The 64,649-nt window shown below is 35.4% G+C and overlaps 2 protein-coding genes across 4 annotated transcripts; both read right to left on the bottom strand.

The window, feature by feature from the left end:
- Nucleotides 1-12,000: 12,000 nt before the first annotated feature.
- Nucleotides 12,001-41,476, bottom strand: LOC145691082 (uncharacterized). Of its 3 annotated transcripts, none has more exons than XM_081766752.1 (3): nucleotides 41,347-41,476; nucleotides 31,851-32,161; nucleotides 12,001-13,117 (listed from the first exon to the last, which is right to left on the bottom strand). In XM_081766752.1, exons 2-3 carry the CDS (start codon nucleotides 32,144-32,146, stop codon nucleotides 12,259-12,261), a joined length of 1,155 nt encoding a protein of 384 aa, XP_081622878.1. In that variant the 5' UTR covers nucleotides 32,147-32,161; nucleotides 41,347-41,476; the 3' UTR covers nucleotides 12,001-12,258. The 3 variants fall into 3 exon arrangements, with proteins under 3 accessions (XP_081622878.1, XP_081622880.1, XP_081622879.1); XM_081766754.1 differs by having other exon boundaries at nucleotides 12,001-13,114; XM_081766753.1 differs by having other exon boundaries at nucleotides 41,336-41,464.
- Nucleotides 41,477-46,047: 4,571 nt separating this feature from the next.
- LOC145689805 (zinc finger MYM-type protein 1-like) lies at nucleotides 46,048-48,186 on the bottom strand. Its single transcript, XM_081764011.1, has one exon. The coding sequence runs from the start codon at nucleotides 48,184-48,186 to the stop codon at nucleotides 46,048-46,050; it is 2,139 nt and encodes a 712-aa protein (XP_081620137.1).
- Nucleotides 48,187-64,649: the final 16,463 nt, after the last annotated feature.

Raw genomic sequence — 64,649 nt, 5'->3', positions numbered from 1 at the left:
TCGTAGGTATTTTTGTTCAGTTACTGCTACCTTCCCACCGTTAATATCCTATTATAATTGTTTATATTTGAGAAAATAGTCGTCACGCTAAATCTAAGGAGAAAAATTAGTCTTGCATTTTCGTGTGGACTACTTGTTTCTACTACTTTAATTTTCTAATTACTTTGTTATGAAAATATTTTAAAGTTTAAAAATACTTTTTTAATTCTCTAGGCGGAACTACAAACTCAAAGGTCATATCTCTTCCCTTACCGTCCATTTAACGCACATTCTAAGAGTAACGCAGTAAGCCACCTTAAGTATTAACCCGTTACCTCCTGAAAGCAACTATAGTTGCATCATAGTTGAAAAAATATCAATCACATTTTAAAATTTAACTGGAAAAATACAATCATAAACTGTGTTTTCTGGAGTGTAAATCTTCAATGGCGTTATAGCTTTCCTTTGTTAAGAGAACTTTTAATGATGATTCTACAATCTGTTCCTCACTTCGACGGTAGTGCTAGGAGTTCGTGATTATGCGCATAAATCTTAGGATAAATTTAGGTATATGTAAGTCGGACAATTATTGGTATTAAAAAAGAAAATTATGAATGAATATTTTCTTAATCTGTTTTAATTCGTAGTTACGTCATCTCTCTTCCTTTTGTTTAAAATTTGTGTGCAACTATAGTGAGAACTGGCAACGACGATGAAAGTATACTGCACTATTGTGATATTTGTTGTTTCAATACGTAGTTTAGTTCACATTACAATGAAAGTCTGTTTTCATCATATCGAGCCATAAGACTTGAAGTGCTCGTGAACTACTAAGTTACTTTAATCTGGGGAAATTTTCTCAGATATAGAAGATGATGAAATAAAAATTGGTATTTTTCCACCAATACTTTGTCAGATGAGGACTCCGATTTGAGAGATTCTGAAGCTGTCGGTAATTTGGATAGAATTCTAAGGCGAGTATTGTTGTGATATGCTATGAATAGAGGAGATCTGATGTCTCAATGTCAGGAACTGTAGCCAAGTATAATGTAAAAAATTGGTGCAGTGGACTTTTCAGATCAGTTTCAGCAAGTATATAGGACAACTATCAGAACTAAAAGATGATCATGTTCCTTTTTCTTTGGACACGTACAATTTCGGTTGCTTATGGATAGTTATTATACAGAAGAATCGGACATAACATAGATAAGTTCTGTTTCAAAAAGACAGTGCACCCTACAATTGCTTTCATATGAAGCCCAAAGTTGTTCGTGCGAATACTTCTTTTCGAGATGTTTACGACGCAATAAGATTTGATGGAAAGGACCATTGAATTCTCGTTGGCGAATCAAAGTATAAAATTTGTAAAATCTGCTCACGGCGAACCCAGTACCTGTGTAAAAACTGCAAATCTTCTTTACACCCAAAAGGTTTCAAAACATTTCATACCACGTAAATTTATCTTACATGTAGGACATGGTACTAGTCTTAGAAATGCGGATTTCAGTGACAAAAAATCATTTACAGCAATATTACTAGTATTTATGTTACGATTCCTCATTCTAATTGTTACTTCTGTTTCGCATGCAGCAAATTTTTCTGTGACAATATATTAAGAAAATAGCAGAAAAACTGTAAATAAACATTGCTTACTCATTCAAGTACGTAGTTATTAATCAAATATTTCGTGCCCGAACACACCTATAGTTGCACCACGCATGGAATTATGGGTAGAGATAGAAAATTTTCTTTTTTTTCGGTTTTACTTCACTGGTCACACACACACACACATATATATATATATATATATATATATATATATATATATAAGGTGTTAATGAACTATATCCACAAACTGTAAGAGGTGATTCCTCACATCAAAATAAGAGAAAAAAGTTCAGATGGACCTATGGCGAAAAAATGCCCAGTTCCAGAGTTAGGGCTGTCCATAATTGCGAAAAAGCTAAATTTTAACAGGCCGTGTTTCGAATTCCAGATACTGTGGGTGGTGGTCCTTATCAGCGTGAAGGAAGCCACGCATACTCAATCCAAAAGTGAATATTTCATCAATTTTTAATAGGTGTACAGGGTAATCTCTAGATTGGGTAATTTTCAGATATACTCTCAATAGTTTTCATATATACCCTGGTTTCAAAGAGTGTCCAAATTAGGCAGGTCGTAAGCCTTGACAACAATGGATATCCAATGCTTCGGAGGGAAGATGGAAGTGTTAGGAACCGGCAGCTCCATGTTTAGTGTTAAGAATAACGTGTGATGCGATGTATTTCGTTACGGCATATTTCACGTGTTCTTCACTTATAAGCACGAGAGAAAACATCGCAGCATGCGTTTTCTCGTATACGAGAGACGGTGTTCCTGACGATCCTTAACACTTCCGACATCGCGCCAAAGGATACCGAGTTCACTGCTATCAAGGCTTATCGTTTCCCACTTTGGACCAATCATAAAACCAGAGCATATCTCACGATTCGGTTGATGGCATGTCTGGGAATTTCACCCCGCAGGAAATACTCCCTATACCCATTGAACATCAATGAAATTTGCGTTTTTAGACTGCGAATGCATGACATCTTTACGCTGAGAACTACTATCCACAGTTTCTCGAATTCGAAATAGACCCTCTTCAAACTCTGCTCTGAAACTAAGTACCCTTTCCCACAGGTCCATATAAACTTTTTTCTTATTTTGATGTGAAGAATCATTTCTTACAGTTTGTCGGTCTAATTCATTAGCAACCTTTATCTATCTAATATATATATAAAATTTAGTTCTCTTCACCTATGTACGTCCCGGTATTTCTCTATGCATTACCTACCGAGAGTTGTGGCATAAAGATTTCCACCGTGTTAAGCTGTTACCTTCCAAATATGGACGACGTTATCCGTAAGATTTAGAAGACATCTCGATGGTGACTCAGGACTACACCAGTTCCACGATGTCAGCTGTTCATTTATCCTAGCGTTGTAATCACAATGCTGAGCAACACCACAACGTAAAGAACTTTTCCAATTTTTAACCATACTAATATTGGACTATCACAGAAGAATATTGTCAGTTTATATCTCGGGTGTTCATTCAATTCACTTTGTGAGTTCTATTCAGGAAAATAATGGAAATATTGCTTCAAAAAGTTTATTTAGAACATCTTTTAGTTTCTGCTGTAAACAGAAGATTTTAATATATATATATATATATAAATACTAGCTGTATACTTGGGGCCACGGTGGCTCCGTGGTAGAACATTCACCTCTGGTGCGTAGTGTTCATGGGTGGATTCCCGCTCAAGCCAAGTGAAATTTGTGGTAGACAAACACTGTGTTGGGGGCTTGTCTAGGGGGTGTCCCGTTTAATCCTACTTCCTTTATTCCACAATTACATTTATTTCTCATCATCACCGTCTCCTTTAGCCTCGCCTGTGGGACGTAAAAGTTAAAGCATTCATTTTTAACTGTATATTTATATCCTATTGCCCCATTGCGATTTCAGTCCAAGGGGAAATAAGGAAAAAATTAGGTTGACATAAGTGTTAACCATGTTTACAAATTCTTAAATGATTGTACTCTTCCGTCAGTTTTTTTTATTTTTATTTTATGAATGCAATATAAAATATGGAACTTGGTTGTTTCTTTTTAGAAGCAGAATTTTTCGAAACCGGTGGAACAAGTGTCAACTTATTTTTGATAACGAATTTTAATACCGATTTTCAACTGCAAAACTTGAAGACCAATGAGACACTGCTTCCGTAGATTTTGACCCTATTCCTCCCTTATAATATTGAGTATAATATAACTAACATAAAAAAAAAAATAATAATAAAAGCTGGCTCAAAAGCAGTGCTCAGGCAAAAATAATAATAATAATGTATCTCAGCAATTCTCCCGTGATTATAATACTGACCAAGTCGATTTGAATGTGCAGAAAAGATTATACAAATTACTCCTTCACGTGTTACGTGGGGAATTGGCAAAAGGACTCAGGTAAGTATCCGCTTACTTTTAATGGTGAACTTATACAGCTAATTTTATTCCTCTAATTTGAGGGGATCGTGTGATTTTCTACTTTTGGCATTATCATAAATCCTCTTTGTTCTTTAGAATACGCATAGCACATAGGCAGTATGTAATGTAGATGTCTGAATTGTTATTTTGATACTAAATTGTTATGAGGGCTGTGTCTTCAAGAGTGACCTTTTCATAAACACTACATGACAAAAGCCAAGTCTAACTATATTCAAACACTTCTAAAGATTCACCTATTTTTTCCGTGATGATGAGAGAGAAAATCTTGATATTAGTGTTAAGGATTGTAAAACTGCTGAAATAACACAATCGTATAACCAAACCTCAATAACGGACTTTTTATTATTTCAAAACAATGACTCATAAAAAGTTTATAAATATTATATAACAAAAGACAGATTTTCAAGAGATATAGGAAATCCTATTCTCTTAATACATCGAATGAAAATACAGTCACAAAGTGTCCTATTTACAGACTTCAACAACTTTCATGATAAAATGTATCAGGAAACATGTTTATCTCAAATCTACCCAAATCAACCATACATATTCTCACCAAATTCTAATATAAACTTTAAATTAATATGTATCTTGAATATATTTAAAATATAAAGTTTCAGACATATTCATCCACACCTTAGATACCGTTCATAGAACAATATATTCATCATCAGTATACAAAATAAATTTGTATTAACTCTGTAAAGTTAGATTGTATCCTTTGTCCGATAAGTAAAACCATTGCAATGATTTGTTTAATATTTAAGTTTACAATATATTTAATTATACTGTACACGTCGAGAAGATGAACTGTAATCCTTACGTTTACAAAACCAAATATAGAATAAACATCATATTTTTGTAATTACAAAGACAAAGGATACATCTACGAAAAGAAAATCAAAACAAAGAACTATATTACAATATTTACAAAATAGCTACGTCACAAATTCACGCCGAGTAAACTTGTTACTTAAAAGAAACTAGAGTATTATAGCGGCAAAATTCTAGTTGTGAAAATGGCATTTCTACCCACTGTCCCACGTGGATCTCCATACAAACAGTACAAGCCCAGTATCTCAAGATCAGAGCCAAATATTGCAAACATAACCTCAAAAACGACCCTAAAGCATTGAAAACCCACCACAAAACATACATATACCAATTCAATCTCTCGCGACAGTTTTGAGTGCTGTCGTTTTTGGGCAAATATCGAAACCGAGAAAATAATACTACTTGAACAAATATGGGTCAATTCTAACCACTCAAATAACAAATGTTGGACTGACTCAACACCTAAAATACAGTGCCTGTCCCAATTGGTAGAAGAGGAATATTTATTGTGTTGCTTGCAGGCACATTTGAGAGCCTTATTCCGAAATGTCTTCTGTTTAGATCACATAAAACAGAAAAAAGATATTTACGAGACGAGTTGATAAAACCTTATTTCCCCTTTCGTCCCGTGAACACCACCATTTCCTTTCAAACGTCAAGATTTCGGTTGGCTATAGGCATGTGCAAGAAAGATAACTAAAATGAAAATGATTAAATACACCAATTAATTATAATTTTGAAAGTATAAAAAGAAACCATGCCCAGTAAATTATTTGCTGTTAATAATTTCGTTCTGATGCCTCTCTTCCAATTGCTGAAGAAAATATTTTAGCTACCTGTTGGCACAGAAATTTGTATTCGAAGCATATGAAAGCTGTAACTTACTATGTTTTAGGAAAACAATTGAGTAATTAGCCCAACTTTGTAAAAGTTCAATGAAAATATTTTTGGTACTTCATACAGTATTAGAAGCTTCTCCTTATTACGTGAATAAAAATATTCAAGCTTCGAAGTTGATTACACTCAAGGTAAAAACGGTTTATTAATATATTCTTCACCTTTCTTGTACAATATCGAAATCATACATTCCTGTTATATTTTCTCGATTATAAAATTATAACTTGTTAAACATCCTAATTTGTCGCCAGAGTTGCTATGTTTGTTGCAGAGACATTGACAAGAGCGCCTTCAATACTTTACCCGGTCAAACTAGCTTTTCCTGACAAACAATAACAAGGATGAAGTGCTAAATTTTGACTACAGGATGATTGAATGACACATATGTCGTCATACAACATATAAATGGAATAAATACCACCATCCATAACATTATTCCTCGTGTCTGCCCCCTAGACTTGAATTTTCTTATTGATTGTAATAAGTTAATATCAAAACCTAACAAAGCTAAGCATATGAAAAGTGCACCATACGACCTATATGTGATAATCCTACGTTTCCAGAACCTCCATAATTTTCATGAAAAACTAGCTGATACTCTTGCAACGATAGCAAATTTATTCAACGCAATTTCTAATGTTACGGAAGATATAAAGAAAAGTAAAAAAAAAAAAAATACTTGGAATGAAAATTGTATGTGAAAACATGTAGAAAGTATAAAGATAAACCGGTCTATAATAATGTTTAACTTGTGTAGTTACTCACGTGTGTAATGAATGGCTGTTTACTTACTTTTGGAGTATGTAACTAACATACGCAGGTATTAAGGTAAAACATTTATGGAAAGTTTATATATATATATATATATATATATATATATATATATATATATATATATATATATATATGTGTGTGTGTGTGTGTGTGTGTGTATTTACCACATGTATGGAAAAAAACCACGTGGGCGTTTTGAAAACAACGTGCGATGTCCGGGAGAGGACAACACTGGTGCGTTTGGAAATTCCGAGTAGGGGAATTTGATTACCCTGAGACGCTAGAAACGAGAAATTAATTGCTCGGATGAAGATAATGTCATTGAAAATATGATGAAGGCGGACAGACCAAAGGCGTGGAATACCACTGAACTTCAGTTGATGTTTAACATCGACGACGAGAAAAGTAATAAGAAGCGAGACAGAACTCGGGTTCGAACCCATAATGTGTTCTGCAAGGGGACCCGAGCAATTTTTTTCTCAAGGACCTGAGAGAATATGAAAAACTACGAAAGAGGCCTGCATCGGTAGCAGAGGCTCTGGGTTTGAGTTCTGAACCGTCGACAAGTTGCCCGGAGGATGAACCAGTGGACTACATAGAGATCTTTACTAATGGCGAGGGACTCCTACTCACTCCAGGTAAAGGATTGAACGACGGGGACCACTGGGAAGACTGCCGGGCGAAGAAGAGATTCAAGTTCTGAAATAAAAAAAGGACTATCACTGGACGGAACTCCAAATTATGGTGTGTTTGAAGGATTGGGCAGAGCAGTTCTTTCTTCTTTTTTTTTTTTTTGTTTTTTATTTTGTGAATATATACATATTCGAAAAGGATCGCCGAGAGTGCACGCTTGCTGACAATGTGCTCTCGATTATTTGTTTTGTCTGTGTGTTTAAAAAAAAGTGTCTTTCAATATTTTAAACAACTAAAAGAATCTGAACAAGAGATTTGGACTAATGGCTCTTTTCATTTATTTTACGTGCAAAGTTGTGTTTTTTATTGATTCTTTTGAAATGTAAGTAACACGCAGTCCTCTCTTAGAGAACTGCTATTAATATTTGTAATTATTATTTTGTATATTATTCTTGTATATTGTATTCTTAGTTAATGTAGATTTAGAGAGAAATCCCGGCCGGGTAAATTATTACAGTTCATATAATCTATATTTTTATTCTTGTCTTTGTATAATTTTCTTTTCTGTAGCTTATTAACTAACAGCAGTTTCCTTCTTTTCCAAACAGGGTTTTTTTTAACAGCTCACTTAGGGGAGAGCCAGAAACGAACGCTAATCTTGTCTGTTTATATTTTTTTTTTCGTTAATTTTAAAATATTTAAACCAAGCGTCTGGCTGGTGACCGTTGACTGTAACTCCTATATAAGAGCAGGAGAATCATAGGTGGGAGACGATCCCAGTTCGACCGTCTAAAGAGGTAGCTGGCTAGGGTTCTGTCCAAAGAGGGGACTGGATCCTGTCTGGAATTCTCAGATTCTCGGTCGAAGAGACGGCTGGAGATTGACTTGGTGCAGTAAAAGGGCTGTATCGCCGTGATTCAAAAACTATAGTTTGACATAATTTCAGACCACAACTGTCTTCAGAGGAAGAGAGTCTGGGGGGCTACGGAGATTGTTGGTCCTAAACTGTACCACACAGCAAGAGGGTTGTGTGAAGGGGGATGCGAATTAAGTCGCTGAACCGTTTTCTTTTATTGGCTTTGGAGCCACGCCAATCCTTTAGAGGGAAGAGAGGCTAGAGGTTCAAGCTCCGATTGACACCTCACTTAGGAGATGATATTAAACTTATCTAATTTTTTTCGACAAAATAGCGATTCGTTTAGTATTCTGTCAATTTTGAGGGATATGTGTGATAAATGGTTCTCTCCTATAAAGGGCTGGATTCTTTACTTCCAGATAAACGATTCGAGATTTTTCTTATTAGTTTGAATAAAGATTTACTATAGGTTAATCCTGGGACGTTTTCCTTTCTTATATTAACTTCCCATTAAGATTTTTGGATCTACCTATTTGATTGTTGTTTTTTGGTGTGTTGAAGTTTTGTTTAAATCTGATACATCTAAACCGGACTCGGTACATTACTTAGAGAGAGAGAGATTCTTTTGGGGTTCGTTTTATTTATTTTTTCTTTTTTATTCAACTATGTTATTTCTCCTCGATGCACAGAGATTTTAAATGAGCCGCTTTTAATCTGTGGACACAAGTTCGGTTCTCGGGATGATTCCTTTAAACGAGGAACGGTGAACTAGTAACTGGGGGACGAACTTCGGAGGTAGCAACGTGCGACGTCCGGGAAATTGCAACACTGGTGCGTACCGAGGTTATTGTCAGTAACATCTCTTGGAAGAATACACCAAGTTGCAGCCACACCTGTATAGTTGTTCTGTGTTTGGCGTGCGGTTAAATCGAGCAAGTCGAATTAGTTGCAAAAATATGGATGAAAGAATTTCTGTTGTAATGAAACATTCTTTCCTCAAAGGCAACTCGCCTCAGAAGACTAAGGAGAAGCTTGATAAACATTATGCTGAATCTGTACCTTTGATGCGAACAGTGTACAGATAGTTTCAAAATTTTCGGAGTAGCTATATGAGCGCAAGTAATGGCGAACATTCTGGACGCCCTATCGAGGTCACTAGGCCGGAATTCATGGATAAAATCCGAGACGATAATGAATGATTGACGAGCGAAGGTGTGCGAGATCGCTCGTACTGTGGGCATCCCTGGTGAATGGGTATATAATACATTGCATCAACACTTGGGCATGAAAAAGCTATCCGCGCGATGGATGCGCCGATTGCTCACGGTGGACCAAAAACGAACTCGTGTGAGGTGTTCCGAAGAAGGTTTGAATCTGTTTCAACGTATTTGACATGATTTTCAGCATCTTTTCGTCACTGTGGATGAAACATGGATTCACCAACACACACCTGAAACCAAGGAAGTCCAAAAAATGGGTTGTTAGCGAGGAGTCTGCACCAAAGATGGCGAAGATCGTTCCTGCGGCTCGGAAAGTGATGGCGACTTTTTTTGGTATTCGCAAGAAATAACCCTCGTAAGTTATTTGGCAAAGGGTAAACCTATTGCAAGCATTTTTCGTTTTTGCTCCTTTTCCCAAATTTAGTAGAAAACAAGCCGTTTAGCGATATATGTTCATATGACCTTTCTTTACGTACTAGTCACCTACCGCACTATTTGCGTAATCTCCCGTTACACACTGCATAATGCAGATAGAATCCAGTTTTGGTTACGTTATCTGTGAACACCTTTGCTCAGCATTTCTGAGCTCATGTCCGGTGGCGATATTTTCTAGGACGCAAAAGTTTATTACGCTATTACACTACCTCTTCTAAAGCTCTGAAACTTTACCAGTGTTAAATTGTCCATCCTCACACGCATAAAAAAAACTTCAAGCATTACCTTATTACACTGCTCTTATTGAGTTCTGCAGCATGTATCTAGTCCTAATATATCACACGAAAACGCGTTTATGAATGGAGGTCGAATATATATTAGCTCCATCAGGTAGTGAACTTCAGAATAATGTGTGTAATGTAATAGTTCGAGGAATGCTCGTAGCAACCGATCAATACACACACACACACACAAAAAAAAATGATATACCACGTTTAAACCACTCACAGAATTCCTTTAGCCTATTTTTCAGAGCCACAATTCCACTTATTCTTTTCCATTCAAGAGCCGTATACATGACATTAAGATCAACGTTTTGAAGAAGCATGAACCAGAAACATTTGGAGGTGTAATAACTAGTACGATATTGATGATCAAGGGCAATGAAGATAAGATATAAATAGCTGGAACGTGGAACCACTTTTGCCTAATCAATGTACATTCAATAACTTGAACACGAAACGAAAGTGTATTAAGTTTATTGACTCAATATGACGGATTTAGTCGTAAGTATTATAATGACCTGTATATCCAGTATGAAATGAAAGGATGAGATATGGGTAGGATGTTAGCTCAGAATGCTGCGTTAAACCCACTGATAACTTAATGTTGCACCTGTTTTAGCACGAGGAAGTACGAAAACAAACCCGAGTTGTTGATCATATTGATTATCCACGAATTTTGCCTACAATCATAGCTAAATAAATGTTCTCCACACCTGAGGAATAATCAGTACATTCAAGCTCCCTCGAAAGGCAGATAAGATGCTATTTCCATTACGGGTACTGTTTTGTTTCTTCGCCGACTACAAGGAAATTATTTCGAAGAGAAATATGCGGCTAGCATTTAAAAGAAACGCGAATAATAACATGCTGTACTATCGATCCAAGTCTCAAAAAGCTGATGAAACATTGGAAAGCTGGAAAGCTAGCGCATGCTGGAAAACTTAATAGCATGGAGCTCAAGATTTAGAGATGAAGAATAGCAAGAAGTACCAAGCTAAAAAAATCAGGACGAATATTCTCAAGAACCCACATTTTCCTACGAATTTCATACCTATCAGTGGAAACAACTATATGTTATATGAATCTACTTCAAGTTCGATGTTAGCACGCAGTCCAGTAGATTATAAAATGACATACCAGATTTGTTGCCTTCCAGGCGCGGTGTAAGAGTAGTGATCAGTTAAAGGACCCTAGGAAATTTGATCACTGTAATGTGAAGAATATTTACCTCAAGAACGATGGAAACGGTATGGTTCCTAAAACGAACTTCAATTTAAGATTCAGTCAGCATCCCTACTTGAAAACATATGCGACATACATTGCATCTAAACGTGTAACTCAATGGAATACAAATACCTTCTACTGAGTAGATGAATTCCTTGCTAATTACTCTGCATGTCATCAACACAATCGCAATGGCGATTAATGATCGGAACACTATATGGAGAGTTTTAATTCATGAAAGCACTTCCTGATGTCACCATGTTCTGTGTTATACTATTACTCCTACATCTTACGTATATGACATCAAAAACGAGCATATAATAAAACAATTTTAATATCCCTCATCCCAACGGTGGCACAGAGTTTTAACACAAAGGAGAAATAATAAATAGGTAATGTTAACGTTAATTTGTAATGTTAATGTTAATTAATGTTAATTGCATAGGAAACATACTAATAGCACGATTCCCCTTCATAGGAGTCAAAACAGACTTAGGCAGGCACATAACTCATATGTAAAGGAGTACAGCTAAAAAAAAAAAAAAATCAGGGAAGTGGTCGAGGCAGATTGAGACTCGGCACATGTATCCTTCATGGTGGGTTTTATACCTTCTGGGGTTGATTTTGAGCCACGAAAAGGCTTGCTATATTAGGTACCAATCTTGAAATATGGACGGTTTGTAGTTTTACAGGTTTGGAAGACAGTCAGAATTGTTGTAGGAGGTTGACTTGACACAAATATATTTTAGCTCCCTTGAAATTTCTCTAGAAAATATTTTGGAGATATTTGGTTCTCCAGATATGGGCAGCTCGTTTTTAATATAAGGTAGAGTCAAAATTGTTGGAGATTAAGATTCAAATACATGTATCATTTATGATGGTTCTCGTTCCCTTTGGGGTTGTTTTCAAGCTTATTTTTGAATTACCACTATCCATGAGATATGCGCAGCTTGTTTTTGTTATGTGGAACTCCGCATCAGATTGTGGCGCTAAACTGCCATTTCCATAACTACTTTAAATAACGATAAAACATCAGATTAAAATATTTCCCTGCCATTCTTATAACATCACCGAACACAATTCTACGCGGTGGAAACATCTAATATTTTCAACGTTTTCTTGCAATTGTTTTTGTCCTCGTGCCAACGTAAATGATGTTTCTGGATAAAACTCTTCCCGCAGGTCGTGCACGCATATGGTCGTTCGCCGGTGTGAATCTTTCGATGAGTATGCAAATTTCCAATCTGCCTAAACCCTTTTCCGCACACTTCGCATTCGAATGGTTTTGAACCTAAATGTGTACGAATGTGAGTTGCTAAATGGTCCATTCGACTGAAAGTTCTTTTACAGTATTCACATGTTTTTGGTTCGCTACCAGTAAGTCGAATAGCCGACAAATCACTGTTCCCACAACCTTCAGTGCTAAAGGGCTTGTCTAAAGAACGATAATTTATTATGTGTTTCTGCAAAGAATCCTTTGAACGAAATTTTTCGCCACAATCACAACACCTGTAATTATATATATTAGCATGTATCATAACATGTTTCCTAATACTAGTTCTTCGTGCGAAAGACATTCCACAATCATCACAGTGATAAAGCTTTTCGCCAGTGTGACGTAATGTATGCAACTCCCAAGTTTCTTTACGAGCAAACCTTTTCTCGCAGAAGTGGCAACCAAACGGTAGTTCACCCGTGTGAATACGTACATGATGTCGCAACTGAGATTTTTGGTTGAATGCGCGATTACATTCATTGCAGGCGAATGGACGTAGACCCGAATGAACACGAAGATGTTCTCGAAGATGTCCCTTCATTCTAAATGTTTTCCCACATAGACTGCATACAAAGGGACGTAATGGATCTACATTTGTCGATAAATAGCTTACAAGTCTTTCTTGAGTGCCAACGTCATTGCTTCTGTCGTTTACTAATGATCTCCTACAAAAATTAAAGAAACAAAATTAACTTCTTGAAAAATTTTTCCAAAACTAAACAAACACAATAATCTACAGATATACTTTTAAAATCTTTGAAAAATATATTCACAAGATTTCTCCAAAACTAAGTACAATTATGTGCAAACTATCTCGTTCTCAAATCCATTTAAACACAAAACTTAAACGTGTGTATACACATAGTAAGAAAGGCCATGTAGAATTCGAATTAGGAACTTTTATGTTGCCTTAAGCGACAAAGTAGTACAATTTAAATTCTGGAAGAATTTTTATTTCCGGTATAAATGTGAACGTATATTAATCAAGGAAATAAGTTGTGTTTACCTTAAAGTATGTCAATTAAATACAAGGAAGGGGTATTAAATTGAACTTGAATGCGATTGCAATATATTAAAGTCAATTCCAAACTAACTGGGAACAATTGAGAAACACATCATCTAAAACAGAACCTTAACGCAAATGTCATGAATTTAAATAATTTTACTCTCCGAAGATATGGATCAAAATTATCACGGTAAATATTCATTGTCTCATGCTTATTTTCCCGCTGTGTTGAGTAAAATTTTCAAGTACTCAGACATTACTTAAGAGTAATTCTGATGTCTAAATCGATATGATTGCAAATTAGAAAGATCTAACATGAAATTTAATAAACGCAGAAGCACGAGAATACATAATAAAATTCATCTCTTTAAACGTTTATACTTTCCATATGAAACCTCTGAATCTTGCAATATGAGACGTTTATATATCGCACACAAATATATCTCCAAACAACTATCACCTGTTTAAGAATTAAAACTATTCTTTGCTCAGGAAAACTTCCGCAACAAAACAAACAGTTGTAAGAAATACCTTTGATAAATTTCAGTCCAGAATATCGAACGTTTACAAAACTGGCACTAATGCATAGTGTCCATAGCTCCCAGTAGTGTTTACTTTGATTAATGAAAGATTCTTTTCACCGAGAAAATATTATTTGATGTTTTACTGTTGAACCAGACGTTTCGTATGTAACTGATTAGAACAAAAAAACCCTCCACCAATACCATATAATTCTAATTAAAAATCGTATGTTATTACTTATTCGCAGCTCATTTTTTAAAAAATCAACGGGTTTGTCTCCACCAGTAAATATTAAAACTTCCGGGGTGTCGTTAGCATAACGAAAGTACTATCCCCCTTTTGAATGTTTCCTTGATCAGAGCCCTCTACTTCTTTCTGTTAAGTAGATATCCAAAGGCCCTACAACATTGGATGAATTCCATACTATTAATACCAACTGTACTTTACGAAAGAGCCACCTAACCAGGCCATGGCATAATTTTCGAATGTTAGATGTCAATAAACTAACACGTTAATTAGCAAATGGGATTCTCTACAAATCATAAACACACATTTCAGAATGGTTACTGATATTCTTAAAATCAGCGTTCTGTGTTACTGTATATAAGCGTTGACAAAATACTAAAAACATTCTTCAAATAGTATAAATACAAATAAACAACAGTATTGAAAATTTTCGAACAAGTTAAAGTGTTTTACGAGATATCAAAATATCGTGGATCTGATCCTTAAAAGAATTTACAATTTCTGTGTCAGATTATCTTTCGCAGTATGCTTAATAATGAAACAAGTTCTCACTTACTTTAACTTCACCCGTACCAAATTTAGAAAAATATATATTATGTCGTTTATGGAATCTTTGCTCAAACTCAGTTTCACTGAAGTAAGGATACATTTTACAGTTCCTAAACAAGGGTTGAGTAAATATGTGAAAAATATATAAAATTTATAGGAAAGAAAAAGTGAATTGGTTGTGTTTGTAAAATCCATGCTAACAAGAAAAGTAATGTGGCATTTTCAAGCGTTAAGAGCTGCGTGGTGTTGGTACTATTCTGAGAGGAGGAATGTTGACGTCAGACATTATGGTGTAATGAGGAAATTCAAAGATGGTAGTTGCATGCGATACATGTGGAATTTTCGATTGAATTTCATATACTGGGAAAGACAATGAGTTACTACACTATGTGGAGCGACATGGATTATTAAAGCTGAGCAATGTGGCAAATGCAAAAAAGCATTGGAAATAAATAAACCGAGGAAGAGATACATTTTCAAATGTGAACATCGTGTTGTTGATGTGAAATGTTATTGGCAGAAACTGACAGCGAAAAGTACTTCATCCGAGAACACAAAGTTGTCGATGAAGAAGGTATCTAACCTAGTGTTATTAGCGAAATCCACGTTTACGCGTTCTAACCATTTGTGATGCACCCCCTCGCTAGCGCTTGGGCCCCACTGCTGTGCTCCTACACTGACTCGGTTAGATAGCATTCATGCTTTGTAGTGGCCATCTAAAACAGGTCAGTATATGTTCTTTCCATTATACATTTATGGCATATTTCCGAAGCCAGTATTTACACACAAAACAGTAAAGTCCTCTAAAAGTGAATGTACACCCAGTAATTCTTAAGAACGCCTTCTCATTTTCTACGATAATGACAATGAATTTCCTCTTAAAAGACAAAAGTTTCACATTTGTTAGCCTGAAAATACTGAACCTACTTTGTAGCACAAAGTTCCTTATACTAAACGCGACATCTTGAGATTGAACACGAAAAATTAAAGATAACCCAAGAAGCCAAACCGCTGGAAATATCAACATTGCCATACACAAGCTACGTAATATGAACATATATGATAAAAAATTAACTTTCAAGAATTCTCTCTTTTGATATTTTCTTCTTAAGAAATCCTTTAGAGGCATATATCCAGCATGGATAGTCATAAGAACCTAAAATAACCCGGAAATACGCAGATACTCTGAACTGAATTGTCATTAGGCAACTGAATTCAGTTTCTACTTTGTATTCTTACTTCCACTATATATCCATCTTAAAATTGTTCTTATATCTTCGCCATGGTTTTCCTAATGTTCTCTATCTGATTGGATTTCCAATGAAAATTTTCAAGCGCTCGTACTTCCTCCCAATCTGGCTAAATGATCCGCTTACTTGAGCTTCCTGGAACTCATAATCCAAACAAAGATTGACAAATGGTACAATTTATCCACCTACTCGTCATGATCTTTCCGCCATTCTTTACTCAAGTCAATATTGAGAGCGAATAACTTGCCGTAAGATTTTATTCCTTAATCTTTTCTGTTTGTATTATTTCCTAAAATTAATCGATCATATTTCGCTGGCATACAGCACAGCAGGCATAATTATCGTTTATATAGTTTTAAATTCTTCAACAGGATTCCCGAGGATTGGACCGAACAATAAAAAGAATTCCCTCCTTTGCCAACATTAAATTTCTTCGTTGATATCATATTGGTCTGTTAACGTTGATCTTAGATATTTACAGTATTCAATTGTCGAACATATTCTTTGATATTTTAACATATCCATAATTTTTGGTATTACTGTCACGGCGAATTTCCATCTATTTATGTTCTTTGTGATTACTTCAAAATTCTTGTCCCTCAGACGCTAAGTACAACCTCTGCATTTCTTGCTATTGTCCTCTTATCATTCCCTACCAGATTTACGTCATCAGCATTTGCCATACTCTGGTGAATGCCATTTCGCTCCAAGCCCTGATTGCATCTTTCGTTTTCCTTATAGCATACTCCTGATCGAAATTCAGTAGTAATGGCAATACACTGTCTGTTCAAGCCATTCTCGACATACAGCTCCTAAACCAGTATTTTCCTACTCGAATTTTACTTTAGGTTTCATTTGAACACATTTCAACTAATCTAACTAGCTCTTTCGGTTTTCCAAATTCCGTAAGAATTTTACAAAATATTTCCCTCCCAACAAGGTCGTAGATCTTCCTGAAATCAATCAACAAATGATACACTGCAGTATTGTATTTCCATATCTTTTCGAGTATAAGACGAACGATAACTATCTGATCGGTAATTCATCGATTTTGTCTAAATCCGCACTGATAATTTCTAATAATTACATCTGTATATTAGATCAATCTTGCTAACAGTATGTTTGGGAGAATTTTATACCATGTTGACAAAAGAGAGATGCCGTGATAATTATTAGAATCAATTTTGCATGTTTTTTATAAATTGGGACAATGATTCTTTGCTGTTTTTTGGCTATTCCTTCCCCTTCCATATGAGAAGAATGAGTTTGTGTCCACTTGGGATGAATTTAATTAGTAGAAGTTTCTTCTACACACCACGAGTTATGTTTCCTTAAATTCTTAATAACATTCTTACTTCTGTTCTACTAGGTTTAGAAATACACGATTCAGTTGTGTGTATTTCACTTTCTCCTCAAACATTATTTTTAGGCGAATAAAACATTGGGCATAAACAAAGATTTTTGTAGTAAAAATGGTACAAAAAGTACTTTAACATTAAAAGTTGAGACGGTCCCTTTTTCCGCTCATGTATAATTGTTTATATTAGTATGAGATCGTTGGGATCTGAGGACCCAAAATGGCGCCTTCTTCGAGTTCGATCCAAAGCCACATCAAGTGTTCGTTTATAGTCCTCGCTGTGCGTGAATGTGCTGCCACCAAGTGAGAAAACCCAAAATGAAAAACAAAGGACATCAAGCTTTTTTTTGTAAAATTTAATTTTAAACTATTTCAAGTAAGTAGTTATAATTCAGATATTCTTACTTTAATTGCAATCGTTTTAATATATGTATATTAGGTCGATAAGCATGTTAAAATTTCAAATATTTTCCGGTAATCTGTACCAATCAGGAAAAAGGGGGGGCGAAGTGAAGCTATCCTCGCCGGGTGGGGATAGCGTCCTTTTTCCGCGTTACTATGGAGTGTGCTAACATCTCAGGCAACTGAGATGAAATAAATTTCAACTAAACACCTACGAACCACGTAATAATGTGATCTGTAGTTAGTGAATTTCAGGAGTGGACGAAGGGTGAGAAATGAAGGCCGACTAACTACTATAAACAGATTAAAAAAAACATGTAAGGTAAAATAACAGAACTTTCCTTCCGTATCCATATGCACGAGTACCGGCTATAATGGCGTTTGCTGTCCGGAGGAACGGTCATATCCAGGACTGAAAAGCACTTCAAGACCTCTCAGGTAACAATAGTCTCTTGTTTGAAATTGGGATGCAGCTACTTTCGATATTTTGAGAAGCAGGCTTTGAAATTTAGAAGACCATGTGACTAGGAAGGTTCCAGGTGTAGGAAGTTTTTTTGAGAAAATGGTTGCTATGGTTGGTTAAATTTTTGTTTCAATCCGGATCAATTGGTGACTAAATTCAATAAATTATCATAAATTCCATCAAAACTATAAACTAGGAACTAAAATTATCGGTTTTCGAAAATTTATATTTTTTTTTATATATCAGATAAAAAGGGGGGAGCAAAGATAAATTAATATATACGCCTGCTTACTGTAAATTGTTTCTACGATGATAAAAATAACATTATATGAGTTTCTTTAGAGTAATGGAATCTAGAAACATGATTGTTTAAAGCAAATCTTTCCGGTCAAGCATGGGTCCCCAGTCGCCTGGGTGATAGAATTCGTCCTTCCTCTCCCTTCACTTCCACTTCCACTTGTCTCGGTTGGAACTTCAAATATCAAAAATCTACGCTTAGTTTAGCACCTCTCCATATCAAATCTTCGTTCAAATCTCTTCCGTTTGTGTGAATTTATTTCTTTGTTTGTTAGTTATAGCAGTTAGGTTAGTTTTAGTATCGTTAACTATTGCGTACCAAAATCTGGAATTGGCTCTGTTGTTTGTGGTTAATAGGACCCTTCTACTAAACTTTAAGTATGGAATGATAAACCGGGAGTGATGTTTAGAACGTTCACTGCTTTCTCTCTCTATCCTGCTGGCATGTTGTTAACATAAATGCTTGTGATAATGGAATTACCTGAAGCTTGTCCGCTCACCCTGTAGTTTAAAGAAATATTCGGCAGATACGTTCAGTAGTTGTGCTAAACCAAGCGAGACTGGAGAAGTTGCGATTTAATGAGCCATGGGCAAAGAAATAGTTAAATATATGAAGAAAGTGTGTATTTAGAGACGTGTTGCGCCTGAAATAGACAGGTTGCCCGCTCGAAATAAGATAATATTTTATTTCTTCAGTGTGTTCATGTAGGCCCGGCCATTCTCTATCTCCACCGCTGCCACTTTCATAGGGTGTTCAGCCATTAGGAAAGCTGTTGGGTGAAAATTGTATTCAGTTTGTGAACCGAGTTAATAAGTATACCGTAAACCTTTGTAATAGTTATTTTGTATTCCTGATGTATGTCAGCAGGCGAAAGAAATGTTACCCCCCCTTCCTTTCGAATGATGTAATAGTGTTTAAAAACAATTGTAAAATTTAATACTAAATTGTGACGAAATTGAATTCAGGCAACATAACAATTTATTTTCTTTGGTCAACCGATATAAACAGAACTTGTAATTTTGTACTATGTAATTCTAAATCTCCAAAATGCAAAAATGTACTTGCACTAAGAATTGGATTGACGAAACAGAGTTTATATTGTATGAAACTAACTATAACCTGAACCAAATTTTATTTGGAAACTTAAGAGGTGCATTAAAATAAATGTTTTGTTCGCGTAGATATGGTTGTAAAGGCAAGTTTGGTGAAGACAAAAATTTGGAATTAAGAACATAATTTGGGACTAAATTTTCAAACCTAATTATACTTTTTTTTTTTTTTTCCACTTGCAATGTATTTCAGTCTTTTTCCTCTCCGTGCGGGAAGGAGAGCTCTGTCATTGTAGTGTCATTTTTTTTTCTTATTTTTCTTTCTGTTCTAACAATAAATTTAGTTTGTACTGTCCGAAGTAGTCGTCATTGTGGTATGAGATCTGAATATCCCTTAGTTATAAGCTGGATTAACAATATTGGCAAGTGGTCTTCAGAACGAAAGAATTAAACTTTATGAATATTATCAACAGTTACAGTGCTTCTTGCAGTGGTCTCAACAGGAGAAAAGATCCTGATTCAAAGTATAGTTTAATTTTATTTATTTATTTATATTTTTTTTAAATCTTCCTTTCTTCATTATTGCAGATGTTATTTTATTTCTCTTTTATATTTTAAACTTAAGTTTTTTTTCTCGTTGTGCAAATAGAATTTAAGTTACGGTTGGATAGCCTGGAGTACCTTCAGTACCCAGGAGAATATTCAACCTAGGCCAAATTCTGAGGAAAGGAAGAAAGCGAAATAAATCGTTACATTAAAAAGTGGCGACCCAGCCGTAGGATGATTCTCTTGTCTGAGTACTGCTCGAGAAGTAACGTGTAATAATATTAATGGATAATTCAAATATTAAGCAGGTGAAGTGGAAGTGAAGTGGAGAGATGGTGGGTGAGTTTTGTCTTCTGGCGCTGGGACTGGAGGCTTGACTGGAAATATCTTATGAGTGTTTATATAAGTATATAGTGTTCTTGAAGTGAAAGTTTCAATGTCTTTTTGTTTTGTTTTATGCTAACTGTGTTTGTAAAGCGATTGTAAAATGGCGTCTCGTGGAAGTGGCTCCGATGGGGATAGCGTTTGTTCGGGTTCTCAGGAAAAAGAATATGCATGTTGTGATAATGCGCATCAAGTAGTCAGTAATGAAGGAGTAGAGAAAGTGAAAGCCGTGATGTGCGAGAGTTGCCTTCGCTGGTTTCATTTTGATTGTGTAGGTATGAAGAATACCTCTAGCATGTTTGCTTTAGTAAGCGCTGATTCCTACCGTTGGCTATGTGCAGGGTGCGAAGCAGCTAAGCTACCTCAGCCTAACAATGGCAATGACGAGGATCCCGAAAAGGGAAACAAGGAGTTTACGCTTGATAACGGTATTTCTGACAATGCACCCATCGCGACCTCGTCACCTGTCTTACGAGACAATTGTACTGTGTCGTCTGTCTCGCGAGAAGACGGTCTTATGTTAATGATGGAAAAGCTGTTCAAGAAGATAGACGAAATTAGTTACGAGTTAGTTAGTAGTAAAAAGGAGGTGAGTAAAGTTAACCAGAAAATCGACGAAGGGTTCGAGAAATTTGGGACTCAAATTACTGAGGTGCAGTCTAAAATTGAACGAACTGCTATAACCGTGCAGCAATTATCCTCTAAGTTGGAGCAAGTAAAAGTACAAGCTCATGAGGAATTGCAAGTAGCAAGCCAGAAATTAATGGATAATGTTGGGATAGTTAGCACGAAGGTCGAGAGTAATGAATTACGAATTCAAACACTTGAGCATAATATGAAGGGAACCTTGAGTAGGCTCGAATCTCAGGATACGCGTTTGCAACAATTACCTGAGAGGATAGAAGCGCAGAATATTGTTTTACAAGAAGTTAAAAGTAAGCAGGATGGAGTTGAGGGCGCAGTGGGCGAGCTAAGATCACAGAATTCCGAAACAAATGAAAGATTAGAGAAGTATCAATGCGAAATAGGAAGTGAAGTAACAGCATTGAAACAGCAATTAGAAAAGTTAGAATTAGCTTTGCATGAGGATAGTAAAAGTGACAAGTCTGTAGATCAGGAAATTCCTAGAAAAAGAGCGCACGTGAACTTTGAAACCGGGCTTTCTCAAACAAGTAACCGAAGTAGGAATATCCCCACTAACAATCCTTTTGTATATAACCTGTCGACTCCTCCTCTGTCGAGTGGTAATGGCAATTATCATAATATGGCAGGTAATTGGCAAAACAAGATTTATGAGAGTACTAACTTAGGGAATTGTTTCGGGTCTTCCTTTATGACAACCACCCCGAACTTGGAATCCCAATGGCATTGGCAAGGCCAAAAACCTGATGTTCATCCAGTAACTTCTAACCCATTTTTCTTTTCACCTAATAGTGGTTTCCAAATTCTCCTAGTTTCTCATCGTCTATTATCAAACCTAAAGACCTTAAAGATTTTCCGGTTTTTAGTGGAGAGGTGACAGCAGGTGCAGGCCGATCTTTCTTGCGAAATTTACAACGATGTTTGGATATGTATAGATTGTCTGATGCCGAAAAACTTTTAATAGTATCGAAGTGTTTGATGAGGGGGGCCGAAGCGTGGCTGCAATCAGTGGCACGCGATATTAAAAGTTATGAAGATTTTGTAAAACTTTTTAAGAAACAGTATTGTTCTGCCAGTATGGAAAGGATCCATAAGAAAGCTTTGCAAGCTTTAAGATTCGATAGGTCGAAATTTTCTACATTGCTTGAGTTTGCCTGGTATATAGTCGAGGTCTATTTCAATATAACTGAAGTGCCAGACCAGTCCGAATTGATAGATATTTTATTGGGTTGCTTGCCGGCTGAGGATTCGCGGTTGTTCATGGTAAGCCCGTGTTCAGACCTCGATGAATTGATGGCTAAGATTGCAGCACTGTCGGGTCACGCAAATGCGCACGCGAGTGATTTAAGACCTCCTGCGAGACGGTTTTCTGCCAAACAGGCTAAAGTCATCAAAAATAAAATTCAACAAGTAGAAAGTGGAAGTCAAACTGATTTTCTTAGCTACTTCGACAGTCAACGTACTAACCGAGATAATTTAGGATACGGTAATGATAATAGAAATAATCGGAATGGTCAAAACGCGCAAAACAATCAAGGCTTTGGATCGTACCGAGGAAGGAATCGTAACTTCCGACGAAGGTGGCGTGGTAGTCGAAATGGAAATTCGAACTATAGGCATGAGTCATCAGAAAACACTTCCGGTCAAAGTAATGAGAGAAATAGTGATAACACAATTTTTACCAATAACTCGGGAAACATAAACGGAAATAGTATTACCCCAGACAGACGGGCCTCGGCCCCGGAAAACTAGAAAGGCAGTCACTTTTGGAAATGGGGGAAGCTGGCTGCGGTAAGGATGAAGACCCCATTAAAATTGATCAGACATTAGAAACTATTCCTAAAACTTTAATACCGTTAGAACCTAATGAAATTTCTCAGACTTTTGATATTAATCAACAATCAGTTTATTTCAATGTAAATTTTGTAGTAGAAGACGAAATATCAGAACCAATTAGTGAACATTATTTTTCATCGTCTCCGGTAGTAAGTGGTAATATTGGGGGTGTAACGTTAAATTGTACAATAGATAGTGGCTCAGATCTGAACCTGATGGACTGGGAGATATGGAGAAAACTTAAGCAGAAATTCCCATCTGCTAAGTTAAGACCATATTCAGGATTGACTTTGGGCGCCTTTGCCGGCAAGGAGAAATTTTCTGTGCAGGGTGTTCAAACTTTTAATCTAAACATTCAGAACCGGATTTTTGATGTGCCAATCTTTGTCATAAAATATTTAAGGACTGATTTAATTTTGGGTTGTCCCTTCTTGGACAAGTTCCAAGGAGTGATTGATAGATGTAGAAGAGAAGTTAGATTGAAGGATAATTCCGGGAAGGAAATTGTTATTGAAACCACAAACCCGAACATACTTTCGGTTTCTATTTCGTTGGTTGAAATCGAAATTAGTCCTTCTCAAAAGTCACTGGAAGAGATAGTTGCGGTAGTAAGCGAAACTTCTAATGGTATAGATCAGTCTAAAGTGGGTTCATTGACAGATTCGGTTAGGTTGGAGAATAAAACTAGTGCGGTGACGGAATTTGAATCTAATCTCAGTGAAGATGAAATTCGAACTTACATTTCCTCTCGAGACGATCTAGACTCCTCTTCGAAACAACGCTTACAAGATTTACTTATTAAAAATAGAGATCTCTTTTCTGAGTATCCGCGAAGAGTTAGAACACCCCTGTGCAGGATCGAATTGACGGATGAGGTGCCTATTGTCGGTCCGTATTATCCTATCCCGCAGTCTATGCAGGCAGCTTTCGAAGAACTTCAAAAATGGATTAAGTTAGGGATCGCCAAAGAACAACCTTCTCCTTACCGCAACCCGATCCATTGTGTGAAAAAAGCTTCTGGTGGTGTACGCCCAGTCCTTGATACGCGATATCTCAATAAAAAGGTAATTTCATCTAAAATACAAGTGGAGCCGATTGGGGACATCCTCAATCGTGTTGCCAAAGCATGCTATTTCAGTAATTTTGATTGCTCGTCAGGCTATTACGGAATAGGACTTCATCCTTCTTCGTATAACTGTACCAGCTTTGTTTACTTAGGCAGACAATATGTAATGACTGTTCTTCCGATGGGAATTAAAAGTGCTCCATCTATTTTTCAAAATGTAATGTATAGTTTTTTTCAAAATTCTACGAAATCGTACGTAACGGTCTATCTAGATGATGTTCTCGTCTCTAGCATCACTTTAGACCAACATTTTGAACATTTGGAACGTGTTTTTGATTTTTTTAGATCGGCTAATTTTTCTTTGAATTTCAAGAAGTGTAGTTTCCTGCAGAAAGAGATCCACTTCTTAGGACATGTAATAAGTGGCCAGGAAGTTAAGACAGACCCGCGTCACAACGAACCGATAAGATGTTTTCCTATTCCGAAATCCAAGAAACAGGTCAGGCAATTTTTAGGTTTAATTGGTTGGAGACGTAAGTTCATAGCTAACTTCGCCGGACTAACAGCTCCATTTTTCGACCTTCTTAAAAAGGATAAGAAATTTCAGATGACACCCGAATTGCTAGAACTTTTCTTCAAATTAAGAGAAATCATTAGTCAACCTCCAGCTTTAGGCCAACCGGATTTTTCTCTTCCTTATCATATTTATTCGGATGCTTGTGCAGAGAATTTAGCAGGCTATTTGTGCCAATACCCTTCTCCGGAAGCAGACCCTGTGGTGATAGCTTATGCTAGTCGTCGTGTTCGACCACATGAATTATCTTTATCAATCTTTCAACTTGAACTCTTAGCCGTACTGTTCCTCTGCGAACATTTTTCTCAATATGTTTTGGGTCGAACTACGTATATTCATTGTGATAACGCGGCCGTTACGCATGCGTTTACAATGAAGAACTTGGATCCTCGCACCACCCGAATTTTATTGAAATTGCAACGTTTTGATTTAATTTTCGAACATTTGTCCGGCCGGTCCAATCAAATTGCAGATATACTTAGCCGAAATCCTCCTGAGGTAACTAAAGAACAAGAGCTCCGGTATGTAAATTTTCTTACGGTACAGGATTCTTCAGCTTTAGACTAACGAAATTAGGGAAAAACAATGTACCGACCCCCTTTGTGTTAAACTTCGGTCCTCTTTGGATAACGTTTCTAAATCCAATCATATTTTGGTTCATCAGGATCTCCTTTATATCAAAAATCGTAAAACTAATCAGTGGCTGTTAGTTATCCCTCAGGAACTTACAACAAAAATCGTTGAGTTAGTTCATTCCAAGGGACATTTCGGAGTGAGGAAATGTTGGTCATTTTGTCGATCATTGTTTTACTGGAAAGGGGTAAAACTTAGTATAAAACAATACATACGAAATTGTATAAAATGTGCAGAAACAAAATTCGCAAACCGCATTATTGCAAAGGATGATTGTAGCATAGAGGCAAGAATGCCACATGAACGATTAGGATTGGACATCGTGGGGAAATTACCAGGAAGTCATGGTTTCTATTATATTCTTTCCATAATAGACATTTACTCTCGTTACGTCTGTTTCTTTCCACTTAAAACGGCCCACGCTAAGGAGATAATAGCAGTGTTGGAAAGGAGATATTTCTATCTGTTCCCCTATCCCAGGGCTATTATCTCTGATCGTGGCCCACAGTTCCTTTCTAAGCTTTTTAAAGGATATTGTAATCGTAACAGTATTAAGCATGCTCTCACTTCCAGCTACACCCCGAATGCGAATGGCCTCGCGGAACGCAGCCATAAAGAACTTAATCGTATTATTAGACTGGAGTGTCAGGAGAGACAAACGCAATGGAGTCAGGTATTAAAGCTCGCTCAGGAACTTTTAAACTATTCCCTATGTAGTAGTATAAACTGTACGCCTGCTGAACTGTTCTTATCGTATTCAGCGGCGGAAGTTTTCAAGAAATCATTTCCGTGGCCCTCAAATTTAAATAAATTAAATATTAGAGATAAATATCTTGAAATTCACCCGGACGTGACCTCAAAAGTTGAAAGAAAAAGGGTGAAGAAAACTGGGCGAGAGGTAATTCTGAAAGAGGGACATCTTGTGATGGTAAAAACCCATTACCTCTCATCTGCAGTTAAGCATGAAACGTATAAATTTATGAAATGCTATGTCGGCCCTTACGTGGTCCAGAAAATTCTGAAAAACAGCGCCATTCTTTATACGTTGAAAGGCGAAAGTATAGGAACCCAAAACTTTCAAAACCTAAAATTATTTGACTGTACCAAGGAGAAGAGATTAGAACTCCTCCGTGATTATCCTCACATCATACAAGACGAGGTTACGTAACGATTGGAAGGTAAAGGAAATAGAAACCAAGGACAGGCTATAGGATATGTAGTAAAAAAAAAAACAATGGTATGTGATTGTTTTATACTGTAATTTTGTAAGTGGTAGAAGATATTCCTTATGTTAAGATAGGTATAAATTCGTTGTCATGTCTCATTGTGTATTTTTCCTTTCAATGTTAGTGTATTTTCATGTCATGTTGTTATATTTTTTTTCCTTTTTTTTCCTTTTCTTTCTTCCATTAGTAGTGTATTTCCATTCTCATGTACTTTTATTTCTTTTTTTTTTTTTTGGTTAGGTATAGTCTTATGTCATATTACTCGTGTATGTGATGTTGATGTCTTGCAGATGATTTCATTGACTGAATCTTAAGTGTAATTTTATGTCGTGCGGGTTAATGTGAATTGTCAGTGGAACCTGAAGATTTTTTTTTATAGTTTAAGAAGTTTTTTCTTTTCTCTTAACTAATATCTTTGTAGGTATAGGTTAGGATTTTTTTTTCCCTTCACCTTTATTTACTTATGTCGTGTGTTATCAGGATGTCATTTTTTTTCCTTTCATTGGTAAGGCTTGTTAAATGTTATGTCGTGTTTGTTATCTTCTACCTGACCTTCATTGACGATTTAGGTAAGAGTTAGCTTTGGTGTCGTGTGAACTCGAATTAAATAATTGGGAATCAAGATGGAAGATAAATAAATAATCTCGATCGAGATAATTTATTTTTCTTCCGTGGGCCCCGAAGATGAGACGGTCCCTTTTTCCGCTCATGTATAATTGTTTATATTAGTATGAGATCGTTGGGATCTGAGGACCCAAAATGGCGCCTTCTTCGAGTTTGATCCAAAGCCACATCAAGTGTTCGTTTATAGTCCTCGCTGTGCGTGAATGTGCTGCCACCAAGTGAGAAAACCCAAAATGAAAAACAAAGGACATCAAGCTTTTTTTTGTAAAATTTAATTTTAAACTATTTCAAGTAAGTAGTTATAATTCAGATATTCTTACTTTAATTGCAATCGTTTTAATATATGTATATTAGGTCGATAAGCATGTTAAAATTTCAAATATTTTCCGGTAATCTGTACCAATCAGGAAAAAGGGGGGGCGAAGTGAAGCTATCCTCGCCGGGTGGGGATAGCGTCCTTTTTCCGCGTTACTATGGAGTGTGCTAACATCTCAGGCAACTGAGATGAAATAAATTTCAACTAAACACCTACGAACCACGTAATAATGTGATCTGTAGTTAGTGAATTTCAGGAGTGGACGAAGGGTGAGAAATGAAGGCCGACTAACTACTATAAACAGATTAAAAAAAACATGTAAGGTAAAATAACAGAACTTTCCTTCCGTATCCATATGCACGAGTACCGGCTATAATGGCGTTTGCTGTCCGGAGGAACGGTCATATCCAGGACTGAAAAGCACTTCAAGACCTCTCAGGTAACAATAGTCTCTTGTTTGAAATTGGGATGCAGCTACTTTCGATATTTTGAGAAGCAGGCTTTGAAATTTAGAAGACCATGTGACTAGGAAGGTTCCAGGTGTAGGAAGTTTTTTTGAGAAGATGGTTGCTATGGTTGGTTAAATTTTTGTTTCAATCCGGATCAATTGGTGACTAAATTCAATAAATTATCATAAATTCCATCAAAACTATAAACTAGGAACTAAAATTATCGGTTTTCGAAAATTTATATTTTTTTTATATATCAGATAAAAAGGGGGGAGCAAAGATAAATTAATATATACGCCTGCTTACTGTAAATTGTTTCTACGATGATAAAAATAACATTATATGAGTTTCTTTAGAGTAATGGAATCTAGAAACATGATTGTTTAAAGCAAATCTTTCCGGTCAAGCATGGGTCCCCAGTCGCCTGGGTGATAGAATTCGTCCTTCCTCTCCCTTCACTTCCACTTCCACTTGTCTCGGTTGGAACTTCAAATATCAAAAATCTACGCTTAGTTTAGCACCTCTCCATATCAAATCTTCGTTCAAATCTCTTCCGTTTGTGTGAATTTATTTCTTTGTTTGTTAGTTATAGCAGTTAGGTTAGTTTTAGTATCGTTAACTATTGTGTACCAAAATCTGGAATTGGCTCTGTTGTTTGTGGTTAATAGGACCCTTCTACTAAACTTTAAGTATGGAATGATAAACCGGGGGTGATGTTTAGAACGTTCACTGCTTTCTCTCTCTATCCTGCTGGCATGTTGTTAACATAAATGCTTGTGATAATGGAATTACCTGAAGCTTGTCCGCTCACCCTGTAGTTTAAAGAAATATTCGGCAGATACGTTCAGTAGTTGTGCTAAACCAAGCGAGACTGGAGAAGTTGCGATTTAATGAGCCATGGGCAAAGAAATAGTTAAATATATGAAGAAAGTGTGTATTTAGAGACGTGTTGCGCCTGAAATAGACAGGTTGCCCGCTCGAAATAAGATAATATTTTATTTCTTCAGTGTGTTCATGTAGGCCCGGCCATTCTCTATCTCCACCGCTGCCACTTTCATAGGGTGTTCAGCCATTAGGAAAGCTGTTGGGTGAAAATTGTATTCAGTTTGTGAACCGAGTTAATAAGTATACCGTAAACCTTTGTAATAGTTATTTTGTATTCCTGATGTATGTCAGCAGGCGAAAGAAATGTTACCCCCCCCCCTTCCTTTCGAATGATGTAATAGTGTTTAAAAACAATTGTAAAATTTAATACTAAATTGTGACGAAATTGAATTCAGGCAACATAACAATTTATTTTCTTTGGTCAACCGATATAAACAGAACTTGTAATTTTGTACTATGTAATTCTAAATCTCCTAAATGCAAAAATGTACTTGCACTAAGAATTGGATTGACGAAACAGAGTTTATATTGTATGAAACTAACTATAACCTGAACCAAATTTTATTTGGAAACTTAAGAGGTGCATTAAAATAAATGTTTTGTTCGCGTAGATATGGTTGTAAAGGCAAGTTTGGTGAAGACAAAAATTTGGAATTAAGAACATAATTTGGGACTAAATTTTCAAACCTAATTATACTTTTTTTTTTTTCCACTTGCAATGTATTTCAGTCTTTTTCCTCTCCGTGCGGGAAGGAGAGCTCTGTCATTGTAGTGTCATTTTTTTTTCTTATTTTTCTTTCTGTTCTAACAATAAATTTAGTTTGTACTGTCCGAAGTAGTCGTCATTGTGGTATGAGATCTGAATATCCCTTAGTTATAAGCTGGATTAACAATATTGGCAAGTGGTCTTCAGAACGAAAGAATTAAACTTTATGAATATTATCAACAGTTACAGTGCTTCTTGCAGTGGTCTCAACAGGAGAAAAGATCCTGATTCAAAGTATAGTTTAATTTTATTTATTTATTTATATATTTTTTTTTAAATCTTCCTTTCTTCATTATTGCAGATGTTATTTTATTTCTCTTTTATATTTTAAACTTAAGTTTTTTTTCTCGTTGTGCAAATAGAATTTAAGTTACGGTTGGATAGCCTGGAGTACCTTCAGTACCCAGGAGAATATTCAACCTAGGCCAAATTCTGAGGAAAGGAAGAAAGCGAAATAAAAGGTTTAGAAATACACGATTCAGTTGTGTGTATTTCACTTTCTCCTCAAACATTATTTTTAGGCGAATAAAACATTGGGCATAAACAAAGATTTTTGTAGTAAAAATGGTACAAAAAGTACTTTAACATTAAAAGTAACACGTGATATCTGCGAAGTATATAGAGTTAAATGGTAAAAATCATTAACTGAAGTAGCGAAACAGCAAGCATTATGGGCGAAACGAGGGACATGGGTGCTAAATTACTACATATGATTTTCTGCAGTATATTTTAAATTACACTGAGTTCAGTATAGTAATACTACGACGAGTTCAATAAATTTTCTACCTAGACAAAAAAGTAGGGGGAGAGCATGTCCGACACGCACGCCAAGGCCACTGCGGGATACCACGCTGCGCAATTTGAAGTCACTTGGAGCAACGCATTGGCCGTGAGCAGACTATGAGTTACGCCGCGTAGCGAATATTTGTAACACGCAACCGAGTGGGATCCTGAGAGCAAGTAGGAGTTAATGCAGTGGAAACACCTGCGAGAACGTTTTTCGTCAGACAACGAGGTCCAATAGGCTGTTTCCCAGTTGTTTCCAAAACATGACAGACTATTTTTTTCTCTGGGATTTCTTCTCTCTTCACAAAGCGGAGACGGTGTATAGGCCTCCAAGGAAACTACATGTAAGAACAGTGATGATCATGTGAGTCTATCTGCATTTTTTCCTGTCTAGGCTGATAACTTATTGGACTCCGCTCGTACGTTCAATTCGCACCAATTGTTTTGATCAACTTTCAGAAAATACTACTTAGCCTTCAAATTAATTTTGAGCCAATTTTTTTTCTATTGTTTCGGCTCTATATCTTCATAATGCTTCTTCATAAATTTCACAAGAGAATTACCATTATTAATATGTTTTAAACTTTGAGTCGTATTAAACGTTAATAACAGAAAAAATATATTGCATTAATACTACAAATTGAGTTCCCTTTTACGTGACCATTTTTTCATTTCAAGTTAATATAGCGAGAAATATTTTATCTCGTATAAAATTACAAGCTGTGTAAATACTGTTACTTATTGTTTTATACATAAAACTAGTTGCAGCTTTAATTCATATATTTATAAAGCACATATCGTTGCAGTTCTGAATGACACCTACGTGGAACAAAATATCATTGTACTACCAATATATTAATACTAAATATTTATCCCGAAAACGTCCACGATTAATGCTCTTTCTATGGAATGGCTATTTCCCTTGAAAAAATGATTTGTTACTTCAGAAAATTACGTTCTATTTCATACTATAACAGCGTAAGCTGAAACACCACGTCTTTGTATTTAAAATTAAATTAAGAAAACGAATAAAACATGCTTTCTAATAAATTCGTTAAAAAAAAGTTTTCCTTTTAACCTTTCGAAGCTCTTGCATTTCCCTTATCATCTCTATATTAACTCTTAATTCTACACAGAAAAAGCACTAAAAGTATACAGTAACTACAATGATTAAACTTCTGGTTTGTATTTGGTTATTTATGATCTTTCATGGGTATCAAGACAGCTTTGTAAAGGAAAGAAATTAATTGTTCACATAATCAGTAATGGATTACGAGAGAAGTAAGTAACTACTCTGAAAAGGAATTACTTCTTTAATGTAGTTTTAATGTGTGCAATGTTCAGAAATTATAAACAAATTATAAGCTATACTTAAAAAAATTCCGAAAAGAAATTTCGAATTTTGAAAACTCAACCCTACAAAAGCCATTAGTTACGAGAGAGTAAGACTAAATTTCCGTCCTTTAAATATATTCAACAGTAGTACCAAGCTTACGACAAAAAGCAATAAAAACACAGCTTACCCAGATGATATATGTTCTACAGCTTCATGCTTTTTCTCAGAATACTCTGCTAGTTTTGTTTCATTAACTTCTGTGCAGTTTTGATTATCACCAACTGTAGTTTCAGGTAAAAACAATTCCTCACTTGTAGGTTCGATCTTAACACCTACAAATTCTGAAGATAATATTTCATCGTCATCATTTGGGTCATACTTGGTTTCCTCAAACTCTAACGCTCCTATTTCTTCTACCCAATTTGGTTCACATTTCACTATAAACCCCTCCGAAACTTCCATTGAGTCCAAATTGGTCGACATTTTCAACTTTTATTGCTGAAAAGAGAAATCATTCTGAGTACATACCAACAAGTTCTTAAAAATTTATCTTCTATTTGCAATCTTCACGTACAAAAATCAAATGACTGGTTTAGTGAAAGACAGTCTCCTCATTTGTACAATAACAGAAAAATAGAAAACTAAAATCAGTTTCATACAGCCTTTACACTTGAAATTATCTAAGTTTAACATAACTATAAGAAGAATTCCTGAATACTTAATAATTTTACAGGTAACAGACCCTTCACTATGTGACTACAATTTTAAATTCAGACACCAATGATGCCACATTCCTGGCTCTAAACTCTTTACAATAATAATAAATCAGGACATTTGATATAGACGGTGATTCTTTGTTCAACTCTGGACCTGGATTTCCTAGAATATCTGATTTTAAGGGAAATACAAGTATCCCTCCCTTTTGTCCTTGTGAATGGCCACATACTCGAAAATTAAATGATCAGGCCTTTTCTATACTCACCAACACGAAAAGACTTCCCTGCCCATTGACGTTGCCTCATAGAAGGAAAAAGTAACTGTTATGTATACTAAACTGGAAGCTGATTTTTGTCGAAGGATTCGACTAATGACAAGGGGAGGAACTTTTAAGGTTGCTAACACATTTCTGACAGACAGAAGAAATATATCACGCTACAATATGGTTAAGATAGTGCTTCTGGTAATAGATCCTGAATTTTGGAACAGAGAAAATTTATTTACAAAAAATTATCTTCAAACTTTTTTTTTAACAATTCATCTTAGAGTATATCTATACTTTTCATATAATCAGAAAATAACTCACAACTGTAAGGTTATATAAAACTATAAAATCACAGTTTTCGCTAAGCGATTCCTAAGACAAGAAGTGCACCACTAGAAAAAACTTCTACAATGTAAGCTTTAATTAATACTCATTTAACGTTTCTTCCAACAAGTATGCAATATAACAAAGGACCTATTAAGTGGGATGAAAATCACTAATCTGGTTTATATTTGAGACAAGCAGCGCTCCGAGGGGAAAGCAGGACTATACGCATAAACACTATGAGCATGATCTCCATCCAGATTTCTGCCTGGTTTGGTTATTTGGATTGTAGTATTGTTATTACTAAATATTTAAAGTGGAAGAAAACCAAAACGTCCCAGGTTCCCACTCGAAACGAGGACATACAATGAGACATCATGGCGGAGGGCTAGGTTAAAATCAAGTAAAGAGACTTTGGAGAAAGGCGTACTGTAGATTTCACTTAACAAATAAAAGAGTTCTGCATATTAACGTTATAAGCAAACAACAGGGCGTGTTAGAATGCATGGAAAAATATCAAAGGATTAATATTCATTAAAGGTGGTACGGCATTAGTAAATTGGTGCTTATACGCTTGCCAAGAAAAGAAACAAACTTTGGAAAACACTAGAAATATCTTATTTTGGAGCTGTGTCATCCATACTTCTGCCTGAAACCAACTGTACTTTAACTAAACCTATACTAGTACCACAGGAACAACAGGAATTGCAAAAATGTTCTTATCTTCTTCAGCGAGAGTCCTAGAAACGAAACACAACCGAGATTTGTTCTTCCATTGCAAGCATTTATATACTTAAGATGAATAATAGTAGGTTGGGTAAAAGTTAGATGGTAGAAGTCGTGGCAGAAAAATCAAAAAGTAGGTTCATGTAGCATATGTGGAGATAATTACACTGTAGAACGTCAATATGCGAAGATTCTGGCTAACTTTAAAAATATTAGAATGGAAACAAAAGTCAAATTTTTACTGGAGAGATAGTCATATCTAAGGATGCTGCACAGGAAGGCAGATTTCCAGTACAGAGAGAGTACATTAAAACACTAATATAAAAGAGGAGATACGAAAAGTTAAAAGGAAGTATATAAATTATGGCAACAATGAATTAAAAATAAGAATGAACTATGCAAGTGAAAGAAATGAGATAGGAGACAAAGATATTATATAAACGAAATGAAAATAAATCAGTAATCAACAAAACTACAAAATAAAAACAATTTAAAATCAAGACAGGACACGAGAGAAAACTGACCACAAAAGACATACAAAGCGTAAGGTTTAACTCTACCCAGTTGAAACACAGAAATAGTTCTATGCACAATTACTATGATTTATCAATATTAATCAAGTTGTAAAAGCATAATTAACATAAAACTCCAGAATTATTTATTCTTCTTCTGAGCTCTTCATTTAAAAAACAAAGTGTGTTTCAATAAAACTACCGAAAATAACTAACTCATACTGATATTCCATACCAACGCAAAAAGAATGAATATAAACCAAAGTAATCATCTATTATTCAACAGCAATCTAATTGAACTTCCTTTAAAAAAATATTACCGTCTCCATTACCTATATCAAATAATACAAATTGATGAACACACTGAGAACATCCAAGCATTAGAAACATACACGTCGAAAGCAAAATCATATTACAATGTGATTTCGCCAAGACACTACGAACTTCTTAAAAAATTGTTACACGTTATTAATTTTTACAATAAACGTATTGTTTTGCTCAGTGAGTAGTTTAAATATTATTCAAGACTACTAAAAGCAGTGTTTGTACAATGGAAAATATTACATTTCTACTCAAGTACGATAGAAACAACGCTGTCTACATTTTGAATTCAAAAGCTATAAAGTAAACGAAGTTGCATTTGTGTGTGTGTTGAATTTTATTTCTCCGTCAGACTTGGATCTCAACAAAATTATTTTACGAAAACCCTTTTGAATATTTTGAAAGCTCACTTTTAAGGCACAAACTCTGTCATACCTCAGTCCATCTTGTTGAATTAAGTTTCTTCGGTTACATTTTGATCATCTGTCATAAAGAAAAGAATGATGAAATTGTGCTCAAAAAAGACATACACACGTTGAACTACATTAAAATAGCATTTCATTTCTTTTTTTGTTGTCTGCATCATTAACTGCAAGACCTAAATTGGGGCAGAGGCAATCTACATAAATTGCATGTGATTTTATATTTGGAAGACTGTCTTGAACTCCAACGTAAACATCAATTATTGCTGATCTGTCATATTCTTGCCTACATTTCTTCAGATAAACTAATCTCTTTTCTGTTACTTTCGTGACCCCATTGGGTAAACATGAGGCAGACCACTTTTCCAGTACATAGAAACTTAGAAAAAATGCGTTAATTTCGAATGGTTTTGGTATTGTTCTAATCATTTTCAAACAAATAAATATAAACTTCCCTTAGCTGATATATCTAAGAAATACTTTGTGTGGTATCCATTATTATGGAGATGGGAGCTTTTTGTATTCCATTTACTATTTTGGACTCCCACTTTTAAAGACGACCGGCTATTAAGTTCATTTTGCACAATGGGATTCATATCTTTAATCTGGCATTTAAATTTTTTGAGTATTTTACATAAAACTGGTTTTATACCTGGCTACCTATTTTATAATGGTAAGGAAATTTGAATTATTACCTTCTTCACTGACTTGGAATGGTACACTTCGCATAGCAAGGAAGGGAGCAATATCAAGAAGTCCATCCAATACTTGAGTTCAAAATGATTTTCAGCCTTCATATTTCTAGCCTTTCACCCAAGTATCATCTAAATGCCACCCTTCATACACAAGACAGGAATTGAAGTGTGTCCTTGAGGATAAATAAGTAGTAATTGCTTTATGCCAATCTTAGCATGTATCTGAACATTATAAAATTCTTGAACCTCTATCTGAAAAAGCCAAAAGAATTGACATCACACGTCTTGTTTAGAGTATGTGAGTAACATTACCAAGTTCTTTCAATATTTAGTAATGACTTCGAAGTTCCATAATATTTTCTGGATAACTTCAAAGAAGTTCTTAACATATGACAGATGAGAGAATTTGATTGTGAGTTCTATAGCAATACATGTTGTTCAGGCAAAAGCTATAGTAAAACCTGTGAACTTGGCCACCTGCTTATCTTGGCCTCGTTCGTCTTCAACCTGCATTTTCCCATAAGACATTCGTTACTTATTACTCTGTAAGTTTGCCACCTGTCTATCTTGGAAGTTGACCGCATTGAAGCAATGCTTACTCTATGATGATAATAATAAATTTACCTGCGTCTCTTGGACACACAAAATACCGTTTTGTTATTTTTCTTGACTCTTTCGTATACTCATATGAGAGGCAGATGTTCTGTATTTGTTACTGGAGACAAGAAGCATGGATTTCCAAGATTTGTTCTTAGAGGTCAATGACCAGAACGCTACCCTGATAAAGGGATGGTGAAGGAAAAAGTGAATAAGAAAAAGCGCGTACAGAAATTCAGAAAATGGTTGTACGTATTTGTTTACCCTGTCTGTTTTGTTGAAACCATTAGCTATATCGGCCCCTTTCATCAGTGGGGAGCTTTAGTAATGCTGAACATGTCAATTGTCAAGTATTGGCACATGATGGCTTGTCGAAAGGTAGCGGAGGTTTTGAGGTATGAATTTCCTTACCATCCTTTTCAAAACATCTTTTGTTTGAGGGAAACACTAGTGGCTCATTAACAAGCGGTAGTTAACTACAAAATTAGAATGTGCATAAGCCGAAAAGAATATAAGAAATAAGTTTAGAATGAACCACCATGAATAAATTTATGTAATAAATGATTTGCTATTTTTTTCGAAAGGTATCTACAGAAAATATTTGTCACTGTCGGAAAAAAAGTCGTATAAATTGCATATAAATTATCCCATTTATAATTTTACTTAACTTGTGTGCTACAGTATCAATTTCAATAAATTACGTACAGTTTCTATATTATGGCTGTTTGTGTTAATGTGTTTTCAATACGAATAATTCAGTGTACCAGACTAGTACATATATTAAACGTATTGTAGTAATTTTTTCTACTACTGTATATTGTTATGATTACTCTATATCCATTACTTAAAAGTATCTGTTGTTCCATTGCTTATTAAAATTTTACAATCAAGTATTACTAGAATCCTATTCAAAAATACAACAATTACACTTATTTTCTGTAAGTTGGCCTCTTTTCAATGGAACCGATGGTGGCCAACATAGGCAGGTTTCATTCTATTACGTTTTGTGGCGCGGAATGTATTATTAAAATTGAGCAGAAAGTGTGGTAAATGTACGAAGGCACAGAAAAAGAAGAACAGTACATTTTCAAATGTGAACGTCATGTTGCTGGTGTGAACTGTCATTGACAAAAGTCGACAGCGAAAGATACTTTCTACGACACAGCTGTCAACAGAGAAGGCATTATTATTTATACTGTATTGTACAAAATCAGAAAAAATAAACCATCTGTTTTTATCGACATCCTTGTTTAAGTACATATCCACTATCGGTCAAGCGCCTGTTCCAAACGGACGCAACTTCCCACTACCATTTGGGTTCATCTTTACTGTATTCCTGCCTTGACTCGGTTAGACAGCATTCGAGCTTATGGATCTAATTCGCTTGTTGGTATTTTGAGGCGGATAGAAATGAAAGTAGTTTGGTGACGTTGGTGAATTACGTTGTTTTTAAATGGATAGACATATTCCTATATTTATTATAATAATTATGATATTGGTTTTTAGTTTGCGAGGGTAAGATCAGAGGAGCTTCCACCCTTTAATATCTACAGTAATTAGATTAAATTCAATCATGTCTTACCTTGTCATCAAAGTCGACAGTTTACTTCCTTGTTCTCTTTTGTGGGAATATTTTGTTGTTCAGTGAATTCACATTTCACGAGAATGATTTTTTATTAGTTTACCTTCTTTCAACATTTTTGTGTTAAAAGAAATTCAATATAAAGTTTAGTTTTATGTTTATTCCTTGAATTATATTATTTTCCTCACTCCGTAGAGAATGTTTTGATCCGAAGTTAATACGTACTTCGAGATGGTGTATTTTGTCTTTTGCTGATCATTGTTAGTACTATTGTGATCATTCATGGTTTTAAGCACTGTAATTGGTTGCTGTTGTAATGATGTGTATAATGTTGCCTCTGTGGTTGTGAGAACTAATTGGTCACTGTTACGGTTAGCACGTGCTTTTCCTTTTACAAGGGTTGCACTGAAAGTTTCGAGAATCACGTATTAGGAACAATGTAATCTGTTAGATTTTGTTGTAGTTAAAAATTGGAATCTTTGTTCACTCTAAATGCAAAACCATATGCAACTTGTCTCGCTGCATGGCATCAGTTTGAAGTGAAGTGTTCGTGAAAAATGGACCTGACGAGGGAGCACTTCCGTACCATAATTTACTACGTTTTTCGGATGACTGCTACTTTTCCTGATAAAGCCCCATCATCTCAGACGACAATTTATAAGTAGTTTCAGGTATGCAGATGTCGGGTCAGCCTGAGTGATAAGGATCGTGCAGGTCGTACACCGACATCCATTGTGCTTAAAAACATTGAAGCTCTTCGTGAATTAATTAATACTGATCCAAATGTGACTTATAGCGAAATTTAGGGGATCTTAGGCATTGGCATGAGACAAATACAAACAGTATTGCAAGATGATTTAAGTGTGAAAAAACTTTGTACTCATTGGATCCATAATTTACTACGTTTTTCGCATGACTGCTACTTTTCCTGATAAAGCCCCATCATCTCAGACGACAATTTATAAGTAGTTTCAGGTATGCAGATGTCGGGTCAGCCTGAGTGATGAGGATCGTGCAGGTCGTATACCGATATCCATTGTGCTTAAAAACATTGAAGCTCTTCGTGAATTAATTAATACTGATCCAAATGTGACTTATAGCGAAATTTAGGGGATCTTAGGCATTGGCATGAGACAAATACAAACAGTATTGCAAGATGATTTAAGTGTGAAAAAACTTTGTACTCATTGGATCCCACACAATTTAACTCAAACACGGAAAGACTCCGTGTGAAATGATGCAAAGCTATGACGAAACTGTTCAAATCTGGAACATCTAATTTGGTGTTTAACGTCGTAACAGCTGATGATATTGGATTTATGCATACGAACCGGAAACAAAGCGACAATCTACTGTGTGAGTGTTCTGCAATGAATCTAAACCAACCAAAGTTGTTCGTGCACGCAGTGTCTGCAAACAAAATAATTGTATCATTTTTTGGTAAACCAGGTCATATTGCAGCTGTCCCACTGGAGAGTCGTAAAACAGTCAATGCAGAATGGTACTCACCATATATCTACCAGAAGAACTGAATGCGAGCACACAGACCAAACCCCAACCGGCGAATCATATCCGGCATATTCCCTTGATTCAGCTCCAGTAACTTATTTTTGTTCCCAGCAATCAAGAATATGTTGCACGGAAGTGCTTTGGCATTCCAGAAGAAGCCATCGAGGCACACAAACTTCATATTTTACAGGCACCAAGTTCTGAGTGGCATAATGGTTTCAAGATGTGGTTCTGTGGCACGGAACAATGCATTGCTACATAGAGGAAGTCGTAAGATGGACTTTGTGTAGAACATTCATAGGAACGGATACAATAAATAGTAAGACGAGCAATTACACATTAGTAATTATAACAATATGGGTTCAAATTTCCCTAACCATAAGCTAACCAGAACCAACCCTAGGTATTCCTACCTTGCGTTATGTCAACAATGTGACAGAATCACTCGTTCTGCACAAAGTGCACTCTTACCCAAGAAGTACTTCGGAAGGCAATAAAAAAAATTGTTGTACTTTGATGTTTTGCGTTCTATTATTTTTCCGAAACTTTCAATGCAACCCTCGTAGTATTTGCCCGAAGTGGCTCTTATAATATTGTGAGTCATTTTCTAAGCTATATGTTGATTCATTCGCAATGTGCATGAGTTGTAGTTCGTTATTTGAACATTGAAATAATTGTACTTTTATTGTACTTTTGGAAAGAGAACGATTAAAATGGTAGAGAGAATTACACCATTGCCATGTTATTACTTTTTGCATTGCATTTAGCATTATTTTGTTCCTATCTACTTTTAATTTTGAAGATTTTCTTTCAGAAATACAAGAAATTGGCATTATTTCACTATGCTCATAAACTTTTGAAATTTTATTTATTTTTGCTCGATACCAATTAACAAATTTTACGTGCTTTTCAATGGCAACCTAGCACAGGTTGGTTAGTGTTGTTTCCATTCTAATTTTTATGGTACATTTTCAGACGCCGTATTTACAACCGAAACGGGAAAGTACTCTTAGACTCAATGTGCACCAAGGAATCCTTATAAACATTTCCTATGGTAAATACAATAAATTTCCTCATAAATGACAAAAAAAAAAAAAAAAAAATCACGTTTACTAGCCTGAAAATATTCGACCTACTCTGCGACACAAAGCCCAAAATATTACAGATTATGGGTTAAGTGCTGTATCGCCAGATCAGTTTTAGGAAATTTACCGGCTCAATTGGAGAATTTATTTAAGTTTGTGAAGAAGAATGAGTGACAGTCAGGTAAGGGGAATAAAAGTTAAGAAAGTGGTTCTATTTGTTGATTGTTTTTGATGTAAGGGGCACTGTATGTAGACGCTGATGGACTATTTCGCGGAAAGGTACACTTGTTTTACTATATGGATCCATAGGTTGTAAAATGTACAGAAAAATTTGGGCAAGTCTTTAATTTGCTCATTTCATGTCGAAAACAGAACCCAACCAACACCTGCCGGGCTTCTAATCCGTTCCTACTACTTACACGATGGATCTGTATAGTGTACTGCACGCGTAATATAACATTACTTAACGTAACCTAATGTAATCCAACTAAATATAGCCGAATGCAGCACATTTTTTGTACTTTTCTTAAAATTTTCAAATTGGTCTGGCCATACACCACTAATGCCCAGATGATACACTATTGAAACGTTCTTATTTTTCTCATTCAGTGGTGGCGATTGGATGGAAATTTCCCCACTTTTTGCTTCCATTACTTTACTACATGCCCCGTCAGTACTGTCGAATTTTTGCCTCCAATACGTGTCCATACCCAATCACTGCTACTGTTCTTATCTACAGCGATCCTACATGCATTTACATCTACCAGAACCTTTATGTACTTCTAGCTTGTATCGTGCATAAATACGTTAAGACAGCGTGTGTCACCAACGAGAAATATACATCATGCTTATAGAAAACTTTAGTGCAAAACAGATGTTTCTACATAATTTTTTTATATACATCACACATTTCATACCGAATACTTACGCATTTCCTTTCAACTTTACTTTACAGTTACAACTTCATGATTTTAGAATTAGCCTCATTTTCTTAGCATTGTTCTCGAAATATTTCTAAATCCTTGCGATGTACATTAAACTTTTCTTTTAAGATCTACGTTTGTTTGTTAGTATACGGCTTTCACCTGTTCACCTGCTTTCACCCAGCGTTGCAGACTCACAGATTCAAGATATCGGTAGCAAGTGTTCGAAAATTTCAGCAGAATGCAGTCATTTTTTTTTTTAAGTTAATAAAATATCGAACAACCAATCCGTAGGCGAGTTAATGCAATTTCTGAGCTATTTAACTTTAAAAAATACATGATATATTTAAAAATGTTCACTGTATTCACATGTGTTTTCTTATACGATAGAAACCACACATCTTGTTTGCCAGTGAATAATTAAGATTTTATCAGGGAAAGAGTAAAAATAACTTTTTCTAAAAATAAAAAAATAGACATGTATGTCTTACGCAGGGGCGTCATTCAGAGGGGAATAGAAGAGCATTTTCCCCCTGAGTTTAAGATTTATATAGATTTTATCAATAGAATAGTAGTAAGTCAGTGAAAAACGCGAAATTTTACTTATATCAAGGGGTCTTGCCCCCCAAGCTAAATCTGAAATGACGCTACTAGTCTTATGTATGCCTTATACAAGGATTTGAATAGTGCAGTCACCACTGAAACCCATGAAGAAATGAATTGTAGTCTTTGAGTTTGTTGCTCAACGATTAAGACCTCTAGATTAAAGGAGACGGTGATGAGAATGAATAAAGTGGAATGAAAAGTGGCAAGAAATGGAACAACCCCGATAAACCCAAGTGAAATGAAAAAAAAATGCTTCTTTAAGAAACAGCAATACTTGTGCGTAATACTCTAGATTTTCATCCCGCAGTATATATTTAAATTAGTAAATATAGAAAATACTAATCAAGAAATCGTATACACTTTGTTGAAGCGCTAGTAGCTGAAGGAACAATTCCGTGACCAAAAGCTGCCTAACGTAAATATCAGGAAAATCATATAACTATTTTAAAAATCTATTGGATCAGTAAGTTGAAAATTCAGGAGACCTACGTAAAACTTAATGTCGTTGGCAATTCTGCTTCCACCACAAATTACGTAGCACAAGCAGACACCAGCTGTCAAGTACTATTCAGTTAACTTTCTTGCCCAACAGAATATGTTCAAGAGTGTAGAGCAGCGTTTCCCAAACTTTTTCAACTTGCGGCACACTACAGATGTAACTTGAATTTCCCCGGCACCAGTGCTTAAAGTGAGGCGGTATGAGCCGGTTATGCATCCGAAAGTTAGAAAATCGGCCGGTATGGCATACGGGTAAAAATAACTTATTTTAAATTGTAATTATTTAAATTGTAGGAAAAAATACGCATAGAAATAAGGACGACGTTAGTATTGAGTCAACAAATATGTTTGTACTATCAAAGATTTCGTTTCATTTTTCTTTTTTGTCCTTCGTTCAATAAAAGATCTCCCATTCCTCGTTCACTGTGTCGTTCATCTATTTACAAAATGGCATTTTCTTGACAATTGGTAAAAGAAAGAAAAAAGAAAAAAAAGAAAAAAGACTTCTTACCCCCGACCGTCCCATGTTTTGGCCAACATCGAGGGACAACATTCATTCATATTGCTTTGCTTGAACAAAGAGGCTTTGCTTGGGGATGTGGGCTAATGGTCATGACATCCGCTTCTGAAAAACAAGAAGTGAGGTACCAAGGAAGCAAGATAGGTTTTATTGCGCCACCCTGAAGCCAGGCGTTGTCGTTCGTAGTTTTTAGAAGGCAATTTTAAAAAAAGAATGGAAATAATGAATATTTGAATGAAAGGAACTTCGCAAAAATCATCAATGATCTAAATTTTGAATTGTGCCAAACTACACACAAAATGTATACAGAGTGGCATTACAAAATAAATGCACACACAAGACAAAATTGCACACATTTTGTGTAATTACACACATTGGCAACGCTGTGCCCCTTCTGGTGATGTGCTGCTGCTGTCAATGTGTGTTTTCCCGTATGTTCCTCGAAAAAGGAGGGACAAGTCATTTTAAGTAGCCTACGATCTTCACTCGTCAAGACCAAAGGTCATTCACTTCTTTTCCCTAATCAAAGGGAGGGTTTCCTCCATCAGAGGGTGGCGCGGGTGGGACCTAACTATGTTTCGCATATTTCCGAGGGTTCATCTGAGATTGACAGGCTCTAGTTTGCATAGTTCCCAGCTTACTACAGCGCCTATGCACAAGTTATTTTCAGCAGGTGCGAACTACGCATGTCTGATTCAGGCCGTTTCTAAGTGTTGCTTTGCTCCTTGTTGTGATTGTGTGTGGTGTGCTAATTAAGAAAAATGAGGCGTACCCAGAGGTCAATAGAATCTTATTTCAGTGCTTCTAGTGGTAATGCGAAGAAAAGTAACTCTGGTGTAGGTGTTTCACAGGAAGACTCCGGAAGTCTACAGGAGAAATCTGCCAGTGTAAGTTCAAGTGATACTAGTGGCCAATTGTTGAAATCCAATAGTGCACCTTTGTGCTGGACCCAAAACCAAGTTAACATGTTTAAAGAAAAGTATTCGTGGTTAACTGTCTCGAATACTCTTGGCTGTGTAAGTTGTCGTAAAGTTCAGGACTTCATTGCGGAAGAAAATTTTCGAACATAAGGAAAGTATTGCCCACTGCACCGCGGAAAAAATACTCTTGGAAGCTGAAAACCAGAGCTTAGAAGAACTTTTTGACAATGAAAGCAAATGTAGCTTTGAAACAACGTGTCGAGTTTTTCGAACAGCATACTATACTGCAAAACAAGACAGGCCGTTTCTGGATCATTCCCATTTAATAGATCTTCAAAGCTTCAACGGCCTTGATATGGGGCGAATTTTACACAGTAATGTTGTGTGCGCGGACATTGTAAGCCACATTAGTGCTGAAATGAAAAGTAGACTTATTGAGAAAATTAAATGTGCTAAGTCCATGATAGGCATTATTGTTGATGAATCAACCACATTAAATAACAAAAGCGCGTTAAATATTTATATACCGTACGTGCGCGTATTCCGGATAGCGAAGGAGTTGAAAGTAAAGACAATAAATGTAGTGATGATATTTATACGTTCCTTTTAGAACTATTGGAACTTCCGGATCAAAAATCAGATACAATATACAACCTTCTTATGGATTGTCTTCCAGGGAACGGCTTTGATGATAATTATCTCGGGGACTACCTGGTTGGTTTCACAAGCGATGGTGCTAGTGTTACAAGTTGTACAGTCTTCCTCCAAAAAATTCGAACGAACTTGAAAAGTGTGCACATGATGTTGCAAGTCAACAGTGGCGTATCCTGAGTTTTGAGGTTGGGCATGCAATGTTCCAATACCACTACTTCTACTACCACTATATTATTATTATTATTATTATTATTATTATTATTATTATTATTATTATTATTATTATTATTATTATTATTATTATTATTATTATTATCATTTCTAAAACGCTCCAGCACTCCTTTACGGTAGAACATTCTACCTTGCGGCGTAGAATAAACTTTACATCTGTTTCAGTATCATGATGATGATGATGACGATTAGTGTTCTGCCCGAAGGCAAGTCTTTGACCCGAAGGTCCCATGGTGTTTTTCCATTGCCTTCCATGGGATGATGATGACGTTCTAAGGATGGGACCTACAGCTTAACGTGGGATCCGAACCACTTGTGTCTCCACCGGGAATCGAACACGGGACCCCTTGTTTACAAGGCGACGAGCGTAACCACTCATTCACGGGGGACACAATATTGAATGATGAAAAGAAATATATTTTGTTCAAGTGCAAACAGTACACTGTTCGAGAAATGAATGTTCCACCGTCAATTTCTAACTAGTTTTCAAATCACTTTTATGCTTTAAAATGCTTGCACTTCCTTTCCCGCTAATAAAATAACGTAGTTCAAGTATATTCTTACTAGGTAGCTATTGAACGATTTGAAAATACACACTGTTCACTCGGAAACACAACTAAAGAATAATATAATCAATCCAAGGGTTAATATAATCCATCCAATAATCAATCCAATGCTGTGCTGAATTTGCTTCTCCAATTTAAGCTCTTAAAAAAAAAAAAAAAGAGAGAGAGAGACAGTGGTAAGGCAAATAAGTTGGCAACTGTGACTGAGGACATGAGGAAGATTGTCGGCGAGGACAATCATCCCCTTTCTCAAAGAGGGACACCTCCGAGCAGGCAGGCACATTGCGCTTTTTTTCTCTCCCTCTCTCTCTGTTTCGTTTGACAGAAGAGCAAAAAGAATGTGGATGCTCCAATCGTCCATTGTAACGCTGTAATGAAGTCCCAGTCGTCATTGCATTTCCTCTTGCCCCTCTCGCCCAGAAACTTACGAAACTAATGGATACTTTCTTATATATATTCCTCGCTACGTTCCAGCGGTTTCTCAAGCATGTATATAACTTCAAAGTTTGTTTGTTACATTGGTATGCACATCTATAAGCGCATCCTAATAGTAATGCGGAATTAATACTTGAAAAAAAAAATAGTTTGGGAAAAGAAGGGGGTTCAATGCTCTTTTGCGTTACTCTTGTACCCAGCATTCTCTGTAAATATAACATGTTCAAAAAGAGTAGACTATCAGAAAATAATTAGAATTATGATAATACTCACCAATTACTTGAAAAGAAAATCCACTCTTCTGGTCTTCTTGCAAAATTCCTCGGTGACTTTGTCAAAGAATGAATCGTTGCTTTTCATTTCTATTAGAAGATCTTTCTCTATAGACATCATCGCCAAAGCCGAAAGACGTTCTTGTCCTTGAGAATTTCTCTGGAATGTTTTTATGCGTTTCAAGGCCGAAAATGAACGTTCCACTGATGATGTAGTTGAAGGTATAACTCTAATTAATTCGCACAGTTTGTTAAGTTCTTGAAGGCCAGTCTGTAGACCATTTGAAACTAAGAAGTTGTAAATATCTCCCAAACTCCTTCCCACAAAATGATCAGAATTATAGACACCCTTAAGCTCGGCTTTCAATCGTACAAAATCAAAGAACTTTGCGTACATTTTCTCCAATTGCACGAACTGTTGTTCTGGAAAATCTTTTGAAAATTTTGAAAATTTAGAACAATCAAGAAGTTCCAAAAAAGACATTTCTGGCAGTGAATCAAAACGGTGCTGCAGCTGCAATATTATGGTATCATATATTTCACAATAAAGCCTCTTGAATTCCTCCTCTACTGATAAGGAATTGGGTTGTTTTCGACGTTTTGTCGGCGGATCATTAGATAGTAAGGTGTCGCGCCAAACTTCTTCAAAACCATTGTTGCGTTTTGATGACAGTCTCTCCTTCAGTGTCAGTATTTCTTTTGAACAATACGCAATGTCTAAAGACTTGGACTGTAAGATATTAAACACTACATCGGTGAAAGTGTATATGTCTTGAAACAAATTTAGAAGAAAATTAAACTGGAAGTCATTTAACTTTGCAAGAAATCCGTCTGCCTCTTGTACGGTAATACTATCCCAATCCCCAGGAGATTCTAAGATGGCTTCTAATAGTTCCTGGAGCTGATCTTTGCAGTTAGCAATAGTTTGCACTAATCGGCTGGAAAAGTTCCATCTCGTAGCTGCAAGTCGTGGGAATCTTTTCTTAACAAATGTGTCCAACATATTAGTTCTTTTTGTTGAAGAAGAGAAAAATGCAGCAATTCCATTAATCGTAACGAAGAATATGCGACAAGCACTAATAAAGGAAACGGATTGTGACAACACAAGATTTAGCTTATGCGCGTAACAATGTATAAAAATCGCCTCCGGAACAATTTCCCTTACCCGCGTCTGGACCCCACTTATGTCACCTGCTAACACTGCAGCCCCGTCGTAAGTTTGTGCGATCAGTTTATTTTTGCACTCAAACTGTTCTAATACTTTCATAATTAGATTTGTTAATGCTGCAGCACTACGATCAGAACTAACGTCACTAAACCCTAAAAATCTTTCAACAACGTTATTGTTGTGACTGTAACGCAACACAGTAGATAACTGGGATAGATTGGTGACATCTGATGTTTCATCGATCATAATAGATACGAAACGACTTGCTTTGATTTGAGATTTAATTTCTTCAACCATAACTGCACCCACAGTTTGTATTAAATCATTTTGAATTAAGGGAGATGTACCTGAGAAAACCTTAGATGTGGTCAAATGATGTTTCAATTTTGCATCAAATTCTGATAACAACTGCAGGATTTCCACGTAGTTGCCTCGGTTGTTCGATTCTTCGCTCTCGTCGTGCCCGCGAAAAGGTAATTCTTGCTTGCCTAAAAGACACGTCACATACGTTAGTCTTTTCAAAATTTCCCTATTCTCTTTTACGGTTTCATTATGTTTTCTAATATCCTCTCGCTTTTGCTTATCAAATTGTACGTCTATTCTAATTTTGCCAAAGGTCGCCAAAGTTATTAGCGCATTAACGTGAGAGTCCGATTTTTCGTGCCTTGTAATAGCAGTATGAAGGTTATTCAGGTCTGCGTAGCCCCGATTTTTACTGTTCCATGGTGAGTTCTCGGTTCCGAACAAAACACAAGGCCAACAAAATAGTTTGCACAAATTTCCCGAACCGCAAAGCCACACAGTTTTATTATACACTTCGGGATTAAAATTACGCACACAAGTTTTGTTTTGTGACTTTAAGTTCGTTAGAGCTGGAGTGGGTCGTCCATTTCTTACTATAAGTAACTTTTCCTCCATAGGGCGAGCACTGAAAGGTTTTTCAAACAAGTTCAAAATTATGTCTTCTCTATCCATAGTAAACACTAAAAAGATACACTTCACACAAGACACAACACTAACGATAAAGTAAAACGCACGCACTATAAATATTTCATACAGAGAAACGAAATAGAGTTAAAGACCGCACCGCACCACACATCTTTCCGAAATTTCTTCAACTATGAGTCAATGAACTTCTCCCGCTCGAACGAGGACTTCCGATAACACATTCTCTCGTCAATTTTCGCGGATTTTTCGGCCAACTGGTGCTTTCCGTAAGAGTACGCTTTGTTGCCGTAATTCAAACCTATATTTCACAGCATTCATAAAACATTTTTTTCATACACCGATACTCTCTTGCATTTAGATCCGACAACGCTGCAAAAGCAGAAGAAATTCTGCTTTCACGTCAGACATTTTTTTAAATGCTTTGTTTCCAACCACTTAAGCATTTTTTTTTTTTCACTAAACAATTTCATACACATTTAAATCACATCTGCGCGATTCTTTATTTAACAAATAGTACATTAAGTGACTACAAAGTAAATGTATTTGAGACAATGTCAATACATATTCTCCGTACTAGATTTAATTCATTTAGCTCATTTCCTTCATTTAGCTAATGCAATTAAATTGAGAGAGTATTTGGTATATCTTTGATTTAGTCATTTCGTGTATATGTATAGATGGCAACTATGCTGCGTGCAACTATCGAGATGCATGCATTTTGGATTTCTCTCGCTTCTTTCACCCAATAAAACACAGGTTTACAGGCTAGCGGACGACAAGGATCTCGAGCGGATGCCTACACACATTGTCGAGAATACTGCAGCGCCACACGTGAACAGTTTTCTCAACTACTGACTGCCAGCCTTCTGTACTGAACGCGTACTGGTCTACGATATCAAGGGAAGTTCCGTAATTTTTCAGTCTTGGCTCCTTGAAAATTAATTAAAAATAAATAAACTAGAATAAGAACGCATGCAATGCATGCCTTGCATTCATGCAGAATACGCCGCTGCAAGTCAACTTAAAAAGATAGGTCGCATTATAGATGTAAGATGGGTGACGTCTTCTTTTCGCTGCGTAGAATCTATATGGAGTTCATACACTGCAGTATATACACATTGCTCTACAGAATCTAAAAACAGCTGCCGCAACAGTAAAGAGCGAAGTCAGTTCCAAGGACTAGCAGATAAACTAAGCTCCTACAATTTTATTAAACTTTTAGGACTTCTCTTTGATATTCTGCAGGAATTTAAAAAGTATGTCAGAATTATTGCAAATGCGTGAGTGCACCATAAAAAGGGCTTATGATATGATAAAGGTATATATAAATAGAATAGAGAGTTTAAAATGTACGCCAGGCGACAGTGAAGCTGAAGTATTCAAAAGTGTTGAAACCGGGGTTTTCAAAGGCGTGAAACTTAACAAGCACATTAATTTTCCATCTGTCAACAGATGTCAGTTCATACAGTGTATAGTGGATAACTTCAAAATGCGAACCATTAATGAAAACGATACGAATCACAAGCTAATAAGTCAAATAGAATCTGTTTTCAGTGACTCCGGTTACATTCGACAAGGTGAGAAAGAAATCAAGGAACTTGCTGTTAGGTTTGGATTAAATTCACATGATGTTCTTCGCGACTTTGTGCAATATAAAGCAACAGGGAAGAAGGTTGTTACTGAAACTGTAAAAAGGTGCTTCACCGCTCTTAACACCATAGCAATTAGCAGTGCAGATTGTGAACGTGGTTTCAGTAAAATGAACGTAATAATGTCTGATCTTAGAAATTCGCTACAAATTAGTACAGTTTCGAGTATAATGTTTGTGTCATTAATCGGGCCCCCTGTACGCACGTTTAATCCTAAGCCGTGTGTTAAGTCTTGGTTACGAAAAGGAAGGGGCAGTGCAGACTACAGAAGATGTCAGCAACGAGAAAAGAAGGAAGATGGACCTTATAAGAAGCTGTGGTGGATACTATGACTTACTGTTCCGGATAGCAGACATTTGTATGTAATAGAAGCCAGGTTAGTAAAAAATAGTTTAGTATTCTAATCGTTTTCTAAACAGAATCGTCATTTCGGATTTTGTTTGGGGGGAGCAAGATCCCTTGATATAAGTAATATTTCGCGTTTTTCACTGACTTACTACTATTCTATGGATAAAATCTATATAAATCTCAAACTCGGGGGGATTGCCCCTGCCCCCCTAAATGACGCCCTTAGTTCTAAAGTAAGTGTATGTACAATGTGTTTTGTATAATTTTAGAGGTCCACACTTGTGTAGAAAGTATAAGAATTTTACACTTTGAGCTGTTAGAATTTTTTTTAAAATCGTAAATCAGCTACACATTTTTTTGTTCACTGGATTTGTATTATGTGCTGGTAATTATTTACCGAATAATATGATGATTAGCAATATTTAAAGTTTCCATTTTATTGAATGGAATACAATGCAATGCAATGGAACACAAAGGAAAATAATATTCGTTGAATATTAATATTTATTTCTGTTAGGCTGATGAATGTGCGGAATAAAACATTTACGTATTTGTATTTTTCTCTCTCTTTCTGTAAATTTTCACATCAAAAATGGTGTAAAAATGTCAGAAGTAGATATGTTCTTTAGGGTTCTGGCCAGTGGCGTATTTACGATTTTGTTTCGGGGGGACTGCTAACTTTAGTCCTGGAAATGTGAAAATTCTGCAAGATATGCCGTTTACTTTAATATAGTAAATAAAATATCGGGGGGGAGTTAAGCCCGGAGGCCCCCTCAAATACGCCACTGGTTCTGGCAAAAGTAGTGCTAAAAGTGGTCATATTTGTTCCATACCGTCACCTCATCTGATGTCACTTTAAGCACTGCCTGGCACACTCATATAGATATTTTTATTTTTATTATTATTATTATTATTATTATTATTATTATTATTATTATTATTATTATTATTATTATTATTATTATTATTATTGTAAATATAAAATACCGTGGTAATTTTTTTATGTGATTACTGATATCCTTTTCACAGAGAAGAAAGCTCGATCATTTCATTTCATTAATATCATTTCATTTTATTTATTCTCCATTCTGTACAAACTTGGAAATAATTTTCCGATAGCACATGGGATAATTTTCCGATCACTTGTTTTCCTGCGTGGTAAATCATTATGCTTATTTTTCATTTTAATTTAAAAATAGAAAACAATTACAATGAAGTATAGCACTCAGGTTTTTAAAAATACGCTTTCTTTATCGAAAACTGTATCCAAACTTTCATTAAGAAGGAACATCATTAAAGAACAAAGAAACAAATCTCTTGTACTTTTAAAACACAAATGTAGGTCATTTGTATCTATGTTTGCTTTGTCGAAAGGATTGAATGATATTTTAAAATTTCGACTTCCGAAATAATCTGCAACAATAAAGAAGCAATAATATTGATAACAATGATAACAAATACTTTTCTAACATAAAAAATGTACTGAATATTAACAGAGTATGAAACTTAAAATTGTAGATTCATAGTAGAGGTTCATAGTAATGTGAAACACAAATATACATTTTTCCTCATAAATATAATGTGAGACTCAATATCTTGCAATCTGATTGTAATAGAATTAATACTTTTGTTTCGATTTCTTCGCGGCACACCAGCGGCCCATTCGCGGCACACCAGTGTGCCACGGCATACCGGTTGGGATATGCTGGTGTAGAGATATTACGTGTAATATCCTACATTTAGAAGAAGAAGAAGAAGAAGAAGAAGAAAGAGATCACAGAAGCTCTCCTATTGCTCTTATTCGGTACCAATTTTGAAAGTTTCCCTAACCTCAACCCAACACAAAACCTGGAACAAGCAGTTATCTCAGGGGCGGATGCAGGATGGACTTCTTGGGGGGGGGGGTGGATTTTAATATTGCTACTTAGAGCTACTTTTAAGAGCTGAAAACTCTGGGGTGGGTTTTATTTATATATAAAACAAGAAAGATTCCTCTTCTTTTTTTGCCCCGATCGTCCCCTTCTACGTTTCCTGCAGTAGCCAGGACCATACTAAGACGCTAACCATAAGTCAAAACGACTCTGCATAAGGCCCATTGACTCTTGCAAGCATTACTGTCTGGATCAAACCTTTTGACGTTTGAGGCGTGTCCCCTTCTGTTGCTCTAGCCAGTAGATATTATACTGCGGAAGAAACACTGTGTGGGACGAGATTAGAAAGGCGAGAGCTTGGAAGGTTTGAGAAACAAAAACTTAGAATTTATGCTATGTGAATTAAGTAAATAATTCTAGATAAGTCGGAGCAATAGACAGCTGTAAATAATAGCTGAAATCATAAACAAAATAAGGTTGGAATCATGTGGCACATCTTTATTGCAAAGGAAAATTTACATTTATGGTGATAATATAATCCATTCCTATGGCTTCAGTGTACGATTAAAACAAAATCTAATCACACTTTTACTCACAAATAAGTGGTGTGATATGAGATACTCAGAAGGGCAGTGTTTGATTTATGAATCAATATTCTGAAAGTGAAAGTTGAAAGAATTTTGAAGCTAGTCACTGAGTATCACTTCTGTATAAAATGAAATGAAGGTAAAAATTTCGAAATACACTTAAACCAAAAGGGAAATTTAAAAAAAGGATATTTTTCTCTTTCGTATTAAATGCATCGTATATGGGTGGAACAATAACTCAGCATCTTGTAATTCTGATAACGTTTTTGGAATCGGATATCAAGAAAAATCACCGTAACCGTCTCACGAAAGATAAATGAGATCCTCGTTGGTACAAAAATAAGATGTGTGGTCTTGGTACACGAGGTCCCGGTTTGATTCCAGCACCGAACGCATTACAGTGATTTACATCTCACTTTAACTGTGAAGTATCGTGTTAGATAGCATCGTCAGTGACAAGAGACGTAAGTAGTAATAAAATAAGGGTTCTGCGCCACTGACCCTCTACCCACTTTCTCAGTCCCGCCTGAAGCAGACAACGAGTTTCCCAGTGCCGCCTGACACACTATGCCGGGGGACATATGGGGGATACGAGAAATCGAGCACCGTGAACCGTCAACCCACGGTCTTTTACGACCTCCATTTTAGGGGTGAATTTGTTCCCTTTTATGACCACATTTTAGGGGGTGTATTCGTTCCCTTTTATGACCTCCATTTTAGGGGTGAACTCGTTCCCTTTTATGAGCACTTTTAACGGGGTGTATTCGTTCTCTTTTACGACCTCCATTTTAGGGGGTGTACTCGTTCCCTTTTATGAGCATATTTTCCAACCCCTATTCGAACATAGCAAATATGAACATACAACAGAACAGATTCGTTCCCATTTATGAACACTCTTTCAGGGGTGAACTCGTTCTCTTTTATGAGTACATTTTAAGGGGTGAACTCGTTCCCTTTTTCAACCTCTATTTTAACATAGCAGAAATTACACTGAGACTATAAACACACAGCAGAACAGATAATACATAGCACAGCTAATAAAAGAGCATGGCTTATTTTCCAACCCTTATTTTAACATAGCAGAAATTAGACTGAGACTATGAACACATAGCAGAGCATAAGACTACGTAACACACAACAACCTCCATTTTAGGAGTGGACTCGTTTTTCAACCCCTACGAACACATAGCAGAGGTGTATTCGTTTTCAACCCCTTAGCATAAGACTATGCAACATAGCAGTTACGAACACATAGCAGAGCAGATAATAAACACAACCACCTCCATTTTAGGGATGTATTCATTCCCTTTTATGAGCATATTTTCCAACCCCTATTTCAACATGACAGAGACTACGAAACATGGCGGACATAGCACAGGGGGTGTATTCATTTTCTCCACCCCTAATTGAACATAGTAGAAATTACACTGAGAGTACGTAACACACAAAAACCTCCATTTTAGGGATGTATTCATTCCCTTTTATGAGCATATTTTTCAACCCCTATTTTAACATAGCAGAAATTACATAAGATTTTTTTTCAACCCCTATTTTAAGACAATGAATACCTATGTAACATAGCGATTGGATACGCTCCTTGAACCGATTTGGATGGAACTCGGTATATGGGGGTTTTCGAGCATGCTGAGTACGAATATCATACTTATTTTTACCTGGGTCCTATAGTTTATGTGGCATACGCCCTTTCTATGACAATTTTAACCAATTTGGGTGAAACTCGGTATATGGGGGTTTTCGGACATGCTGATTACAAATATCATACTTATTTTTATCTGGGTCTTATAGTTTATGTGGTATACGCCCTTTGTGTGGCAATTTTAACCGATTTGGATGAAACTCGGTATATGAGGGTTTTCGGACATGCTGGTTACGAAGAACATATCTATTTTTAATTGGGTCATATAGTTTATGTGGGATACGCCCTTTGTATGACACTTACAACCTAATAACTCGAAAACGGAGCCAAATATCGAAGTGGTGTTTCCACATTTAGCAATAGGTCATCAGGCACTACAAGTTCCAAAATTAATGGTCATCGAGGTCAAAGGTCAAAATACTTAAAACCAAATAACTCGTAAACTGCGCCACATATTGAGGTGCTGTTTCCACACTTAGTAATTGGTCATCAACTACTACAAGTTCCAAAATAATGACCATCGAGGGCAAAGATCAAAATACTTAAAACCTAATAACTCGAAAATGGATCCACATACTGAGGTGCTATTTCCAGATTTAGCAAGAGGTCATCAACTACTACAAGTTCCAAAATTAGTCACCATCGAGGTCAAAGGTCAAAATACTTAAAACCTAATATCTCGAAAACGGAGCCACATACTCAGGTGCTGTTTCCACATTGAGTAATAGGTCATCAGATACCACAAGTTCCAAAATAATGACCATCGAGGTCAAAGGTCAACATACTTAAAACCAAATAACTCTTAAATGGATCCACATATTGAGGTGCTGTTTCCAAATCTAGTAACTGGTCATCAACTACTACAAGTTCCAAAATAATGATCATCGAGGTCAAAGGTCAACATACTTAAAACCTAATAACTCGAAAACGAAGCAACGTATTGAGGTGCTGTTTCCACATTTAGTAATTGGTCATCAGGTACCACAAGTTCCAAAATAATGTCCATCGAGGTCAAAGGTCAACATACTTAAAACCAAATAACTCGCCATTTTAACTAGCTGAGAATTATATGTCTTCTTGTACTAATTAAATAAACGAAGGAATATTGTACCAATGAGAAATGTCATTTTTTCTAGACCATGTTCTAATATTTAAACAAACGAAGGGGTGAATTTGAGTGACCTATTCAATTTTGCACCAACGAGAAATAATTGTGTATTTTAAACAAACAATCGGATAAATTTAATCGGCTCAGAAGTTCAATACTATTTTGTATTGAGTGAGCTTTCCAATTTTGTAGCAAGAAGGACCATTTTTTAAAAAACTAACTCAGAATTTCATTTCATTTTTGTAATACTCAAATTTGGATGAAGTGTTTAGTTTTGTACGAACCAGAAAAATTTGATTGGATTATTTCCTTAGGTACCAACTGGAAAAAGTGAAGGGCCATTATTCAAATAAACGAAGGAATACCAACTAGAAAAAAAGAAGTGAAGTATGAATAAAATTTAGGTGGACTATTTTCTCTTGTACCAACTGGGAAAGAGAAGAAGAGCTACTTTAACTAGCTCATTATGTACTGTTTAAAGAAACGAAAATTGACTATTTAACTAGCTCAGAATTTATGTAAGAATAATTTCGATGTTCTACTTTTTATACAAACGAGAAAAAAATGAACTAGCTGAATATTTAAATATACGAAAGAATAAATTTAAGTGACCTATTCAATTTTGTACCAATGAAAAATGGCTCAGCAAAAGGCAAAGAAGGACTATTTTATATAACTTTACTACTCAAATAAACAATGGAGTATTTAGTTTTGCACCATTTTGGAGTATTCAAATAAACAAAGGACTTATAATTTGTGTCAACTCTAAAATCAATTAAACGAAGTAATGCATTTCAGTGAGCTATTTAATTTGAAAAACCGAGTTGAGTATTTATACCATTTTGAATTATTTCAACAAACAAAGGAATAAGCAAAAAAAGGATTATTTTATATCATTTTAAACTAATCTAATAAACGAAGGCATAAATATGAGTGAGCTATTTAATTTTGTAGCAACCAAAGGATTTTCACGAAAGAACAAAATTGTACTAATCAGAAAAAACCGAAGAAGGCCCATTTTAACTAACTGAGAATTTCTGTTAAACAAACGATGGGATAAATTTGAGTGACCTGTTTTTTTGTACTAACCAGAAAAATCGAAGAAGGTTCCTTTGTACTAGCTCAATGAACGAAAGAGCAAATTTGGGTGCTCTACTTTTTTATACCAAACAAGGAAGAACCATTTTGTACTACTCAAATAAACGAAAGAAAAAGTGAAAAAAGACCAATTTAACTAGCTCAAAATTTATATACGTTTTGATTAGGTGTCCTACTTTTTGTACCAGCGTGAAATTCCATTTTAACCAGCTCAGTAGTATTCAAATAATCAAAAAAAAACGAAGAAGGATCATTTTAACTAGCTCAGAATTTCTGTACTTTTGTGCCATTCAAACAAATGAAAAAACTAAATTTGGATGGAGTATTATTTTTTGTGCCAAGCAGAAAAAGGAAAGGCGAAGAAGGATTTAAATAAACGAAGGAATAAATTTGAGTGATCTATTCAATTTTATACCAATCAGAAGAAAAGCAAAGAAGGGCCATTTTAACTAGCTGAGTAGTTTTGTGATACACAAATCAACAAATGAATAAATTTGAGTGACCTATTCAATTTGATATCAATAAGAAATACCATTTTAAATAAACGAAGAAAGCGAAGGAGGTCCAATTTAGCTAACTCAGAATTTTATACCATTTTGTACTAATCAAATAAACGAAGAAATAAATTTTTGTGACCTATTCAGTTTTGAAAACAAAACATTTTGTACTAATTTAAATAACCATATCAACTAACTCAAAGAAACGAAAGAATAAATTTTGAGTGGCTTAAGCAAAGAAGGTCAATTTGTACCTTTTGTGCTATTAAAACTGAGTGACCTATTCAATTTTATACCAAGTAGAAAAAATTTTGTTTGCAATTAAAAAAACGGATAAGGTCTATTTTATGTACATTTTGTACTACTCAAATAAACAAAGAAATACCATATTCTGCTACTCAAACAAACGACGGAATAAGCTCAGAATTTCTATACCTTTTTGTGTTATTCAAATAAACGAAGGAATAAATTTGTGTAACCTATTCACTTTTATACCAACCATGAAGGTCCATTATAACAAGCTCGGTATTTTTATACCATTCTGTATTACTCTATTTCATTTTTGTAACAATTAGAAGAAAACAGCTCAGAATTTTATACCTTTGTGATGCTACATTTTGTATTATTCTTGTGTCATCCAGAGAACAATTTAAATTGCCTCTCCCTGACGATTCAGTTGCCAGAGTTCAATGTTAGTTATCCATTAAATTCTTAATATTACAGTACTACAAATTAATCCAGTTAACAGTTCAAGTTCTTCTATTCTTACACAATCAAATGCATATGCTACAGTGGGCTCAGTGTTCATTTACAGAATTAAATAATTGTTTATCTTTCTCTAAAAACATTTCTACTATTTTGTTGATATAATAATCACACTCTGTAATGTATTCATATACCAGATTAAATTTTTTCTCCAAAGTATAAGTGTTCTTAATATTACAACCTTTAAAATGCTTCTTTATATATAGTTTATAGATTTTCTCTCTCATTTCACATTTAATTAAGATCGTCCACACCTTTTTCAATAATTCGTAATCATACTGCAGCAAACAGTTGTGATCTTTTTCATCTTCATTATGTTTAGAACATGCTTCACATAATAATACTGAATTTGGTGTATACTCATTAAATAATTGTATAACACATGTATGACTAATACTTTCACTAGTACACTCGCACTCATTAGCTTCCAGTTCAAAACAGGTAATATTTGAAACACTGTCATCATCACTTTCCGGGAGTATTTCATCATTATATCTATTATAGCGTCTATAATAATACACTTCTTCTATTTCTTGTGTTGGATATATGATTCTCACTTTATCACGTAATTCATCTGGCAAATCGGGGTCAGACGGCTGGATTAACAGTATAGGTTTCTCGTTTCCACGCTGAATTTCTTTTTTTCTAGGTGAAACATAAACATTATCCTTGCTAGTCATTTTTCTACTCTTCAGCAAAAACAAATCAAATAAATAATTTTATATATCTACAATAAAAACATTCTATGCATTCTCCGTGTTCAATAATATGTTTCAAAACAATACAACATCATGATGTATGTTCTATTATTTCCAAATATACTCCATAAACTTATATTCCATTATAAAAAAATACATAAATGCAAAAATATATATTTGTCTTTTTGGACTTAGACGAGGAAAGAAAATTTAAAAAAGTAATTGAATCGTTGAGCAATAGGCAATACACCTGTTAGGTAACGCATTCGTAACCTTGTTTAAATATCTGCAGCAACATGGAACTTTGAAAATTTCTCTTACTTTGATACAATCTCTTCTTCTGCTGTGATTCAAAATGGTCAAGTATGCTGTTACGCAAATTGCTATGTAGTCTGTTCTACACAATTATGACGCAATTCTGGTTTGTTAAATCTTACGTTGAAACATTTTATAAGCCTTACTTAGTGACGGGAGAGGCAATTTAAATTGTTCTCTGGATGACACAAGAATAACACAAAATGTAGCATCACAAAGGTATAAAATTCTGAGCTGTTTTCTTCTGATTGTTACAAAAATGAAATAGAGTAATACAAAATGGTATAAAAATACCGAGCTTGTTATAATGGACCTTCATGGTTGGTATAAAAGTGAATAGGTCACACAAATTTATTCCTTCGTTTATTTGAATAACACAAAAAGGTATAGAAATTCTGAGCTTATTCCGTCGTTTGTTTGAGTAGCAGAATATGGTATTTCTTTGTTTATTTGAGTAGTACAAAATGTACATAAAATAGACCTTATCCGTTTTTTTAATTGCAAACAAAATTTTTTCTACTTGGTATAAAATTGAATAGGTCACTCAGTTTTAATAGCACAAAAGGTACAAATTGACCTTCTTTGCTTAAGCCACTCAAAATTTATTCTTTCGTTTCTTTGAGTTAGTTGATATGGTTATTTAAATTAGTACAAAATGTTTTGTTTTCAAAACTGAATAGGTCACAAAAATTTATTTCTTCGTTTATTTGATTAGTACAAAATGGTATAAAATTCTGAGTTAGCTAAATTGGACCTCCTTCGCTTTCTTCGTTTATTTAAAATGGTATTTCTTATTGATATCAAATTGAATAGGTCACTCAAATTTATTCATTTGTTGATTTGTGTATCACAAAACTACTCAGCTAGTTAAAATGGCCCTTCTTTGCTTTTCTTCTGATTGGTATAAAATTGAATAGATCACTCAAATTTATTCCTTCGTTTATTTAAATCCTTCTTCGCCTTTCCTTTTTCTGCTTGGCACAAAAAATAATACTCCATCCAAATTTAGTTTTTTCATTTGTTTGAATGGCACAAAAGTACAGAAATTCTGAGCTAGTTAAAATGATCCTTCTTCGTTTTTTTTTTTGATTATTTGAATACTACTGAGCTGGTTAAAATGGAATTTCACGCTGGTACAAAAAGTAGGACACCTAAACAAAAGGTATATAAATTCTGAGCTAGTTAAATTGGTCTTTTTTCACTTTTTCTTTCGTTTATTTGAGTAGTACAAAATGGTTCTTCCTTGTTTGGTATAAAAAAGTAGAGCACCCAAATTTGCTCTTTCGTTCATTGAGCTAGTACAAAGGAACCTTCTTCGATTTTTCTGGTTAGTACAAAAAACAGGTCACTCAAATTTATCCCATCGTTTGTTTAACAGAAATTCTCAGTTAGTTAAAATGGGCCTTCTTCGGTTTTTTCTGATTAGTACAATTTTGTTCTTTCGTGAAAATCCTTTGGTTGCTACAAAATTAAATAGCTCACTCATATTTATGCCTTCGTTTATTAGATTAGTTTAAAATGATATAAAATAATCCTTTTTTTTGCTTATTCCTTTGTTTGTTGAAATAATTCAAAATGGTATAAATACTCAACTCGGTTTTTCAAATTAAATAGCTCACTCAAATGCATTACTTCGTTTAATTGATTTTAGAGTTGACACAAATTATAAGTCCTTTGTTTATTTGAATACTCCAAAATGGTGCAAAACTAAATACTCCATTGTTTATTTGAGTAGTAAAGTTATATAAAATAGTCCTTCTTTGCCTTTTGCTGAGCCATTTTTTATTGGTACAAAATTCAATAGGTCACTTAAATTTATTCTTTCGTATATTTAAATATTCAGCTAGTTCATTTTTTTCTCGTTGGTATAAAAAGTAGAACATCGAAATTATTCTTACATAAATTCTGAGCTAGTTAAATAGTCAATCTTCGTTTCTTTAAACAGTACATAATGAGCTAGTTAAAGTAGCTCTTCTTCTCTTTCCCAGTTGGTACAAGAGAAAATAGTCCACCTAAATTTTATTCATACTTCACTTCTTTTTTTCTAGTTGGTATTCCTTCGTTTATTTGAATAATGGCCCTTCACTTTTTCCAGTTGGTACCTAAGGAAATAATCCAATCAAATTTTTCTGGTTCGTACAAAACTAAACACTTCATCCAAATTTGAGTATTACAAAAATGAAATGAAATTCTGAGTTAGTTTTTTTAAAAAATGGTCCTTCTTGCTACAAAATTGGAAAGCTCACTCAAGAATACAAAATAGTATTGAACTTCTGAGCCGATTAAATTTATCCGATTGTTTGTTTAAAATACACAATTATTTCTCGTTGGTGCAAAATTGAATAGGTCACTCAAATTCACCCCTTCGTTTGTTTAAATATTAGAACATGGTCTAGAAAAAATGACATTTCCCATTGGTACAATATTCCTTCGTTTATTTAATTAGTACAAGAAGACATATAATTCTCAGCTAGTTAAAATGGCGAGTTATTTGGTTTTAAGTATGTTGACCTTTGACCTCGATGGACATTATTTTGGAACTTGTGGTACCTGATGACCAATTACTAAATGTGGAAACAGCACCTCAATACGTTGCTTCGTTTTCGAGTTATTAGGTTTTAAGTATGTTGACCTTTGACCTCGATGATCATTATTTTGGAACTTGTAGTAGTTGATGACCAGTTACTAGATTTGGAAACAGCACCTCAATATGTGGATCCATTTAAGAGTTATTTGGTTTTAAGTATGTTGACCTTTGACCTCGATGGTCATTACTTTGGAACTTGTGGTATCTGATGACCTATTACTCAATGTGGAAACAGCACCTGAGTATGTGGCTCCGTTTTCGAGATATTAGGTTTTAAGTATTTTGACCTTTGACCTCGATGGTGACTAATTTTGGAACTTGTAGTAGTTGATGACCTCTTGCTAAATCTGGAAATAGCACCTCAGTATGTGGATCCATTTTCGAGTTATTAGGTTTTAAGTATTTTGATCTTTGCCCTCGATGGTCATTATTTTGGAACTTGTAGTAGTTGATGACCAATTACTAAGTGTGGAAACAGCACCTCAATACGTGGCGCAGTTTACGAGTTATTTGGTTTTAAGTATTTTGACCTTTGACCTCGATGACCACTAATTTTGGAACTTGTAGTACCTGATGACCTATTGCTAAATGTGGAAACACCACTTCGATATTTGGCTCCGTTTTCGAGTTATTAGGTTTTAAGTGTCATACAAAGGACGTATCCCACATAAACTATATGACCCAATTAAAAATAGATATGATCTTCGTAACCAGCATGTCCGAAAACCCTTATATACCGAGTTTCATCCAAATCGGTTAAAATTGTCACACAAAGGGCGTATACCACATAAACTATAAGACCCAGATAAAAATAAGTATGATATTTGTAATCAGCATGTCCGAAAACCCCCATATACCGAGTTTCACCCAAATTGGTTAAAATTGTCATAGAAAGGGCGTATGCCACATAAACTACAGGACCCAGGTAAAAATAAGTATGATATTCGTACTCAGCATGCTCGAAAACCCCCATATACCGAGTTCCATCCAAATCGGTTCAAAGAGCGTATCCAATCGCTATGTTACATAGGTATTCATATTCTTAAAATAGGGGTTGAAAAAAAATCTTATGTAATTTCTGCTATGTTAAAATAGGGGTTGAAAAATATGCTCATAAAAGGGAATGAATACATCCCTAAAATGGAGTTTTTTTTGTGTTACGTACTCTCAGTGTAATTTCTGCTATGTTCAATTAGGGGTGGAGAAAATGAATACACCCCCTGTGCTATGTCCGCCATGTTTCGTAGTCTCTGTCATGTTGAAATAGGGGTTGGAAAATATGCTCATAAAAGGGAATGAATACATCCCTAAAATGGAGGTGGTTGTGTTTATTATCTGCTCTGCTATGTGTTCGTAACTGCTATGTTGCATAGTCTTATGCTAAGAGGTTGAAAACGAATACACCTCTGCTATGTGTTCGTAGGGGTTGAAAAACGAGTCCACTCCTAAAATGGAGGTTGTTGTGTGTTACGTAGTCTTATGCTCTGCTATGTGTTCATAGTCTCAGTCTAATTTCTGCTATGTTAAAATAAGGGTTGGAAAATAAGCCATGCTCTTTTATTAGCTGTGCTATGTATTATCTATTCTGCTGTGTGTTCATAGTCTCAGTGTAATTTCTGCTATGTTAAAATAGAGGTTGAAAAAGGGAACGAGTTCACCCCTTAAAATGTGCTCATAAAAGAGAACGAGTTCACCCCTGAAAGAGTGTTCATAAATGGGAACGAATCTGTTCTGTTGTATGTTCATATTCTGCTATGTTCGAATAGGGGTTGGAAAATATGCTCATAAAAGGGAACGAGTACACCCCCTAAAATGGAGGTCGTAAAAGAGAACGAATACACCCCGTTAAAAGTGCTCATAAAAGGGAACGAGTTCACCCCTAAAATGGAGGTCATAAAAGGGAACGAATACACCCCCTAAAATGTGGTCATAAAAGGGAACAAATTCACCCCTAAACTGGAGGTCGTAAAAGACCGTGGGTTGACGGTTCACGGTGCTCGATTTCTCATATCCCCCATATGTCCCCCGGCATAGTGTGTCAGGCGGCACTGGGAAACTCGTTGTCTGCTTCAGGCGGGACTGAGAAAGTGGGTAGAGGGTCAGTGGCGCAGAACCCCGATTTTATTACTACTGACGTAAATACAAATCAGAATCAGAGATGCGTAGATCAATGAAAAATTGACCCACGACCCATTGACCAAAAACTCATTCTGACCAACGACTCACTTGACCCTCGACCCACCGTGACTCACTGACAAACCACCCACCTCATCATTACCTACTCTGACCGACAACCCACCAAAACCCATCGTCATCAACTCTGACCTAAGATTCAAGCTTTTCTCTCCACTGACTAAAGAGTTTATGCTTGTAATAAAACATGGCTACAAAATTATCATTAGACGGAGTTTGAGTTTCTGCGGTCAATCGTTCAAGCACCCTTGTTACAATACCGGTTGTTGTGAGCTTTTATTTACGATAGAAAATGGTAAAGTGGTTGTCATGGAGCAGATTATTCAATTTAACTATCATATGTAATTATTTCCTTGTTGAATTACAAATACTTTTCAGTGGAAAATAGGATGAAATTTGAAAATTAAAAAATCAACGTAAAGTAGCCCAACAGAAAAGGAAAAAATGTAAAATATTCATTTCATTAAGCAAATCGTAGAAATTAAAATTTCTAAGTAATGAAGCATACAGTATAAATTATACGTCTATTTTTCTCAGAACTCTATGGCTTGATTACGTCGTGCCCTGGATGTTCCATATAATAATCACAAGCTTCAGCAATTATTATAATAGAAAGCAGTGGTTACAAAATGCGATACACTGTAGTTTTTGTTTCTCAATTAATTCTCTTTCAAATATGCCTGACCCAGGCACGTAGCCAAGGGGTGGGTCCGGGGGGTCCGGACCCCACCCGTTCGAAACCATAAATGAAAAAAAAATAAGGAATGATGAAAAAAAAAACGAGAAAAAGAAGAATCAGTGTTAACAATATAAAACTAGAGTAAACGTATGATTACTCTTTCTTATAAGGAACTCTGTCTGGTGGAAACAAAAGGGCTTCAATCTAAAAATTGATATTATTGGAACGAACCGTTCCGAATTCCATTTAGCTCCATGCTAATCCTATGTACTACGAAGAAGTAAACAGACAAACTATTCTACGAGTACCGTTATGTTTATAATTAATTTAGAAACTCGTGTTCTTTAATGGGATGTGTTGGCAGAGGGGGCGTGTATGTCCTTATGGGTTGATGACATGTTTACGTGTGTTTGGAAAGTTCTTATGTTTCTTTTTTTA

Source organism: Thermobia domestica, chromosome 7, assembly GCF_964235325.1.
Source record: "Thermobia domestica chromosome 7, izTheDome1.hap1.1, whole genome shotgun sequence".
Lineage (NCBI taxonomy): Eukaryota > Metazoa > Arthropoda > Insecta > Zygentoma > Lepismatidae > Thermobia > Thermobia domestica.
Note: the sequence above shows the minus strand (reverse complement) of the source record. Positions and strands in the feature narration are given on the sequence as shown.

Excerpts from the sequence above, each read along its gene's own strand:
- LOC145691082 (XM_081766752.1), bottom strand. The coding sequence starts at position 32,146 with ATGTCGACCAATTTGGACTCAATGGAAGTTTCGGAGGGGTTTATAGTG. Across the intron at positions 13,118-31,850 it reads GTAGAACATATATCATCTGG|GAGATCATTAGTAAACGACA; the intron begins GTAAGCTGTGTT and ends TAATTTTTGTAG.
- LOC145689805 (XM_081764011.1), bottom strand. The coding sequence starts at position 48,186 with ATGGATAGAGAAGACATAATTTTGAACTTGTTTGAAAAACCTTTCAGT.